Genomic DNA, 72,089 nt, shown 5'->3' on the forward strand with positions numbered 1-72,089 from the left:
GGGTGGTATAGTGGTGGTGGAATGGTGGTATCTGGTGGTGATTCAATCCAAGGGAGATAGAGAGCGATACAGATGGAAAGGTTGAGGTTGAGAGAGAGAGAGAGAGAGAGATAGAGAGAGAGAGAGAGAGCTGGAAGTTTTGAGTGAGTCTATGAGGTTCCTTATGCATCCTTTTATAGTAAAACATACACACTCACATATTTGTGGAAACCTTACTCCTAACCCACAACTTGTACTTCTAGGTTGAGTTTTAGCAAGAGAGTGAGGGGAGGGGAAGAAAGGGCACTGTAACACCCCGTTTATTAAATAAAATAAATAGAGAAGGTAATGAATGAATAGTAGCCCTAAAATAAAAAATTATAAAGCAAGGTGTTGGTTTCGAGGAGATAACTGCCATAATTTAGAAGTTGGGGGTTAAAAAGTGTATGTTCCGGATTGGTTTTGTAAATATTTGTGAAGGAAGGGACTGCTTGGTAAATTATTGGGACTTCATTTGAAAAGATTTTGGAAGCTAAGGGGATGAATTGTAAAATATGGACTTCATTTGAGAATAATTTGTAGAGGAGGGGCTGTTTGGTAACTGTTGGACTTAATATGAAAAGAATTGTGGGAGCAGGGGTATGAAGAGTAAATTATGGGCCTTGGTTTGAAAAGATTTTATGGAGAGGGACCATTCCTGCCATTATGGAATGAAGTTTGAAAGGGTGTCGGGCATTTAACTGTTCTATAGCCCTAACCCTAGGAGCCTCATACAGCCGTCACCCTCCTTCTTCAACTTCCGGCGCCACACCACCCTATACCCCCATCCTTCCTCCACCACCGCAAACTAACTACTAATAGCCACCGCTCTATTGCCACCATCAACTGCTGAGTCGAGTCCTCCTTATCGCTGTCGGAGAACCACCAGGATGAGTCGTTGTCACCGTTTCTTCCGTGACCGAGGACGAGGACCAACCTCATGCCGTCATTCAGTCGGGACCACTTTCGCTGCTGCCGACGTGAGCTGAAGCCGGCGAGCCAACGTCGTGGCAGCGAGAAGTCGGAAGAGCAGAGTTCGTAACTGCAATTTTCGTGTTCCGGTGGAGGTGCAACCTCCGTTCCCCGCTGTAGTCGCTCCTCCTTCCTCTTCTGTCCCATCGTCAGCCACACCATTGGTACCGCCAAGCGTGTACGCTGCCACTGATGTAAGCTACTGCCAAACGCGATGACCGCCGGTGGTGCCGCCGCTGCTGCCGCCTTCTTGTGTCACTGCCGCCACCGTACGCCACCAGGTGGGTGGCTGTGTTACTGTTCCAGGCAAAGCATGTGTGTGTGTGTGTTTATTTTAGTGAAGTGGGGTTTGGGGTGCTTTGTTTAGCCGGAATTCTAGGGAAAAGCCACCACCACCACCGTGAGGTGGAGGCTGCCACCTTGTACCACCGCCGGCCACCACAAGGGTAGCTGTGTGGGTTTATTTCGAGATATTGCATTGTATATTTGTAATTAGTGACTAGTATAATCAAGAAACTCATAACCACCACCGTGAGGTGGTGGCTGCTGCCTTCCGCCGCCACCAGCCGCCGTGTTAGGTGGCGGTGTGCTTTTGCTTGTGTTTAGATTGCTTTTGGGATGCTTGGACATAATTGGACTAGAACCATAACCAACACCGTGAGGTGGTGGCCGCCACCATGATCCGCCGTTGACCACCACTACCTGAGGTGGTAGTGGGTGGTGCCCGACTTATTTAACCCTAATTGGCCTAATGAAACCGTAATTAACCTAAAATCTAATTTGGATTAATTAGTTTGTAAATTGGTTGGAAACCCTAATTAGGGTTTTGAAAACCCTAATTTTGAAAATGTGTATTTTGGATTTGTCGGGACCCGCGTTGGATCATTGAAATTGAATTATGAATTACACCCGAACACAATGTATGATCTATCTAGTAGAGTTATGGACTTAATGGATTATGTCCTTAATGGGTTAAGTAAGAAACACTTAACCCTAATCGTCATTTTATGTCAGAACCCTAATTTCGCTTGAGTTGGGCCTTGCTATTTGGCTTTGGTGATTGGGCTATTGATGGGCTATCCAAGAACAAGTATATGGACTAGAATATTGGATTGGGCTTTAGGATAAGGCCCATTGGAAAGGCTTGGGCCCAATTTGGAAAATTAGGCCATATGTTGGGCTTTGGTTCATTGGTTGACTTTAAGGCCTTTGGAGTGTGAGTTGGGCCTTGGGCTTGAAACCCAATTATTAATTGGGTGTTGTTTTGATGTTAACAGTTCGGGAATCTATCATCCAGCAGCTAGGGTTTCGTCCGCGGGACTTTAGCAGTGTGAGGTGAGTTTTCCTCACTATACTCAAGGGTCGAAGGCACCAAGGCCGGACCTTTTTGGATTGTCATCCTGATATGTTATATATGCTCGAGTATCGAATGATCTGTTAGATCGGTATCCTGGTAGATAGGATGTTATTATGCTGTTATGATCTGTTAGATCGGTATCCTGGTAGATAGGATGTTATTATGCTGTTATGATCTGTTAGATCGGTTTGTCTGTCTATAGACTGTTATGTGCTTATCTGATATATGTGCACATGTTTGATTAGTGGTTGAGGCTTATATGCTTTGTGTGAGAGCCAATAGACCTGAGCATTCCAACCCGATGGTTGTGGGCCGAGGGTATTCCATCCCGAGGATGACTGGACCCATAGTATGTTGGCATTCCAACCCGATGGTTGCGGGCCTGGGGTATTCCAACCGATGGTTGATTGGATCCATAGTATGTTGGCATTCCAACCCGATGGTTGAGGGCCTAGGGTATTCCAACCGATGGTTGATTGGACCCATAGTATGTTGGTATTCCAACCCGATGGTTGAGGGCATGGGGTATTCCAACCGATGGTTGATTGGACCCATAGTATGTTGGCATTTCAACTCGATGGTTGAGGGCCTGAGGTATTCCAACCCGATGGTTGATTGGACCCATAGTATGCTGTTTTTGATTATATGTGTATTGTTGTGTGTATGGGTATTTTGGGGGAACTCACTAAGCTTTTGTGCTTACAGTTTCAGTTTATTGTTTCAGGTGCTTCAGATGTCTTGGCAAGGCGAAGGTGTGACCGTACACATCCTCGCGTTTTGGACTTATGGTTTCTGGGATACTCTGATATGAAACTATTATGAAAACATTTTGTAATAACTAATGGCTTTTGGATGTTTGAAAAAGTTTTTAATTGGATTGATTTTTTTATGGGTGTTACAGGCACGTGGGGTTTGACAAAGAATGAGACTATAGTCTGATTCCAAAAAAATTCTCAAAAATCCCGTCGACAATGCGTAAGTGCCTCAATGGATCAATTCGGTTTTACGCGATTAAAGAAAAACAATGTTTTACTATCTGTTTTCTTAAAACCGTCGTATTTGTTTGCATACGAACTCTTTTTTGGACGTTCTTTATATTTTCAGAAACAGGGGAACATGTACTATAATATTTAAATGTTTGTTTTTTGCTCAAAACTGCTTAATGCAAAATTCCAGTTTTCCAGACGCATTAATCAGCGTTGCAGTTTGAGCGGTTTGATTCGGTTGGTAGTTTACACATTTGGAAGTAAGGTACCTTCTGACATCACATAAATATTGAATTGAACTCATTTATTTTATAGTAGATGCACTAAAACTGAATGAGTTAAATTATAAATAGATTTACTGTAATTTTGTCGTTTGTAGTCTATGCCCTAAATTCCGGGATGTCACATTACCTCCCTGTTAAGGGAATTTCATCCCGAAATTATTAAGTCCTAGGCTACTTTTTGTTATTATTAAGTTGTTTCACTAGTAGAGGGAGCATCGCTGAATAAGTGTGAATACTTCTGTTTTATTTGATCCTCGTGTTCCCAAGTAAACTCTAGCACTCTACGAGAGTTCCATTGGACTTTTACTATAGATATGTGATTTGCTTGAGTCTTTTGATCTCCTGATATATAATCTCCACTGGTTCCTCCATGAAGTGAAGCTTTCTGTTGACGTGGATCTAATCGAGTGGAATGACAAGGTTTTCATCGACTAGACACGTTTTGAGATTACACACGTGGAAGGTATCGTGAACCTTGTTAAGTTCTTGAGGCAGTCTGAGTTTGTAAGCTACCAGACCAATCCTTGCTAGGATCTCGAAGATTCCGATGTAATGGGGATTTAGCTTTCCTCTTTTTCAAAATCTGATGACACCCTTCCACAGGGCAACCTTTAGTAGGATACGGTCTCTAACTTTTAATTCCAATGGTTTGCTTCTCTTGTCAGCATAGCTCTTTTGTCGACTACGTGCAGCCTTTAACCGTTCTTTTATCTAAACAATCTTTTCTGTTGTCTCTTGAATGATTTCCGGACCAGTGCATAGTGTATCCCCAATATGCCTTCTATCTAGTTGGGTATCTCCAACTTCTGCCCAACATAACAGTGAACAACATTTGCGCCCGTACAAGGCCTAGAATGGAACGGCCTTTATGCTGGTGTGATAGCTGTTGTTATATGAGAACTTAACTAGTGGCACGTGAGTATCCCATGCTTTACCGAAGTCTGTCACATAAGCGTGGAGCATATCTTCCAGAGTTTGTATTGTTCTTTCTCTCTGGCCATCCGTTTGGGGATGGTATGTTGTACTCATATCGGGTTTTGTCCCTAGGGACCTTTGCAGTGATTGCCAAAATCTGGAAGTGAATCTACTATCTCGGTCTAAGATGATAGATATTAGCACACAATGTAGTTTGACTATCTTCCTGAGATAGGTCCTGGTGAGTTTCTCCATCTTGTCAGTTTCTTTGATGGCTAAGAAGTGCGCGAACTTGGTCAAACGGTCAAACACTATCCAGATGGTGTCATAACCGCTTGATTTTTTTTCTAGCTTTATTATAAAGTCCATTGTTATATGTTCCCAATTTCATTCCGGAATCGACGATTGTTGTATTATACCTGGCGACTTTTGGTACTCTGCCTTGACCGTGGAGCAGGTCAAACACTTACCGACATAGGTGGCAATCTCTGCCATCATATTAAGCCACTAATAAAGCTTTTTGAGATCGAGATACATCTTGTCTAATCCAGGATGTATTGAGTATCTCGATTTATGAGCTTCATTTAAAACCAAATCCCTAACTTCTCTAAATCCTGGAGTCCAAATTCAGTTCATGAAGTATCGTGTTCCATCTTCTCTAAGGTCGAAATGTTTGTCCATGCCTCGTAGGTTTTCTTCCGTGATGTTCTCAGGTTTGAGTTCTTCTAGCTAAGTATCATGAATTTGGGTAGGGAGGTTCGAATGGATGGTTAGGTTTAGAGCCTTTACACGAAGAGGTTTTTCTTGTTCTTTTCTGATTAAAGCATCTGCCACGACATTTGCTTTACCAAGATGATAACGAATTTCACATTTGTAATAATTTGCAATTGGACCCATCTTCGTTATAATATTGAGCTCTTTCTGATCAAAGATGTGTTGAAGGCTCTTGTGGTCAGTGAATACAACGCACTTTGTCCCATACAGGTGGTGCCTCCAAATCTTCAAAGAAAACACTACAACTCCCAACTCTAGGTCATGGGTAGTATAGTTCGTCTCGTTTGGCTTCAGTTGTCGGGATGCATATGCAATAACCATATTTCTATTCATTAGTACGCATCCTAAACCTTGATTTGAGGCATCACAATATACTACAAAGTCTTCTATTCCCTCAAGAATAGACAAAATTGGTGCACTGCACAACAATTGCTTCAATTTTCAGAAGGCAGACTCTTGACTGTCTCCCCAATCAAACTTTTTGTCATTCTGGGTTAGTGCGGTGAGAGGCTTGGATATTTTGGAAAAGTTCTCGATGAATCAACGATAGTAGCCTGCAATCTATAAGAATTGGCGTACTTCGGTTGGTGTTGTTGGTGCTTTCCAATTCTTAACCGCTTCAATCTTTGCGGGATCGACATGAATCCCTTTACTGCTAACCACATGACCGAGGAAATGAACTTCGTTAATCCAGAAATCACATTTAGAAAACTATGCATAAAGTTTATCTTTTCTTAATAGTTCCAGGAATAAACGCAAGTGTTGGCCATGTTCTTCCTTGGTTCGTGAGTATATCAATATGTCGTCGATGAACACGGTCATGAATTTATCCAAGTAGGGTTTACACACCCGATTCATAAGATCCATGAATACGGTTGGTTCGTTGGTCAGTTCAAATGGCATAACTAGAAACTCATAGTGACCATATCTAGTTCGGAACACCATCTTTGGAATATCTGTTTCTTGAACTCTAAGTTGATGATAGCCGGATCGTAGATCGATCTTTGAGTAGTAGCAGGATCCTTGCAGTTGGTCGAACATGTCATCGATTGTCGAGAGTGGATATTGGTTCTTGATAGTGAGCTTATTCAAATCTCGATAGTCGATCCACATCCTGAACGATCAATCCTTTCTTTTGACAAATAATACAGGGGCTTCCCATGGAAAGAAGCTTGGATGGATAAAGGCTTTGCCGAGAAGTTCTTGGAGTTGACCGGATAGTTCTTGCATTTCTGATGGAGCCAGACGATAAGGAGATCGTGCCACTGATGCTGCACCCGAGATTAGGTCAATTCAGAATTCAAACTATCTGACTGGAGGTAATCTAAACAGATCGTATGAGAATACGTCCAGGTAGTCGTACACTTATGGTATGTCTTTGATTTCCTTACCCTTGTCTTGCATATCCACCACGTGGGCCAAGAAAGCGTGACATCTTTTCTGTAAATACTTCCTTGCCTTCATGCAAGTGATAACTCTTAGGTTCTTCCCTGCGTTGTCTCTGTAAATTACAAGGGCTTCATCATTTGGTAAAGGTAATCATGCAGCTTTTTCGTCACATAGAACCTCTGCTCGATGGGTTGATAACCAATTCTTTCCGATGATTACATCGAAAAATCCAATGGTCATGGGCATTAGGTCGACATGGAACACATGATTATTCAGGATGAGAAGGCAGTTGGTGAGTATTTTTAGGGTGCTTTCTATTTGACCATTTGCTACTTCTACTGTGTAAGCTTCATTAAGTTTGCATGATTCATGATCTATCATTTTCCTAAACTTGTGGGAAATAAAGCTTCTATCGGCACCGGTATCAAATAATACGGAAGCATAAATATTATTGATAGGAAACATACCAGTAACCACAATTGGTTCCTGGTGTGCACCTCCCGCACCTATCACAAATGCTCTTCCTTTACCACCCTGATTTTTCAGTTTAGGGCAGTCTTTCTTGAAATGCCCTGGTTGGTTGCATTCAAAACAAGCCCGACTTCCTCCTCCAGCAGTAGTTGGGGTTGTGTTTTTCGGGGCTTTCCTACAAAGCTTAGCGGTGTGCCCCTTAAAGTTGCAGTTGATGCAAATCATGCAATTTACATCATGATGATAGTTGCACTTGGGGGCAACGAGGTAGAGTTCCAGAGTAAGGTTTGGCCTGAGTGGGAGTGGTTGTGACGGCAGCATATGCTGCTACAGGTTCTGGATTAGGCTTGTGATGCTTGAAGTTCCCTTTCGTCTTTCCATGGAACTTCCTATTCTCACTCCCAAGTGGGTTCTTTTATTTTGGTGGGGGGCATGATGACTCGACGGATACATTGCTCAATCAACTGATAGGCTAGTTGCTTAGCACTATCAAAAGTGGATGGTCTGGATGCAGTAACCATACCTTGGACCGGTGATGCTAGTCACGAAATGTATCTCTCCGTCTTCTTATCTTCTGAGGGAACCATTCCTGGGAAAAGGTTAGCAAGGTCATTGAATCGGGAGGTGTAGGCAACTATCTCAGATCCTTTCATGGTCAAATTCCAAAGCTCCTTCTCCAGGGCTTTGATTTCTGGTCGGGCGTAGTATTCTTTGATCATCATCTACTTCAGTGGTTCCCAACCCATGACATATGATTCATTGATTCCCTTGGACTTATAATGGCAATTCCACCAAGTTAAGGTGGAGTCCATCAATGTACGGGTAGCGTACTTGACCCGACAGTCATCAGGACAAGAACTGATGTGAAAAACAGCTTCAGTCTTTTCTATTCAATAGGATAGGCCAACAACTCCTTCAATTCCGTAGAAGGATCAAGGTTTACATCCCATGAATTCTTTATAAGAGTGGTGTATGGGGTTATTTTGGTGAGTTATTGGAGTGCCACTTCCACTATTCCCAGTGTTTTCATTTCGGGCTGCCTCGTATGCTGCCAAGGATGTAGCAATTCCTTGTGTAAGCGTGTTTTGCATCATGGTGGGGTCCATTTGGAAAGTTTGATTTACATTTGTTACTTCTGGTGCTCCTCCATGGTTTGGAGTTTCCACTGATGTTTGAGTTACTGGTGGGGCTTTCCTTCGGTTTCCTCGGGGAGTTGGTGGTGGACAAACTCATGGTTCCTTTCATCGAGGCATTGTCCTAATATGTTAGATAGGTAAGTTAGATTGTCTTAAACCATGTAGTTATCGTAAGAATGTGTATATTTTGTATTTATTCAATTCGTTTTTCCTCAAAATCATACATATTTTAAATTCATAAGATGGAAGTTTTACTTGATATAGAGTTTTGCAAGCAATACATAACAAATGCAAACATTTAACAAAATACTGAAATATTTTCATTAGAACTGGTTGTTTTGGTTACAAAAGTTTCAACCATATAAGGTTAGAAATAGAAAAGCTTTACAAAAGATCTATTACAAACCAGGCAATGATAAACACTTGCAAAATAAAAGCTATTTCTCAAAAGTTCTAACCCAACCCTAGGGCACAAGCCGCCCTAGATAGAACATCTACCTCCCAAAGCGTGTCATCACGTAGATGACGAAATCCCCAAACTGGTCTAAGATGTATCGTCTCTCCTGAGCAGCGTCAACCGCCTGGTGTCGGGTGGCAGCAACCTCACTCTCCAAGATCTGAATCCTGTAATCATGTGCTCTAACCTGAGTACTCAGGGCATTCACTGTAGTGCGGTTAACACTAGAGCGATGGTATAGAGTCTGAATAGCTTCAGAATCCTCTTTATTCCTTTGTTTGAGTATCTCGTCTTGATGCCCAAGGGAAGTAGACCCTGAATCTCTCATGAATATCTCCAAGGATCCGACCATATCCTCAGTCTGATCAGCCCAAGACATCATACGGGTATCAGATCATTCTCAGGGTCATCCCTGAGTAGTATCCGTGAGGACTCGCCAATCTCAAATGGTTGCGGTAGATCAGCAACCCTCTTCCCACGGAAGAGGTCTAGGAACCAATCTGGCTCACTAGGCAACTTCTGTTTCCCTAGTTGACCACAAGTGGGTCGGGGAACGGATACAGTTGTGTCTAGGTGGTATATGGGGGATGTACTAGTCCCTGGGGTCCTCGTCACCCAAAGGCCCTTGCCACGAAGGAGATATGGCTGATAATGTGGTCGGGGTGGAGAGACTGTTGGAGTAGGAGGGGCGGGTTCCTACTAAGCATGATCCTCTTCGTCCTCAATAGGACCGTCATAGTTGATCTTTAGGGGATCCTGAATCCTCCTCCTTAGGATCCTCTTCGGGATCCTCCTCAGCATGATCTGTCGGAGTGTCCTGCGGAAAGTATGGATCCCTATCTAGGTGTTATGGGTCCTCCTGCAGATCATCAGGGTTTGCGATCTACATCCAAGCGGGCTGGTCGTCTGGTAAATTTGCCATCTACATAAAAAGGGTTTCAAGTGTATTATTAAATTTTTCAATGTATAAGTATTTAAAATTTCATAAGTGTTTTAAGGTTGATACAAAGGTTCCAGGGTACTAGGTATCTGCATCGGATCTTGTGAACATTCTTCAACTTCTAAAATTCTCAACCGTTGTAGTCTGTCAAACTCCTCGCTCAAGGTTGGTTGTGCACCGGCCCGACCATAAATAACATAGGCGTGCGTTCCAGGTTTATTTGTGGTATGGATTATGTATGGTACTAACCTTAGTTGAGGCGTTTAACCTAAAAGGTTGAGTTGGTAGTTTTCATTGAAGGGATGTTTAGAATTTTTATTAAGTGTTCTCATCGCGGTTCAGAGTATATATTAACTCTTATATGTTATGGTTGGTGGGGTTGTAGTATTATTAATTTTTTTTTGTACTTCAAGACTACCGAGCACAGACGGGGGCCAGACATGAAGCTCCGAAGGGAAGGATAATTTTGGCAATTAAGTTGTTCTGAATCCAGCAACCGAAGCGGCCCTTCAAACCAGATTCCATGTACAACAATTAGTCGAGAAGTAGTTTTATTATTTATAATACTTTTATTCGAATCTAGTTGCTATAGTTGTATTCCTCTTTCGAGGATACGAGTTCTCTATAGCCTATTTAGCTCTGATACCAATCTGTCACACCCCCGAATGAGGCGGTGGAACATGTCGGGCTGTGCGACTAAGTTCATGGATCACAGATAAACCATAGAACAAATACAACAATAAACAAAACAACATTTATATTCCATCTTTATCTTTAAATACAGGGTTCTTACAAATAATAATAATAATACATGAATTGCCATAATAGTTAGGCTTAACAGAACAAAAAGTAACAATTTAAAGTGCCTGTAATCCATGTTTTCCACTGTTTAAGTATGCTTGAAATTCACTGATTCCCTAAGAATACATGTAGTTTGAAAGTCAACACAAGGTTGGTGACAATTACAAGTTTTTTGCTAACCGCAGTAAAATCCTTTAAAAGTTCAAAAAGTATTTGCTTCTGTAAGTATAACCATACTTAAAAATAGTTTGAAAACAACCAAGTCCATGGTTTTAGAAAAGTAAGAGTTTTTAGTTAATGTTTCTAGTGAGTCCCATAACCGAGCTATATGACTTTGTGTACCCCCCCTATAATGCTTCATTGGACGTTGTAATAACGATTTTAGACACTTATCACCTTCTTTGATTGATCGGTCGAGGCTGTAGCTAGCAACTGCATGTAGGGATGTCAACCCCGTATAGATCTATACATATGTATCTCGCTCCGAAGATTAACGGTTATAGTAGTGTGGGTATGCTAAGTGATTAAACTTAGCTAATGAATAGTGTCTCACTAAAAAGCCCTTAACTAAGGTAGTTGAAAAAGCTCTCAGTCTAAAACTATTAGGCATAATGAATTTGTATAGAAGATAAGCATGTATAGTATAAGGCACTTAAGTAAGTATATTCCTTGTATAAACTCCGTAATAAAAGGCATATGTTATTTCAATAGTTGTATTCTTCAAATGACTTAACATACTTGAAGTTTAAAAATGATATTGTTTTACTTATATTATATAAGTGTTTAAACAATGTTTTACAACTACTATGCATAGACGAGGGCCAAACATGAAACATCGAAGGGCAGGACCATTTTAGCAATTAAACCGTTCTGAAATGCAACAACCCAAGCGGCCTTCCAAACTAGATTCCCTGTACCGTAAGCAGTTAAAAGGTAGTGTAATAATATTTTTGAGTAATTTATATTATTTAATACACGTATTCTCCCCCAAAATATAAAAATGTAAAAGAGGGGCCGTAACACTCACCTTAACAAGCGGTTATCGAGTCGTTCTTAAAATCTGGATGTGTTGTCGTTAAGTTGTAATCTCCGGGATTAATCAGATTTCCTAGAAAGTTTTGATATAAATTAATATTTTGGAGTGATTTAGTGTTTTGACTAAGTATAATGACTAATTGAATAATTTCCCAGTTTTGTTATTTAAAAATTTAGTTAAATAAATAATTATTTAAATAAATTTTATCTAAAAATTTAATTTAATATTTTCCAAAATTCTAATTTAAGAACTTATTTATATTAAAATTTTATTTAATATTTTTTAGAAATTTATTACATTTAAGGTTTATTTAACCTAAATTAAATAAAAAATAATAATTTTATTAAAATTTGTATTAAAATATTAGGTTTATTTTGTAAATAAATTATAAGATAGGGTTTAATGTAAATAAATAAAATGAAAGTTTAAGTCTTGGACTTGATTTAAAAATGATTTACAGACGAGGGGTGAGTTGTGGACATTTGAAATGGAAGTTTATAAGCTTAGGACCTCTTTTGTAACAGTTTTTGGAAATGGGGTTAAATACAATTAATTTGTATTTGAGTTTGGAAGGATCAGGAGGCATCACCCTCCTGTTCGTCGAAGTACATGCACCCAAAAAAAACGGAAATGGCTCCTGTGATTCTGTTTTTTATCGACGAATGGTACAAAACCAACACTAAAATGTTAAGGAGGTGGTGGAAGGTACATATAGCCTGTGGAGGTGGTGGCCGACAATTTACAACAACGATAGTGGAGGTGATGACGTAAGGGAATAGGGAGAGAGTTGTAGGGGATCGAAAACAGCAACAACCAATGGTTGGGGATGGTGAATTCCGGTGGTGGCAGTGAGGGTTTGATGGTGGCAGGAGGTTGGCTGTCTTGGGGTTTTCTTCTCTTTTTCTTGCCGAAAACGGTGAGGGGAAGAGAGAGCGGAGGTATGAGGGAGGTGTTGCTTGATCAAGAGGGTGTTATAGGGGGGTGTATGGGTGGTAGAGTGGTGGTGGAATGGTGGTTTGTGGTGGTTATTCAATCCAAGGTAGATAGAGATGGATATAGAGGGAGAGATTGAGGTAGAGAGAGAGAGAGAGAGAGAGGAAGAGAGCTGGAAGTTTTGAGTGAGTCTATGAGGTTCCTTATGCATCCTTTTATAGTAAAACATACACACTCACATACTTGTGGAAGCCTTACTCCTAACCCATAACTTGTACTTCTAGGTAGAGTGTAAGCTGGATAGTGAGGGGAGGGGAAGAGAGGGCACGTGGGGTTGGACAAAGAATGAGACCAAATATGACCATTTGGCTTCTTGGAGCATGTGTGGGCCCCACATGGTGTTATACCCTCATTAGGTGGTTAAAACAATCCAAATCTGGTGCGTCGGGATCCGAAAGTCGATAAATTTTTGAGAAAGTACCATTAGATAGAGTTTAATTTAAGGATTCCAGAACGACAAATGGATTAATTTTTGGAGTTACAGAACTCTGGGAAATTGCGTTTGAAGTTTTGCGTCTAAATAGTCGTGACGTCTATTTTTCGCGACTTTTGTAAATATTTTCAGTAAAAATATTTCGAGTGTGAAATTAAATAATAGACTATAGTCTGATTCCAAAAACGTTCTCGGAAATCCCGTCGGAAATGCGTAAGTGCCTCAACGGATCGATTCGGTTTTATGCGATTAAAGAAAAATAGTGTTTTATTGTCTGTTTTGTTAAAACAATCGTATCTTTTGCATATGAACTCAGTTTTGGACGTTCTTTATATTTTCGGAAACAGGGGAACATGTACTATAATATTTAAATGTTTTTTCTCAAAACTTCATAATGCAAAATTTCAATTTTTCAGACGCATTAATCAGCGTTGCAGTTTGAGTGGTTTGATTCGGTTGACAGTTTACACATTTAGAAGTAAGGTACCTTCTAATATTCTATATACCAGGATACCGATCAAACAGATCACTACAACATAACAACATACGAAAAAACCAGGATATCAATCCAGTGGGCTGGCCTTGGTGCCTTCGACCCGTAAGTACTGTGAGGAAGACTCATCTCACGGCCTGACGAATAGCTAATAAATACTCTACTCCCAAATACCGGCTCAACAGAAATCCTAAATGTCAAAACATTTCCATTCCAAATAAATAACATTTTCCCAAAATACCCTTGGTCAAAACTGGTCAAAATCAACAAGTTAACTGAGTCAACCCAGTCGAGTCAACCCAGCCAAGTCAACTCAGCCAAGTCTACACAGGGCTCGTACATGGGCGTACTCCAGAGGTACGCGGGGGTACCTAAGATTTGACCGTAGTCGGGTGATTGACCACGTACGCACTGTGTACTTCCAATTATGCAGGGCATATGCTCAAACTTCCCATTTTCTCAATAAGAGCTCAATACGTTAAGCTCTCACATCCAACTTTCAGATCCAAGGTCAAAATACCACTAAGAGTTATAAATGAAACATCCCAAAAATACAACCCAAAAGTTTTTGTTTTAATATTACTAAAAATCACATCATCCAATGTCATATATAATAAGAACCATAGAATGAGTACTCAAAAGTCATAGTAACTGTGTCAAAACAAAACTGTATCAATCATAACAAGGTATCTGAATATAACTCCCAGGATAAACTGAAGCTGTGGTGTGTGCCATGCCATCATCCCGAGCTCTTCCCCTTACTAGCGGAAGTACCTGAAACCAAAAACTGAAACTGTAAGCACAAAGCTTAGTGAGCTCCCCCAAACTACCACATACCATACAATAACATATAAAGAAACTACTGGGCCTTGCCCACTGCATCGGACCGAAGTCCGGAATCTGCATCGGACTGAAGTCCGGAACTAACCCGGGCCTTGCCCTCTGCATCGGACCGAAGTTCGGAAACTACATCAGACCGAAGTCCGGAACTAACCAGGGCCTTGCCCTCTGCATCAGACCGAAGTCCGGAAACTGCATCGGACCGAAGTCCGGAACTAACCAGGGCCTTGCCCTCTGCATCAGACCGAAGTCCGGAAACTGCATCGGACCGAAGTCCGGAACTAACCAGGGCCTTGCCCTCTGCATCGGACCGAAGTCCGGAACTGACTGAACATAGCATAGCATAATCATAACTACTAGCATAAACACATACATTGCATACTACATCGGACTGAAGTCCAGAACACATAACACAAAGACCTGCTCGAATCACAAAGACATCAAGCACACCGAACTACTGCTAACTAAACGGGTCGGCATTGTGGCCGTAGACCCGTTCCTACTGGAAGGAAAACTCACCTCGTAACGCTGGTTGCTGAGGTGCTAAATCTGAGACTATCTGACTGCTGCTCCGGAACTCCCCGACTACAAATCCCATAAACACTAAATCAAATACTGATAACTAATCTCAGGGTAAAATGACTATTTTACCCTTGGTCAAAGTCAACTTCCTGGTCAAAGTCAACTTCCTGGTCAAAGTCAACTTCCAGTTGACCGGACTCGCCGAGTTGGGCCGCCAACTCGCCGAGTCCCTATCATCCATTCTAGTCCTCTACTCGCTTCTACTCGTCGAGTTTGGTAAGGACTCGACGAGTTCTTCTTCGAAACTAACATCGATTCTAACTTCATCCGACTCGCCGAGTTGTATGAACAACTCGTCGAGTTCTCCTTCATCATATGAACACGTCCAGTCTGTGGCTCGCCGAGTCGTATGAACAACTCGTTGAGTCTGAAGAACAACTCGCCGAGTTGAAGAACAACTCACCGAGTCCCAAGCATGCTATTACTATACAGTCGATTCCAATTGATTTCAGTGCTTCCAAATCATAGATCTGAGCTTCTAGGACTGGTTTTACACGTAAAGTTTCCAACTTTACGTGCATGCACAAGAGTATAAGGCTAAATACCCAAAATCATCAAATACTAAGCACTTAGGGTTTGGAACAAGGCCATGATTGCATAAAGGTGGCTATAATGAGCTCCTGGAGTTCAATAACGTCCAGATCTAAGGTTTCCATCCAAAGGAGAGTCCATATCTCAAGTTTTGAACCATAAAAGGCTCCAAGAGAGACATAACAAGCATAAAAGAGGGTTTAATGGACGAATACACAAGGTAATAACTTTATTACCTGAATGAGAAACAGATGGAAGCTAACTCTTGGATCTCCTTTCTCTTCTATGGACCTTCTTTCCTTCCTTCTCTTCCAAAGCTTCCAAACTAGCACAAACACACTCAAGCTCAACAATGGGGGCTAGGGTTTACAGGGGAAATGCTTAAAGGTTCTGGAGGCTGGGGTGGGAGGCTATAATGACGTTTAAATAGGGTACAAACCCTTGAAATTAGGGCTTCATCCAGACAGGCAGACTCGCCGAGTCCCAACATATGGACTCGCCGAGTTGCCAACTTAAATCGCGAGCTTATCCCGCTTCTACTCGACGAGTCGGGCTACAGACTCGTCGAGTACCCCTTAAGAAATGGAGATACTTAAATTAAAATTACATACCAGAAATGGGGCGTTACAACTCTCCCCCACTTATCTTATACTTCGTCCTCGAAGTCTGCTGCCGCTGAATCCGAAAATAACTCAGGATAATGCTCCCTCATCTCCCCCTCGGTCTTCCACGTCCACTCTGAACCCTTCCGGTGCTGCCACTGCACCTTCACTAACTGAACCACCTTGTTCCTCAAGGTCTTCGTCTTCCGATCCAAGATCGCAATTGGTCTCTCGATATAATTCAGGCTGCTATCAACCTGAATATCCTCTAAGGGTACCACTGCTGACTCGTCCGCCAAACACTTCCTCAACTGAGAAACATGGAAAGTGTTGTGGATCTGGCTAAGCTCTGCTGGAATATCCAACCGATAAGCAACCCGACCCACCCGGGCCAAAACCCTAAACGAACCAATGAACCTGGGGCCCAACTTGCCCCTCTTCCGGAACCTGATAACACCCTTCCAGGGTGATACCTTCAGGAGGACCATATCGCCCACCTGAAACTCCAAATCTGAACGCCTCCTGTCGGCGTAACTCTTCTGCCGACTCTGCATAGTCTGCAGTCTGCTACGGACCTGCTGGATCAACTCTGTAGTCTTGAGTACCACCTCTGTACTCCCCATGACTCGCTGACCGACTTCTCCCCAACAGATTGGGGTCCTGCACTTCCTCCCGTAAAACATCTCGAAGGGAGGTCGGTCTATACTGGAATGATAGCTGTTGTTATACGAAAATTCCGCTAACGGAAGATACGTATCCCAACTGCCACCGAAATCTAGTACACATGCCCGAAGCATGTCCTCGAGAATCTGAATCGTTCTCTCGCTCTGCCCATCCGTCTGAGGGTGGAAAGCGGTGCTGAAGTGAAGACGAGTCCCCATCTCGTCATGAAACCGCTTCCAAAACCTGGAAGTGAACCAGACGTCTCGATCTGATACTATTGATACAGGCACTCCATGTCGTGCCACTACCTCGCGCATATAAATATCGGCTAGCTTCTCGGCCGATATACTCTCCTGAATCGGTATGAAATGCGCGCACTTGGTCATCCGATCCACTATTACCCAAATCGCATCAACTCCACGTGTGGTCCGGGGAAGCTTAGTGACGAAATCCATAGTGATATCCTCCCATTTCCACACGGGAATGTCTAACGGATGCATCTTGCCGTGGGGTCTCTGATGCTCCGCCTTGACCTTCCTGCAGGTCAGGCATCTCTCCACATACCAAGCTACGTCCCGCTTCATGCAGGGCCACCAATAATCGGGTCGAAGATCTCTATACATCTTCGTCGCCCCTGGATGGATGGAGAACTGGGACTTGTGGGCCTCATCCATCAACACCTGCCGTACTCCTCCCCAATACGGCACCCAGACTCTCCCATGAAGGGTCAACAATCCTCGACTGTCATAATCGAAAGAAGCTACCCGGCCTACAATCCTCTCACACTTCTGCCTCTCCTCCTTCAGGCCTTCAACCTATGTCTCTCTGATCTGTTCCAACAATGGAGTAATCACTGTCATCCTCAGACATATATCCCTGATCGGGGCTGCTACCGCCTTGCGGCTCAGGGCATCGGCCACTACGTTGGCCTTGCCCGGATGATAAAGAATCTCACAGTCGTAATCCTTTACCACGTCCAACCATTGGCGCTGCCTCATGTTCAGATTCGGCTGATCCATGAGGTACCTCAAACTCTTGTGATCCGTGTAAATGATACAGCGGACCCCATAAAGGTAATGCCTCCAAATCTTGAGGGAAAACACCACTGCCCCCAGCTCTAAATCGTGCGTCGGATAGTTAGCCTCATGAGGCTTCAACTGTCTAGAGGCATAAGCTATCACATGCCCTCGCTGCATCAACACTGCTCCCATACCTGTTATCGAAGCATCACAGTAAACTAAAAAATCCTCTACTCCCTCTAGCAGGGTAAGGATTGGCGCCTCGCACAATCTCTGTCTGAGGGTCTCAAAAGCTGTCTGCTGCTCAGGCCCCCAGCGGAACACCACCGACTTCTTGGTCAGTCGGGTGAGTGGAACTGCTATCTTGGAGAAATCCTGAATGGATCTCCTATAGTACCCTGCTAATCCTAGGAAGCACCGAATCTCAGTTGGAGACTTCGGGACCTCCCACTGCATCACGACCTCTATCTTGGCCGGATCTACTAGTATGCCCTTCTGGTTGACGAGGTGTCCAAGGAACTGCACCTCTCGCAACCAGAACTCGCACTTGGAGAACTTTGCGAAACGTCTCTCCCTCCTCACCGTCTCTAGCACCTCCCTCAGGTGCTCCTTATGCTGCTCCTGAGTCTTGGAATACACCAAGATGTCATCGATGAACACTATCACAGACCGATCTAACATTGGCCTGCATACGCGGTTCATGAGATCCATGAACGCGGCTGGAGCGTTGGTGAGCCCAAACGGCATCACCACAAACTCATAATGACCATAGCGGGTCCTAAAAGCGGTCTTCTGCACATCCTCATCCCTGACCCACATCTGATGATATCCTGACCGTAGATCGATCTTGGAGAACCAAGATGCTACCTGAAGCTGGTCAAACAAATCATCTATCCTCGGAAGTGGGTAACGGTTCTTCACCGTTACCTTGTTCAGCTCCCGATAATCTATGCACATACGGTGCGACCCATCCTTCTTCCTCACGAACAAGATCGGGGCTCCCCATGGTGAACTACTCGGCCTGATGAAACCCTTGTCTAGCAGCTCTTGCAGCTGCGTAGACAACTCCTGCATCTCTGGAGGAGCCAACCGATACGGTGCTTTGGCTATCGGAGCCGCACCCGGGACCAGGTCAATCCGAAACTCAACCTGTCTCTCCGGAGGTATTCTAGGCAAATCCTCTGGGAATACGTCCGGGTACTCTCGTACTACTGGCACATCGTTAACTGTCATCTTACCCTTCTCCCGGGCATCTATGACATAGGCGATGTACCCTGCGCAACCCTGCTGAACGTAGCGCCTCGCTCTCGCTGCTGAACACAGAATCGGTCCGCGCTCTGGCCTCTCACCCTGAATCACTAACTCTCCCCCACTGGGAGTGCGAACCCTCACTAACTGCAGCTCACAATCAATCACTGCCCCATTGGGGCTCAAACAATCCATACCCACTATAACCTTGTTCCCTCGCAGAGGAATAGGAACCAAGTCTACTGAAAACTGCTCATCGAATAACCGAAGCGAACACCCCTTATGCACTCTCGCAACCCTGACCGTCCTGTCGTCCGCTATTTCCACCTCGAGTGGACAATCCAGCTCCCCCGGAGCTCTGCTAAACCTCTTGCTAAGCGCAAGCGAAACAAATGATCGGGTAGCCCCCGAATCAAACAATACTGTAGCTGAAATGGCGTTCACTAGGAACGACCCTATATATACCAACATATACTCATAAGAAACAATCAATATCGGTAAAGAGATAAGAGAAAAATACATACCCATCACCACATCAGGAGTCGCTCGCGCCTCCTCTGCTGTCATCTGAAAAGCTCTACTCTTTGCCACTGGCGTCTCACTTCGGCCCTGACGGCCGTATGTAATCCTCAATGTTGCAGGGGCAGGTGCTGACACCCTCCCTGCTGCTGCCAAACTCGGATACTGGGACTTTTTATGTCCCCTCTAATTGCAATGGAAGCAAATCAGATTAGATGTTGTGGTGGTGGTGGCTGTACAATCCTTGCTCATATGCCCAGTCCGGCCGCACTTATAGCAACCGGCACTACCTGCCTTGCACTCCCCATCGTGCAATCTCCCACACTTGCCACACCGACTGTGGCTCTGTTGTCCTCTAGATCTGTGATCTGATACCTTGGGCTTTTTGCCCGAACTCCCTGTGCCAGATACCGCCTTCGGCTTCCTCTTCTTCTCCATCTCCAAATCTATCTCTCTCTCACGAGCCCTCGCAATCATATCATCCAGCGTTTTGCAGCTGGACCGGCTCACAATCTGGCGGATATCACTCTGCAACATCTCATGATAACGGGCCTTCTTCATTTCCTCATCAGCTGCATACTGAGGAACGAGAAGAGCCCTCTCCCTGAACTTGGCGGTAATCTCCGCCACTGTCTCTGTAGTCTGGGTGAGATCCTGAAACTCCCTGGCTAACTGATGCACCTCAATAACCGGTGCAAACTCGGCTCTGAACCTGATAGTAAAATCAGTCCAAGTCATCGTATCAAGCGCTGCTTCATCCCCGATGACATGCCCGATCTCCTCCCACCAATCTCGTGCCCTGTCCTTCAGAAGACAGGATGCTAGTTTGACCTTGTCCCCCTCGGGACATCTGCTGGTGCGGAACGCATTTGCGACATCCGCCAACCACCTGGTACTCGCAATGGGATCCCACGCCCCATGGTAATCTGGAGCTCCACAAGCCCGGAACTCCCTGAAGGTGAGTATACGCGACCCCATCATGGCCGCCACCTCAGCACGAAAAGTGCTCAACCTCTCGTCCATCAGCTCTAAAATACCCTCCTTGATCGAACCGAAGATCACAGGAGTCTGCTCAAGTATGGTGCGAGTAACCTCTGAAGAGAGGAACTCCCTGGTCTGCTCATCTAGATGCTCGGCCCCCGAGCCTGATCCTGATCCCTCGCCGGCTCCTGAACTGCCGACTGCTGGCCTAGGGTGTAAAACCACCATTCTGAAAACACATCATGACAACGTCAGAAACACTGATATATCTCGAGGGATCGCTACTACTACAAGTTTCCTGGTCTCATCTCAGCCTTCCTTGATTCAAGTACGGATCCTCTGCTTTCAGTAGTATGGGCCCATACTACCTTCCACATCTATCCGTACTTTCCTCAAGTACTGCCTCGACTCCACCAAGTCACTTCTACTGCTACTGATCTCTGCTACTCTCATCCTAGGCTTGCCCTAGGGAAATCTCTGACTCCACCCAATCCAGTCCTCAGCTGCTGAAGGCCTCCTTGTAATGCCAATTAGCCATCACCTGAATACCATCACATGTGACGAGGCTCAGATAATCCTTCGAGTAAAAGACTCGTCCCTACAACGGTTAGACTCAGACAAGAGCTGCGCAATAGGGCCAAATCCATCACTCTGAGATTATTCAACCCTGATCACATGTGACGTGACGTATTCACCTAATGGCTAACTCCCATCACTCAGAGTCCTACAAAGCACAAAGCAAGCAACATTTGGACACAGGAAACTACTCAAGCAAATCTATTCTCAAAACGAGAAACTGTACTAGCATACAATGCTAAGCTCATACTATCAGGCATAACCTAAACAGGATATCCTACTACTGTCTACTCAATACTAGCATGCAATTCTCATAAAGTTGAAACACATATAGGCACATAAGGCATCCTCCTAGATCCTTAGTCCTATTCTATCATGCTGTTCTACTGAAACTGAAACTGATAATCATAACATAAACTTGTATGGGTAATTTGGGAGTACTTACTTGAGCTCGGCTGATCGCATGCACCACACCCTTTTTCCTTTTTCTCAAAATTCTTTTCTTTTTAAGTTTCTTTTTCAAAAATTCTTTCGAAAACATTTTTCTTTTGAAAATCTTTCACCATTTCCTTAGTTTGAGTCCAGTCATACCCGAAAGTGTGGCTGAATCCCTCAAACCAAGGCTCTGATACCAACTTGAAACATCCCAAAAATAGAACCCAAAAGTTTTTGTTTTAATATTACTAAAAATCACATCATCCAATGTCATATATAATAAGAACCATAGAATGAGTACTCAAAAGTCATAGTAACTGTGTCAAAACAAAACTGTATCAATCATAACAAGGTATCTCAATATAACTCCCAGGATAAACTGAAGCTGTGGTGTGTGCCATGCCATCATCCTGAGCTCTTCCCCTTACTAGCGGACGTACCTGAAACCAAAAACTGAAACTGTAAGCACAAAGCTTAGTGAGATCCCCCAAACTACCACATACCATACAATAACATATAAAGCAACTACTGGGCCTTGCCCACTGCATCGGACCGAAGTCCGGAAACTGCATCGGACCGAAGTCCGGAACTAACCAGGGCCTTGCCCTCTGCATCAGACCGAAGTCCGGAACTAACCAGGGTCTTGCCCTCTGCATCAGGCCGAAGTCCGGAAACTGCATCGGACCGGAGTCCGGAACTAACCAGGGCCTTGCCCTCTACATCGGACCGAGGTCCGGAACTGACTGAACATAGCATAGCATAATCATAACTACTAGCATAAACACATACACTGCATACTGCATCGGACTGAAGTCCGGAGCACATAACACAAAGACCTGCTCGAATCACAAAGACATCAAGCACACTGAACTACTGCATCAGACCGAAGTCCGGAACTACTGCTAACTAGACGGGTCGGCATTGTGGCTGTAGACCCGTTCCTACTGGAAGGAAAACTCACCTCGTAACGCTGGCTGCTGAGGTGCTAAATCTGAGTCTGTCTGACTGCTGCTCCGTAACTCCCCGACTACAAATCCCATAAACACTAAATCAAATACTGATAACTAATCTCAGGGTAAAATGACTATTTTACCCTTGGTCAAAGTCAACTTCCTGGTTAAAGTCAACTTCCAGTTGACCGGACTCGCCAAGTTGGGCCGCTAACTCGCCGAGTCCCTATCATCCATTCTAGTCCTCTACTCGCTTCTACTCGTCGAGTTTGGCAAGGACTCGACGAGTTCTTCTTCGAAACTAACACCGATTCTAACTTCATCCGACTTGCCGAGTTGTATGAACAACTCGTCGAGTTCTCCTTCATCATATGAACACATCCAGTCTGTGGCTCGCCGAGTCGTATGAACAACTCGTCGAGTTTGAAGAACAACTCGCCGAGTTGAAGAACAACTCGCCGAGTCCCAAGCATGCTATTACTATACAGTCGATTCCAATTGATTTCAGTGCTTCCAAATCATAGATCTGAGCTTCTAGGACTGGTTTTACACGTACAGTTTCCAACTTTACGTGCATGCACAAGAGTATAAGGCTAAATACCCAAAATCATCAAATACTAAGCACTTAGGGTTTGGAACAAGGCCATGATTGCATAAAGGTGGCTATAATGAGCTCCTGGAGTTCAATAACGTCCAGATCTAAGGTTTCCATGCAAAGGAGAGTCCATATCTCAAGTTTTGAATCATAAAAGGCTCCAAGAGAGACATAACAAGCATAAAAGAGGGTTTAATGGACGAATACACAAGGTAATAACTTTATTACCTGAATGAGAAACAGATGGAAGCTAACTCTTGGATCTCCTTTCTCTTCTATGGACCTTCTTTCCTTCCTTCTCTTCCAAAGCTTCCAAACTAGCACAAACACACTCAAGCTCAACAATGGGGGCTAGGGTTTACAGGGGAAATGCTCTAAAGGTGCTGGAGGCTGGGGTGGGAGGCTATAATGACGTTTAAATAGGGTACAAACCGTTGAAATTAGGGCTTCATCTAGACAGGCAGACTCGCCGAGTCCCAACATATGGACTCGCCGAGTTGCCAACTTAAATCGCGAGCTCATCCCGCTTCTACTCGACGAGTCGGGCTACAGACTTGTCGAGTACCCCTTAAGAAATGGAGATACTTAAATTAAAATTACATACCAGAAATGGGGCGTTACAATAAAGTTTCCAACTTTATGACTTTGCATGTTCATTAAGTGCTTAATACACAAAATCTCAACATCTTAATGCCTTAAGACCTTTTATAGCATGCATGGAGTGAAACTAAGCATTAAGACCACATTTTTATAACTCAAGAACCCTCTCAAGGTCTGAAAGGACGACTTATTTGGTCAAGAGCATGCCATACTAAAGAATCACCATATTTGCGACCAAATGTGCCTTAAATGAAGAAATGACTAGATCTACAAGATGGAGTGATCAAGCAATGCGCTTTTTACCTTTTGGAGGTAGCTAACAAGCAAAGAATCCCAAATCCAAGCTTCTCTCAAGCTCCAACGTCCTTGCACCAACTTCTTCTTCTTCAAGAACACCAACAAAGCACAAAAATGAGCTCAAAAGCACTCTTCTCACTTAGGGTTTGCTAGAGGGTCGAATTCTCAATTGGAGGCTGATTAGGGTGAAGGTATTGGGCCATAAAGTTGTTTAAATAAGGTGCAAACCCTAAATATTAGGGTTTGGAACCCTCGCACGTACGTCGTACGTACGAAGAGTACGCCCAACGTACTAGGTCCCTCGCATGTACGCCCAACATACTAAGTTCTGACCGGAAATTACCAAAATGCCACTATGGGCCTTTTTGCACCCTTTCTCATGCACAAGGACTAGAATGAAATGTTTATCCTTACATAGGGCTAAAATTGAAATTACCACAACATCACGATGTTACAATATCCCCTACTTGAACTAGACTTTGTCTTCGAAGTTGGCTACTGCGAATATGTCAGGGTAATGCTCCAGTATCTCTCCTTTGGCTCCCAAGTCCACTCAGAGCGTTTCCTATGTTTCCACTAAACCTTTACCAAAGGTTCTCCTTGTTGCGCAACACCTTCATTTTCCATTCCACTAATGCTACTGTCCTCTCAATATAATTCATATGCTCATTGACCTGAATATCATCCAAAGGGAACACTTTCTCATCATCCAACATGCACTTCCGTAACTGGGAAACATGGAAAGTGATATGGATCTGACTGATCTCACTCGGAAAATCCAACCGGTAGGCCACCCTGCCTACCCTGGCGATCGCACAGAAGGGTGCAATATACCGGAGAACCAATTTCCCCCTCTTCCATAAGCATATCACACCTTTCCAGGGTGAGACCTTTACTAGCACCATATCACCGACCTGAAATTTCAACTCCGATCGGCACCGGTCATCATAGCTCTTCTGCCGACTCTAAGCTCTCCACAGTCTCTGCCTGATCCGCTAAATAAGCCCCATGGTCTAAAGGACTACCTCAGTCCTTCCCATGACTCTGTGACCAACCTCCCCCCAACAAACTGGGGTACGACATCTCCGACCATAAAAAATCTCATAAGGCGGTGTACCAATGCTGGAGTGATAACTGTTGTAGGAAAACACTGCAAGAGGTAGGTAGGAATCCCAACTCCCATAAACATCTATGACACACGCATGCAACATATCCTCAAGGGCCTGAATGGTCCGCTCACTTTGGCCGTAAGTCTGCGGATGATAACCAGTGTTGAAAATTAGTCTCATAGCCAATTCCTCGTGCAACTTTCGCCAGAATCAGGAAGTGAACCGAACATCTTGGTCTGATACAATGGAGACTAGAACCCCATGATGAGCAATAATCTTCTGAACATACACATCGGCCAACCTTTCGGCCGAAGAGCTCTCCCGGATGGCCAAAAAGTGGGCACTCTTGGTCAATCGATCCAGGATGACCCATATAACATCAAAACCCTTGGCAGTATTCGGAAAATTGGTGACAAAATCCATGGTGATTTGTTCCCACTTCCACATGGGAACCTACAAAGGCTATAACTTGGCATGTGGCCTCTGATGCTCGGCCTTGACAATCCTACAGGTCAAGCACCTCTCAACATACCAGGCCATCTCCCTCTTCATACACGGCCACCAATAACTTAATCTCAAGTCCCGATCCATCTTGGTGGCTCCCGGGTGTATAGAAAATCAAGACTTATGAGCCTCCTCCAACACTATCTGCCTGATCTCACCAGAAACTGGAACCTAAACCCAAACATACTGGGTCAACAACTCCCAACTATCAGTGACAAACCTGTCAGTCTCGCCTCTGGTCCTCTCCTATTTCCATTTCTCCTTCTTGACTCCTTCTTCCCGAGCCCCTCTAATCAAATCCAAAAGTGGGGAATCAATGGGTATCCTCATACACATCTCTCCAGCTGAAGATCCGGCCGACTTGCGGATCAAGGCATCCGCTACCACATTCGCTTTACCCGGATGGTAAAGGATCTCGTAGTCATAATCCCTGACCACGTCCAGCTACTTGTGCTTCCTCATATTCAGGTTCGGCTGATCCATGAGATACCACAACCTCTTGTGATATGTGTAAATGGTACAATGGACCCTATATAGATAATATCTCCAAATATTGAGGGAAAACACCAATGCACCCAACTCCAGGTCATGAGTAGGATATCGTGCCTCATGCAGCTTCAACCGCCAATTAGCATAAGCAATCACTCGTCCCCTCTGCATAAGGACTGCCCCAAATCAGTGATGAATGCATCACAAATTACCACAAAATCCTCGACACCCTGTGGAAGGGTCAACACTGGGGCTTCAGTTGCCGAAAAGCATAAGCAATCACTCGTCTCAAAAGCAACCTGCTCCTCAGGGCCCCATCAGAAATCCACTCCCTTCCTCGTCAAATGTGTGAGGGGTACTGCATTCTTGGAGAAGTCTTGAATAAATCTACGATAATATCCCTCCAAACCCAAGAAACTCCTGATCTCTGAGGGAGATTTCGGAACCTCCCACTGCATCACGACCTTGATTTTGGTCAGATCGACCAAAATCCCGTTTTGGTTAACGAGATGTCCCTCTACCAACACGGATGGTTACCTTATGCATGGAAATAATACACAATACTGGATCAAATATATTTTTGAATAAATGATTCTACCCTAGGACCACAACAATAAGAGGAACATGAAATAAAGCTAAATCAGTCATTCTTGAACTATATGATCCTAATCGTATACAATTTTTAAAGCATACACTTACCAATCACTTCCATAAACATAGATTCCAAATATAAGATAGCATCCAATTCCTCTTAGACTGAAAGGCATCACAAACCATTTCAATCTATCATGAAATTCCTGAAGGTATCCTTAGTCTTATCCAAGCATGCAAACATTCCATATCATATAACATATAAACATGTATGGGTATTATGGGAATCACTTACTTGAGCTCGTATGATTTCACGCATTACACCTTCTTTTTCTTTATCAAAATCGTTTTAGAAAATTCATTTTCTCTCAAAAATCTTACCAAATCCTCAGTTTGAGTTTAGACACACCCGAGAGTGTGCCTAAATCCCTCAAACCAAGGCTTTGATACCAAGTTGTAATGTCCCAAAAGTTCAAAGTATAATTTTTATTTTTAAAACAATAAACCATACAAATGAGTTGTTCCAAAACTAATCAAATTTATTTCATCATTTAAATCATCAGAGTAAAAATCATAAGAAGTCAATACAAAAACTCTGGGGATGCAGTGCAGTCACGCCGAGCCCTTTCCGTTAGAACCGGAAGTACCTAAAACCATAAACATAAAACCCTAAGCATAAAGCTGAGTGAGTTCACCAAAATACCATATACCACACATAAACTAGCATTCTACATATAATTGCCAAGATCTAGACCCTAGTCTTGTATATAATTTGCCGAGAGCCATATCCAGGTTTCTCGTACAATTGTTAGGAGTCATATATGGGTCTTTCATGCAATTTCCATGTATCACCACCTGGTGTTTCTATATAACATAATTCAGTGGGCCGACATTGGTTCCTTCGACCCCCAAATACAGTGAGGAGACTCACCTGACTAATAAAGCCTACGACAATCCCAACTTAATTCCGCGCCGACCACAACTAATAGCTCTCACCGCCAAAATATGGGTGATAAACACCTCCTAATTATCTACACAAGGTAAACCCTAACTCTACTTTCTAATAATAGAAATTTGACCAAAAGTTAAGCCATGAAAGTCAATGGTCAAAGTCAATGTCAACATCCCGAAATGTCAACCAAGCCTCACGTCGTGACCAACCCTTGGTCACGTCGTGCGAGTCCACTCTGTCCGATTCTAATTCATCTGGACCCAACTCAGCCAACTCAGTCACAGGCAAATCATCTAAGCTGACTTCACGACGTGAACAACCTTCTGTTATGCCGTGAGCCTAAGAAAGTTCAGTAGTAAATGGGGTCTTCGAATCTCACGTCGTGAGACCTTATGTCTTATGTCGTGAGCACAGTCTGAAGCCAAAATCCAATGATTTCAGTCCTTAATCCATTAAGGCTTTTATTCTAACTTTTCCAGAAGGGCTTATAACTCCAAAATCCAATTAAAAGTCAATTCTTTATGGACACGTATGTCCAATACATGACTAGATCTCATTTGGATAAAAAATGTGGAAAAGGTCACCAAACTCTCATGCAAGGATTCAAAACCCAACCATTCACTATATCTGCACTTCATGACATTAAAAGGATCCTTATAACCCATAAAGTTGCCCGCTTTATAGTTTCCTTTCATGCAAATTTGCTCACTCAAGGAGAAAAGTAGGACAAAACTTAGATCTATATATAAATAATAATAAATGTGGGAGCTTTGATACTTACAAGGGTCCAAGAGGAATACGAGACAATGATGATGACGTCTACTTACAAGCTCCACCAAAAGTGCACCTTTTTCTCCTTCTTCTCTTCTTCTTCAATCCAAGAAATTCTCGAAAAGGCCAAGAATCATTCAAGGAATTAGGGCTAAGGCTTTTCTAAGGTGAAAGGATGTGTAGAGGCTGATATGAAACCTAAAATTGGTTTAGAGGGGTTTAAATATGAAGGAAGGCCTAAAAGATCACGGGCTATGGCTGCAGCTGATCTCACGTCGTGAGATTTAATGTCTCACGTCGTGAGAATGATTACAACACATTTCTTAATACTTTGATTGTCACATCGTGACCACTCAATGGTCACGTCATCACACTCGATTCTCTCTCAAAACAATCCTTTTGACTCTTTAAAACCCTAAATTGATCCATCCTGGAAAACGGGTGTTACAAGGTGGACCGAGCTCATCATTTCATCTATTACACGTCCAATACCCTTGACAGTGCACAAAGAAGCTACACCACAACATAAAAAATTTGCTTTCTCTTGTTTTTGCACTAGAGATGTTCTGGTAATACCTCCTTGCAACTAAAGTGATCATCTACTCGAACCATGCAACTATAAATCACTTACTAACCAAGAGAGATTTGAAGCAAAGTTTAATACAGTGGATGTTGCTTTTGCAAGAGTTTGATATTGAGATTGAAGATAAAAGTTAGAAGGAGAACATGGTCGCCGATCATTTGAGCTGAATAGTTCAACCTTAGGATGCGAAACCTATTCATGACACATTCCTAGACAAGCACTTCTTAGCTATCCGAATGCCACCTTTGTATGTAGATATATGCAGTTTCATGGCCACAGGGAAGTTCCCACCCGATCTCACATGGTCATAAAGATACAAGATTAAGAAAGATGAAAAAAGGTACATTTGGGATGAACTGTATCTTTGGAAACACTTTATAGATCAGGTAATCTAAAGATGTGTTGAAGAGCATGAGGTAAAATCAATTCTCTAATTATGTTATTGTTATGCTCGTGGAGGGAATTTTGGTTCATAAAGAACTGCTAGAAAGATTTTAGATTGTGGATTTCATTGGCCTCGACTCTTTCATGAATTCTACACTTTTTGTAAAAGTTGTGAGAGATGTCGAGTGAATGGTTCTTTGAGTTCCCGTAAGTAAATGCATTTAACCCCTATCTTGGTATGTGAAATATATGATACATGGGGTATTGAATTTAGAGGTCCTTTTCCTTCATCGTTTCAGAACTTATACATCTCTTTGGCTATTAATTATATTTCCAAATGGGTAGAGACAAAGGCAACAAGAACTGATGATGCTAAAGTTTATGTAGGTTTTTTCAAGGCTAACATATTATGTAGGTTTGGATCTCCAAGGGCCTTGATCAGTGATAGAGGTACACATTTATGCAAAAAGGTCTCAGATCAGTTCTCAAAAAATATGGAGTCCAACATTGGGTATCTACATCTTATCACCTACAAACAAATGGACAAACTAAAATGTCAAATAGAGAAACCAAGTCTATACTTGAGAAGACAGTGAAAACAAACCGCAAATAATACCGAACCGCATACAAAACTCCAATCAGGATATCACATTATAGACTCGTGTTTGGAAAAGCTTGTCTCTTCCTGTTGAACTAGAGCACAAAGCTTTTTGGGCTATAAAAATTCTAAACATGGGATTGATGAATCGGGTGTTCACCGAAAGCTAGAGATCCAAGAGTAGGAGGAGATCAGAAATGAAGCATTTGAGAATTCACGCATTTAGAAAGACAAGACCAAAGGGAACACTTTCTTCATCCAACATGCACTTCCGCAACTGCGAAACATGGAAAGTGATATGGATCTGACTGATCTCACTCGGAAAATCCAACCGGTAGGCCACCCTGCCTACCCTGGCGATCGCACAGAAGGGTGCAATATACCGGAGACCCAATTTCCCCATCTTCCAGAAGCATATCACACCATTCCAGGGTGAGACCTTCACTAGCACCATATCACCAACCTGAAATTTCAACTCCGATCGGCACCGGTCATCATAGCTCTTCTGCCGACTCTAAGCTCTCCACAGTCTCTGCCTGATCCGCTAAATAAGCCCCATGGTCTAAAGGACTACCTCAGTCCTTCCCATGACTCTGTGACCAACCTCCCCCCAACAAACTGGGGTACGACATCTCCGACCATAAAAAATCTCATAAGGCGGTGCACCAATGCTGGAGTGATAACTGTTGTAGGAAAACACTGCAAGAGGTAGGTAGGAATCCCAACTCCCATAAACATCTATGACACACGCATGCAACATATCCTCAAGGGCCTGAATGGTCCGCTCACTTTGGCTGTCAGTCTGCGGATGATAAGCAGTGCTGAAAAGTAGTATCATAGCCAATTCCTCGTGGAACTTTCGCCAGAATCAGGAAGTGAACCGAACATCTTGGTCTGATACAATGGAGACTAGAACCCCATGATGAGCAATAATCTTCTGAACATACATATCGGCCAACCTTTCGGCCGAAGAGCTCTCCCAGATGGCCAAAAAGTGGGCACTCTTGGTCAATCGATCCAGGATGACCCATATAACATCAAAACCCTTGGCAGTATTCGGAAAATTGGTGACAAAATCCATGGTGATTTGTTCCCACTTCCACATGGGAACCTCCAAAGGCTATAGCTTGGCATGTGGCCTCTGATGCTCGGCCTTGACAATCCTACAGGTCAAGCACCTCTCAACATACCAGGCCATCTCCCTCTTTATACACGGCCACCAATAACTTAATCTCAAATCCCGATCCATCTTGGTGGCTCCCGGGTGTATAGAAAATCGAGACTTATGAGCCTCCTCCAACACTATCTGCCTGATCTCACCAGAAACTGGAACCTAAACCCAACCATAATGGGTCAACAACTCCCAACTATCAGTGACAAACCTGTCAATCTCGCCTCTGATCCTCTCCTATTTCCATTTCTCCTTCTTGACTCCTTCTTCCCGAGCCCCTCTAATCAAATCCAAAAGTGGAGAATCAATGGGTATCCTCATACACATCTCTCCAACTGAAGATCCGGCCGACTTGCGGATCAAGGCATCCGCTACCACATTCGCTTTACCCGGATGGTAAAGGATCTCGTAGTCATAATCCCTGACCACGTCCAGCCACCTGTGCTTCCTCATATTCAGGTTCGGCTGATCCATGAGATACCACAACCTCTTGTGATCTGTGTAAATGGTACAATGGACCCTATATAGATAATATCTCCAAATATTGAGGGAAAACACCAATGCACCCAACTCCAGGTCATGAGTAGGATATCGTGCCTCATGCAGCTTCAACCGCCAATTAGCATAAGCAATCACTCGTCCCCTCTGCATAAGGACTGCCCCAAATCAGTGATGGATGCATCACAAATTACCACAAAATCCTCGACACCCTGTGGAAGGGTCAACACTGGGGCTTCAGCTGCCGAAAAGCATAAGCAATCACTCGTCTCAAAAGCAACCTGCTCCTTAGGGCCCCATCAGAAATCCACTCCCTTCCTCGTCAGATGTGTGAGGGGTACTGCATTCTTGGACAAGTCTTGAATAAATCTACGATAATATCCCTCCAAACCCAAGAAACTCCTGATCTCTGAGGGAGATTTTGGAACCTCCCACTGCATCACGACCTTGATTTTGGTCGGATCGACCAAAATCCCGTTTTGGTTAACGAGATGTCCCTCTACCAACACGGATGATTACCTTATGCATGGAAATTATACACAATACTGGTTCAAATATATTTTGAATAAATGATTCTACCCTAGGACCACAACAATAAGAGGAACATGAAATAAAGCTAAATCAGTCATTCTTGAACTATATGATCCTAATCGTATACAATTTTTAAAGCATACACTTACCAATCACTTCCATAAACATAGATTCCAAATATAAGATAGCATCCAATTCCTCCTAGACTAAAAGGCATCACAAACCATGTCAATCTATCATGAAATTCCTGAAGGTATCCTTAGTCTTATCCAAGCATGCAAACATTCCATATTATATAACATATCAACATGTATGGGTATTATGGGAATCACTTACTTGAGCTCGGATGATTTCACGCATTACACCTTCTTTTTATTTATCAAAATCGTTTTAGAAAATTCATTTTCTCTCAAAAATCTTACCAAATCCTCAGTTTGAGTTTAGACACACCCGAGAGTGTGCCTAAATCCCTCAAACCAAGGCTTTGATACCAAGTTGTAATGTCCCAAAAGTTCAAAGTATAATTTTTATTTTTAAAACAATAAACCATACAAATGAGTTGTTCCAAAACCAATCAAATTTATTTCATCATTTAAATCATCAGAGTAAAAATCATAAGAAGTCAATACAAAAACTCTGGGGATGCAGTGCAGTCATGCCGAGCCCTTTCCTTTAGAACCGGAAGTACCTAAAACAATAAACATAAAACCCTAAGCATAAAGCTTTGTGAGTTCACCAAAATACCATATACCACACATAAACTAGCATTCTACATATAATTGCCAAGATCTAGACCCTAGTCTTGCATATAATTTGCCGAGAGCCATATCCAGATTTCTCGTACAATTGCTAGGAGTCATATATGGGTTTTTCATGCAATTTCCATGTATCACCACCTGGTGTTTCTACATAACATAATTCAGTGGGCCGACATTGGTTCCTTCGACCCCCAAATACAGTGAGGAGACTCACCTGACTAATAAAGCCTACGACAATTCCAACTTAATTCCGCGCCGACCACAACTAATAGCTCTCACCGCCAAAATATGGGTGATAAACACCTCCTAATTATCTACACAAGGTAAACCCTAACTCTACTTTCTAATAATAGAAATTTGACCAAAAGTTAAGCTATGAAAGTCAATGGTCAAAGTCAATGTCAACATCCCGAAATGTCAACCAAGCCTCACGTCGTGACCAACCCTTGGTCACGTCGTGCGAGTCCACTCTGTCCGATTCTAATTCATCTGGACCCAACTCAGCCAACTTAGTCACAGGCAAATCATCTAAGCTGACTTCACGACGTGAACAACCTTCTGTTATGCCGTGAGCCTAAGAAAGTTCAGTAGTAAATGGGGTCTTCGAATCTCACGTCGTGAGACCTTATGTCTTATGTCGTGAGCACAGTCTGAAGCCAAAATCCAATGATTTCAGTCCTTAATCCATTAAGGCTTTTATTCTAACTTTTCCAGAAGGGCTTATAACTCCAAAATTCAATTAAAAGTCAATGCTTTATGGACACATATGTCCAATACATGACTAGATCTCATTTGGATAAAAAATGTGGAAAAGGTCACCAAACTCTCATGCAAGGATTCAAAACCCAACCATTCACTATATCTGCACTTCATGACATTCAAAGGATCCTTATAACCCATAAACTTGCTCGCTTTATAGTTTCCTTTCATGCAAACTTGCTCACTCAAGGAGAAAAGTAGTACAAAACTTAGATCTATATATAAATAATAATAAATGTGGGAGCTTTGATACTTACAAGGGTCCAAGAGGAATACGAGACAATGATGATGACGTCTACTTACAAGCTCCACCAAAAGTGGACCTTTTTCTCCTTCTTCTCTTCTTCTTCAATCCAAGAAATTCTCAAAAAGGCCAAGAATCATTCAAGGAATTAGTGCTAGGGCTTTTCTAAGGTGAAAGGATGTGTAGAGGCTGATATGAAACCTAAAATTGGTTTAGAGGGGTTTAAATATGAAGGAAGGCCTAAAAGATCACGGGCTATGGCTGCAGCTGATCTCACGTCGTGAGATTTAATGTCTCACGTCGTGAGAATGATTACAACACATTTCTTAATACTTTGATTGTCACATCGTGACCACTCAATGGTCACGTCATCACACTCGATTCTCTCTCAAAACAATCCTTTTGACTCTTTAAAACCCTAAATTGATCCATCCAGGAAAATGGGTGTTACAAGGTGGACCGAGCTCATCATTTCATCTATTACACGTCCAATACCCTTGACAGTGCACAAAGAAGCTACACCACAACATAAAAAAATTTGCTTTCTCTTGTTTTTGCACTAGAGATGTTCTGGTAATACCTCCTTGCAACTAAAGTCTGTTGGATTAATGTCTAAGTCCATAACTATAATTGGTAAGACTTGACCCGACCCAACATGGTCCATTTGGGTTGCATGGCATCATGCATTTGGATAGACTATAATGAGAGAAATAACACTTAAGGTTGGTTAATATATTATAAGTTCTAATATATTAATAAGGTTATTTAATTAGTATTGATCAAGAATTAATTTGGAATTAATTAAGTGATCAAAAGGAGACTAATTAAATATATGAGTTGATTGTGTAAATCATTCATTCTTATATATGTGGGCTTGTGATCCAAGATTCCTTATGTTGGACTAAGTCCATGGGGTGACCCATGGATACTCCATGGAGGTTAAAATCCATGGAGCATAAGGAATCGGTAAAGTTATGAGTTACATGGTGTAACCCTAATAGCCATCATATAAAAGAATCCCATGGCTCAAGAAATCATGCACTAATGTGTGAGTGTGAGGGCTAGACGATTTCAAGGAGTGTTCAAGTTTCTCTCAAGTTATTCCAAGTGTATTTGGTGTTGTGTGAACCATTTGAGGTGTCACACTTGGGGCACTAGGCACTCAAACTTCATGAAGACATTCTACATCAAAGAGGTATGTATTCTATCTTGTTATATTTATTATTTTGTATGCTAGATTAGGATAATACCTTGGATGTTCATAATTGTATGTATAATAGAGAAAACATAGATCCAAGGTATTTAGGGTTGCATGTACACTTAGGAGTGTTAGAATGCTCATAACCCAACAGTGGTATCAGAGTCTAGGCTTGTTTTCTTGTTATACTTGCAAAAGTAGCTGAAAAATCGAGTTGGATGCATATATTCGATTGTTTTGGCCGGAATTGGACTAGGAACATTACCCTAAGATGTTTTTGTAAACTTGTTTTTGATGTGGTAATGTTCATGCTAATCCAATTTCTAAGATAATTGTCATAATTTCAAGATTTGTATTAGTTTGTATGTTCATGCTAATTTCTTGAAGATTGATGATTTAAATTATCTTGTTCTTATGAGGTTCTTAGATTAATAGAAAAGTTGTGTGAAATAGTTGTTTTCAATCCATTTTAATCTAAGAGTTGATTCCAAAGTGTGTTTTTGTAACTTGTCCTCAAGTTATATGAAAAGTCACATTTAAGAATCATAAAACTCATAAAAGTTGGCAAAGGTTACAAAATGAAGAGTCTAGTTCTAATTAAATGGTTTTATGACTCCATAACTTGTCCTCAAGTTATGGAGGTTCAAGAGTCTCTTCATTAAATTAAAAAAAAAGTGTAACCTTAATTAGTTCCATAAGTTACAATAAAAAAAAGTTATTTTTTTATTAATTAGTTTAAAGTCTTCCATAACTTGTCCTCAAGTTATGGAACTTGAAGAGTTTTTTTTTAATTAAAACTACTTTAAACTCATAAGTTATGAAATTAATTAGTTTTGAATAGTTTCAAAACTTGCCCTCAAGTTTTGGAATTTGAAAAGTTTTCACTTATGAATACTTTAATTCCAAGTTAGCCCTTAGAATTTTAAAAGTTAAAATTCAACCCTTATACTTTATAATATTATAAGTTAATAATATTTATATATATGTATAAGAGTAAAGTTAGTCTTACCGTTAGTAGGCCTCATTCACGAAGCCGATCTATAAGGGGGGTATAAGGTTACTGCCTATAAAATGGCAGTTTAATGGGTGTCCACTCTCACCCACCGCTTCCTTGACTGGTGGAGGGTCGTTAGCCGAACGGGTAGGACAAGGACTATAATTCTCCTTTCATTAAAAGTATTAATGATAAATACTAAGTAACTAAACTCTTATTAATACCCAATCTTAGTTACTTAGGAAAATGTGAATTTGGTGCTAACCCATGAAATTACACTTTGCACTTTGCTTAAGTCGTTAGTGGAGCGTGTGTTGTTAACCGGCACACTAACCTGGACTTAACAAGGTAGGCAAAGGGTAACTTAATATTTATCATAGTATCGGTGGAGCGTGTGTGGTTAACCGGCACACTGATTAAGGGGTAAATATTAAGGGTACCAAGTATATTTGCATGGTTACTCACACCTTGTTTTGTGATCCTCGGCATCCCAGTCACTAAACCTGAAGGGCACACTCGAGATTGAAACATGCCTTTGAACAGTTCAATGAATCTCAAAGATCTAGGACTTTCAAATCCAATTAAAACCTAATAAATTATTTCGTTTTTCATGGTGGAAATTGGTGAATCGTCATTCACCTACCTTCAAATATTTTATAGCTTGGCTTACGACATCCCTCTTCTAAGTTATAAAATAGTTTGTTGGGTCCTAGCCTTAATATTTCATATTGGGTGTCATATTAAGGACTTTAAATCAACTATCTTGAATATCTCCCAAAAAGATGTCTGGTCTAGACATTTATGATCTTCCCAAATCTCTTGAAACAAGCTTTCCTAAATGAAGATGATGTCCCATGGATATCATACTTCTTTCACCTCCTCCAATTATTCTCCCTAACCCACAAGTTCCTAAAAAGTTTAAGGTCACTCAAGCCCTATTAGCAAGGCAAGGTCTAGGTGTGATCACATCTTGGAGATGTAGTCACATATTGACAAGCCGGGAGAGTTGGGTGTCAAAGTCTTGAGAAAGTTGGTGGCTCAACTACTTTCTAAGTCACATAGTGAGTTCTTTTGGGAATCCTATGAAACAGACTAAGACAAGACCCTTAATGATCTTATCTATTTGCTAAGATCAACTTCCTAAAACGCTATGGACATTAACAATGATGACATTGGATATCCAGTAAAGCTCTCTTCCCAATGGAAAGGGATCGGCCATAGTCAACTCGGTTGACCCAATGGTAAAGAGAGAGGCGAAGTCTGAGATAGTCCCATTATCAAGGGTCCATAGGTAACTATTGCCAAAGGAAGGGGCATTGGTTACGAAGCTGCCAAACTTACCTAGGGATGTTAAAGTCAATAAGTTTGGCTCTACTTCAGGTAAAGTCCATTGTCTAACTCTATTAAGTACATGCTGATTCTGATCGCGAAGATGGATTTCAATCGCATGGTTCGGTGATCAGAATTTTGGGCTATTACTTAAGAGTTATGATATTTATATTGCTTAGGAATAGATAACAACAAGGTTTTCATATGGATTGTAAGGATAAGTTTTTCCGCAAAGTTTTAAAATAAAAGAAAAAGGTTTTGATTTTATTTATTTTAAGTATCCTTACAATGGCATTTGTGAAAAGTTGTTGCTTATAAGATTCCATTGATAGCAATATTGGAAAAATGGATTTGATTCTTTCGGTTGTGGTAGTGTCTAATATTACCAAATAAGGAAAGATTCTCATTACCCAAGGTTCAATTGGACCGAAACTTGGAATCATGCAAGTTGTATAGTATGATGAATGAGAACTTTCAGCTTGGAAAATTAAGACTAATTCCTTATGTGAATAAGGAAAGGACTAAGGGATCGAGTACACATTCTTGTGCACTGGTCAAGTCCACCACAAAAGATCAAGAAGACTATTCGTCATGATTTACTTAAGTTTAGTAAATATGGTTATACTTATAAGCTTAAGTATAAGTCTGTAGCATTGGAGAAGTTTCAATGTGAGACAGAACGAATAAGAAGAATCAAAGTATGGCAGAAAGATAAAAGTTTCTCAAATCTGAAAAGATGGGAGAGTACTTTAGTATCATGTTTATGATCATCTTAATGATTAAGATACCATATCACAATTGGTCCTCTAAAGTCATCTTAGTGCATTCTTATGACTAAGAAGAGGAGTCATGAATTGTTGAAATGGTTAAATCAAAAAGATGAGTCATACTTCGTTCCAAAACAATTCTTAGAGTCACACTCCAAGATTGTAACTTGAGTGACATATCTTAAAGAGGGTTTGTTAACACTAGTCAAATGTAAGAGTAAAAGGTTATCTACTCTTGTACATTTGAAATTGGTAAGTTGTGATGTTTTGGATAAAACAGAGACCAACTTAGGCCAATTGTGTAAAGTGTTAGTCTTGATAAAGAATCCGCACTATCTCTTGAATATTTGACAAGGGAGTCTTATATGTCAAGAGGACAGTGGGAGTCTTAAAGCTCTTGAAAGTTTCAAGACTTAATCAAGAATAAAACCTAAAGTCCTTCACTAGCACACGACTTGAGGTTTATAACCTATCGTGTTGAAATTTTTGTGCCTATTCAAGTTGGCTTTGCATAGGAGTTCTGAGAGTTCTCAATTGGTTGCACAACTACTTGGAAGCAATGGCAGGCACCTGAGCTGCCAAATGGCAAGAATTTAAGATTGCACAAGTTTAATCAATAAGAGTTTGGATTTGTCACTAACCTTGTCTTGTGATTATGGTTTTGACAAATTCACATGGATAAGAACACATACACTATTAAATCTAAGTGTCATAAGGTTTCTCTCCGATTCATGAAAATGATGGTGAGGAAACACTTTCACTAAGTAGATTTTAGCTAGATAGCAATTGTGATATTTGCATTCTCAAAGTCGTTAGTGGAGCGTGTGTGGTTTACCGGCACACTAACATGGACTTGTGAGAAGTGGAAAAGGTCTAAACAATTGAGACTATGATTACGACATCCCTTTTCATAGTTCTAAAATTGTTTAGACACACATGTGAGCTATCTAAGAGAGGTGTATGATTTTGATAAAGTTTTATCAAAACAATCTAGTATCAGAAATCTGAACTTTGGTAAGAAAGTCAGCTGATTTCTGAGTACATGTCAAAGCTAGTGGGAGCATAAGTGTTATGCTAATAATCATCATGTTAGTGGGAGCATGATAATTATGACAAAGGTTGCAAGTTAGCAATGTTAATTATAGAAAACAAAAGTTTCAATTCGTGAGGTTGCAGGGGTTGAAAAAGTTGTTTTGCTATAATTAAGGGAGAGGAAATTATACTTCATTTCAATTCTAAAAGCTTAGATTGAGATTTTAATCGTATTTAATCAAGGATATATATATGAATTTCATGTTGGAATGGCTCAACATAAGGAAATTCTATATAGGGGTCCATTATTTGCGTTCTAAAATTCGATTATGATTACGGCATCCCTTTTCATAATCTGAATTTTGAGAACTTGGCAAATTGAAATGGAAATATTATAGCAAAAGACTGGTTTAGTCTTTATGTGAGACATCATGAATCGTGTCCCATATGCTTCAGATATAGGATCGATTACATGTGCTATATTCATCCCTTCTAAAATTTTCCAAATGCCTGGGGCATTATGAAGGGAAAAGGTCTAGAATTGGATATGACTAAAATGATTAAGTAATTGTCGAGGACAATCTAAGGTTTACCAAAGATTGGTTGCTCAATGACAGTTGGAAGTATAATGTTAATTCTAGAAGGACCATATTGACATATTCTGAAAAGAAGCATCTCTTATTCAGAAGTGATAGTCAAAATGAGAATATGGAGTTGTCTCCATAGGTGGAAGTTATCTGTGTAAGATTAGAAAACTTAATGCAAGAAGCATGTCCAAATCAATGTACTTTGAATATGAGACTTAGTTTCCATGGAGTTGATCTCCATTGGAATACCTTATAATGACTGTTGACAAGTCTTTGTGACTTTGTACATATTCATTACAGGAGGGTCAGTGCATATAAGTTTAAAATCTAAACATATTTCGATAAATGATAGGAATTTGAAATTCTCACATTTTTCGATAAGGATTTGGGAGTGTGAAATTAGAATCATTGAAATTATGTTCAATTGGTTTATTTCACAAAGTAAGGATCATAGACAAACATAGAGTGCATACTTGGTGTATGGCAAAGCTATTGTTTAAGAAAAACATAGTGTACATGCTTGGAGCATGGGACAACTAGTGTTTTTAATTCAAGTATAAAGTTGATAAAACCGAAACAATGAATAATGAGTAATCAGTATGGTGATAAATAAAAGTGTTTATTTATATTCATAGGGTTTGATATCATATTTGATTCATTTATTCTTGTGTTTCACTTTGCATGTTTTGACTTCCAGAATAACTAAGTCGCTCTTCCTGAATGATTAAGTTATTCAAACCATCCACAGTCGGTCATATGTTGGAAGTAGATATGAATCAAGACTGTCATGGGTTAGTTTGTAGAGGTCCAAGTTGGTGGACAAAGTGGTGCTACAACACTCATGAGTGATCATAAGTTCTGAGTATTGGATTCAACCCGTGCTCATTTGAATCACTTCATGGATTTTATCACGAGTGATCATGAGACGATAATATCTTATATTCTTCAAACCTAGAGATATGAGTTGTTACTATGAGTTGGTTGTACATTGATTGCACGAAAACGCATTCGGTAACTCGATGTTATAAAATGTGCCTTTGTGTATGATTCAACAAGTAGTAGAACAAGCCATATGAGTCGAAGTTTATCCATTCCTTTTACCTTCGGGATAAAAGCGATATCTGTGGGCCCCTCGATGATTTAAAGATGATACATGTGAGTGCTTGGCCAAGCCAGGACTGATTTGATTTGTTCAATCAGTCAGTCATCATGAATCGGAAATCGGGAAACAACAAATGGACAGAGAGAATGATTGATAATCCATGTCTCAGTCCATATGATATCTAGAATGGAGGAATATATGATCCTTTATCTAATGGACAAGTCATTGACAAAGGTCAGAGTTCATCGAAAAGGTCAGAGTTCGACAGAAGCTTTTGAGAGCTACGATTGCTGATCGGTTCCTGAAGTCATACGCAATAATAGTTTTAGACTTATCCAAGTGGGAGAATGTTGGATTAATGTCTAAGTCCATAACTATAATTGGTAAGACTTGACCCGACCTGGCATGGTCCATTTGGGTTGCATGGCATCATGCATTTGGATAGACTATAATGAGAGAAATAACACTTAAGGTTGGTTAATATATTATAACTTCTAATATATTAATAAGGTTATTTAATTAGTATTGATCAAGAATTAATTTGGAATTAATTAAGTGATCAAAAGGAGAATAATTAAATATATGGGTTGATTGTGTAAATCATTCATTCTTATATATGTGGGCTTGTGATCCAAGATTCCTTATGTTGGACTAAGTCCATGGGGTGACCCATGGATACTCCATGGAGGTTAAAATCCATGGAGCATAAGGAATCGGTAAAGTTATGAGTTACATGGTGTAACCCTAATAGCCATCGTATAAAAGAATCCCATGGCTCAAGAAATCGTGCACTAATGTGTGAGTGTGAGGGCTAGACGATTTCAAGGAGTGTTCAAGTTTCTCTCAAGTTATTCCAAGTGTATTTGGTGTTGTGTGAACCATTTGAGGTGTCACACTTGGGGCACTAGGCACTCAAGCTTCATGAAGACATTCTACATCAAAGAGGTATGTATTCTATCTTGTTATATTTATTATTTTGTATGCTAGATTAGGATAATACCTTGGATGTTCATAATTGTATGTATAATAGAGAAAACATAGATCCAAGGTATTTAGGGTTGCATGTACACTTAGGAGTGTTAGAATGCCCATAACCCAACAAAGTGATCATCTACTCGGACCATGCAACTATAAATCACTTACTAACCAAGAGAGATTTGAAGCAAAGTTTAATACAGTGGATGTTGCTTTTGCAAGCGTTCGATATTGAGATTGAAGATAAAAGTTAAAAGGAGAACATGGTCGCCGATCATTTGAGCTGAATAGTTCAACCTTAGGATGCGAAACCTATTCATGACACATTACTAGACAAGCACTTCTTAGCTATCCGAATGCCACCTTTGTATGTAGATATATGCAGTTTCATGGCCACAGGGAAGTTCCCACCCGATCTCACAAGGTCATAGAGATACAAGATTAAGAAAGATGAAAGAAGGTACATTTGGGATGAACTGTATCTTTGGAAACACTTTATAGATCAGGTAATCTAAAGATGTGTTGAAGAGCATGAGGTAAAATCAATTCTCTAATTATGTTATTGTTATGCTTGTGGAGGGAATTTTGGTTCATAAAGAACTGCTAGAAAGATTTTAGATTGTGGATTTCATTGGCCTCGACTCTTTCATGAATCCTACGCTTTTTGTAAAAGTTGTGAGAGATGTCGAGTGAATGGTTCTTTGAGTTCCCGTAACTAAATGCCTTTAACCCCTATCTTGGTATGTGAAATATATGATACATGGGGTATTGAATTTAGAGGTCCTTTTCCTTCATCGTTTCAGAACTTATACATCTCTTTGGCTATTAATTATATTTCCAAATGGGTAGAGACAAAGGCAACAAGAACTGATGATGCTAAAGTTTATGTAGGTTTTTTCAAGGCTAACATATTATGTAGGTTTGGATCTCCAAGGGCCTTGATCAGTGATAGAGGTACACATTTATGCAAAAAGGTCTCAGATCAGTTCTCAAAAAATATGGAGTCCAACATTGGGTATCTACATCTTATCACCTACAAACAAATGGACAAACTAAAACGTCAAATAGAGAAACCAAGTCTATACTTGAGAAGACAGTGAAAACAAACCGCAAATAATACCGAACCGCATACAAAACTCCAATCAGGATATCACATTATATACTCGTGTTTGGAAAAGCTTGTCTCTTCCTGTTAAACTAGAGCACAAAGCTTTTTGGGCTATAAAAATTCTAAACATGGGATTGATGAATCGGGTGTTCACCGAAAGCTAGAGATCCAAGAGTAGGAGGAGATCAGAAATGAAGCATTTGAGAACTCACGCATTTAGAAAGACAAGACCAAAGCATTCCAAGATAACTACCTTTCCCATAAAACATTTGAGATAGGTCAAAGGTATTACTCTATGAATCCCGTTTTAAATGGTTTTCCTTTAAGTTACAGTTCCAGTGGATAGGATCGTTAGTTGTTACAAATGTATATGATCATGGTGCAGTCGAGATTAAAAGTAACAAAATGGGAAAAGTATTCAAAGTTAATGGTCACAGGTTAAAGGTCTTTTATGAAGGTTTCCAAGAGGAGGATATGAAGGTCGATAGCTTGGAACGCCCGAACTACACCGAGTAAAATCTAAAGGGCAAGGTCGAGCAAATGACTTGAAAAAGGGCGACTAATCGAGAGGAAACTCGGGAGTATTTTTCCTTGATTTATTCTTTTATATACTTTATTTTTTGTGTTTCAATGTTTTTGAGTCTTTTCAATGGTTCTGTCCAAAAAAAATTCATATCTAAGGGCCGAGAGCAAATCGGGTTTGAAAAGGTGGAAATATATGTGATGGGTTTTGAGCACTACAACATTCCTATGGTGTAGATGCAGCCCTAATGCTTCGTATCTATGTTTTTCTCAAGTTATACATGCAAATCAAATCATCCAAAGCATGAACCCTAACTAGCATACAATTTTCAGAATTTGTAACATAAAACAAAGTAAGAAGAATACCGTTTCCTTGTAGCTTGTAGATCTTGACCTTCAAGAGCTTAGTGCCTCAATTGTTGCATCTCTAGTGAGTCACAAACACCAAGTAGCAAGTTAGAAGAATATGAGAGAGGTTAGGAGGCTCAAAATCGGCTAGGGTATTATCTTAGAAGCAAGTGGCCAATTTCAAGGTGTTATAGGGTCTTTATATAGTTGTGAAATTAGGGTATTTGACTGGAACCCTAATTCTCTGCTTAGGCCTTAAGCAATCCAGTAGATCCTTCCAGAAGGCCTCTTATGGACGAAATCTATGTGGGCTATACACATGATTTCGTCCATCCATTCTTAGGGATCCACAAGCCCAACTTGCAATTATTAGATAATTGCAATACCAATCCCCTTAATTCAATTAGTCTCTTTTGATCACCAAATTAATTTCGGATCAATACTAATTAAATAATATGATTTCTTAATTAATATATTATTCCTATAATATATTAATAAATCACAATTAACCTCTTTCTCCATAATTCATCCTATCAAATTGCTATGGTGAAGGCAACCCAAAAGGACCATGCTACTATCGGGTCAAGTACATACCAATTATAGTTATGGGCTTAGACACCTAATCCAACAGTCTCCCACTTGGATAAGTCTAATAGCTATAAATGCAAGTACGACTTCAAATTCCAATTAGCAATCGTAGCTCTCAAAAGCCATTGTCGAACTCTGACCTAGTCAATAACGCATCCTTTAGATAAGGGATCATGTAGTCCTCCGTTCTCAAGATATCGTGCGGACAAAGACATGGAATAAAGTCATACTCATTGTCCAACAGTTTGTTTCCCTATTTCTGATTTGTTTGAAATAGAACTTAATTGAACACATCAACTCAGTCCTGACTGTGCCCGACACATAAGTCAACACAAAATCATCGAGGGGCCCAAGATATCGCTTTTAATCCTCTTAGGATAAAAGGAACAGATAAACTTTGAATTATATGCTTGTACTTTTTACTTATTAAATCGTATACACCAATACGTTTTATAACATCAAGTTACTGATGCGTTTACGCACTATCAATGCACAACCAACTTGTAAACAACAACTCATATATCTCGGTTTAAAGACTATACGATATTATCGTCTCACAATCACTCGTGATAAATCCATGAAGTGATTCATATGACCGTGGGTTTAATCCAATACTCAAATCTTATTTCAAGAGCACTCATGAACGTTGCAACAAACTTTTGCTATGTCTAAACGCCTAGACAATCTACAAACCAATTAATGACAGTCTAACCTCATAGCCTACTTCCAAAGTATGATTGACTGTGGATAATTCGAATAATCCTATTATTCTGGAAGTCAAAACGTGCAAAAGTGAAACAATAGTAAAAAATTGACACAAGATAGTAACTTTACTCATACATAAAACTATCTAATCACTAAAACTAATATCGTCCTTCAGACCATTGCTCCTTACATGCTGTAAGTGCTTAACCCTGCTCAGACCCTTTGTGAGGGGATCTGCTGGGTTCTCCTCTGACGATACCTTCTTTACTACGATGAGTCCCTCTTCTACCCGATGTCTGATGAAGTGGTATTTTCTGTCGATGTGCCTGGATCTCCCATGATCCCTCGGTTCCTTGGTCAGGGCAACCGCTCCTTCGTTATCGTAGAAAATCTCCATAGGCTCTTTTATGGCTGGTACAACTCCAAGGTCTCCGATGAAGTTCTTCAACCATATCGCCTCTTTTGATGCTTCGCTCGCTGCTATGTACTATGATTCGCACGTTAAATCAGATATAGTCTCCTGCTTGGAACTTTTCCATGTCACTGCTCCTCCATTCAAGGTAAACACCCAACCCGAATGAGAGAAGAAGTTATCTCTGTCGGTATGAAAACTAGCATCACTATACCCTGTTACTCTCAAGTCTTCACTTCCACCAAGTACGAGGACCCAGTCCTTCGTCCTTCGTAGATACTTAAGAATGTTCTTTACTGCGGTCCAATGAGCTCTACCCGGGTTCCCTTGATATCGGCTAACCATGCTCAACGCAAAAGCCACATCAGGGCGATTACACGTCATAACGTACATGATCGAGCCAACAGCGGAAGCATATGGTACTCGACTCATTTCTGCTATCTCTGCATCGGTACTCGGGCTTTGAGTCTTACTCAATTTGGTATTGCTCTGGATTGGTAACTCCCCTTTCTTGGAATTCTCCATGCTAAAACATTTCAACACTTTATCCAAGTAAGTACTTTGACTAAGTCTTATTAGTATTTTACTCATATTTCTCAATATCCTTATCCCTAGAATATAAGTAGCCTCTCTGAGGTCCTTCATAGCGAAACACTTCCCAAGCCAGGACTTAACCTCCTGCAAGGTTGGGACGTCGTTACCTATGAGTAGCATGTCATCCATATACAATACCAAGAAGCTAACTATACTCCCACTAGCTTTGACATATATGCAGGACTCATCCTCGCTTCTCGAAAAACCAAACCCTTTGACTTTCTAATCGAAACAAAGATTCCATCTGCGAGATGCTTGTTTCAATCCATAGATGGATTTCTCAAGATTCTCACACTCTATTCGGGTACTTTGCATCCACAAAACCCTCTGGCTAATTCATGTAAACATCCTCATCCTACTTTCCATTAAGGAAAGCGGTTTTGACGTCCATCTACCATATTTCATAGTCATGAAACGCAGCTATGGCTAGCATAACCCTTATAGACTTGATCTTGGCCATTGGTGAGAAGGTCTCGTCATAGTCAACTCCCGTAGTTTGAGTAAAGCCCTTCACAACCAATCGTGCCTTGAACGTATGCACTTTCCCATCCATGTTGGTCTTTGTCTTGAAGATCCACTTGCACTCGAGCGACTTTCGGCCCAGTACATTGTCAACCAAGTTCCAATCTTGATTGTCATACATGGACTGAATCTCGCTGTCCATCGCCTCTTTCCATTTTGCTGACTCCGGGCCTGCCATGGATTCCTTGTAGTTGTTAGGTTCATCCATATTTATTAGTGCACTATCACTAATAAATGTATCACCCTCATCAGTTATATGGAAGCCATATAACACGGGTGGAACACTGACTCTACTGGAACATCTAAGAGGTAAGGACTCGTCAATCGGTTCAACATGAGTTTCCTCCTCGGGTTAAGCGCTAGTGTTTGAGTTTCCTTCATCACTTGATTCTTGAAGCTCTTCAAGGTCAATTTTACCTCCCACTGTCCTCTTGGCATATGAGTTCTCTCTCTCTCGGAAAACCCCTTTCCTCGCAACGAAGACAACATTGTCACTCGGTCTGAAGAAGAGATATCCAAATGACTTCTGTGGATAGCCGATGAAAATACACTGCTCACTGCGAGGTTCAACCTTGCCGTGAGTCTCTCGTCTTACGAAAGCCTCACAACCCCAAACCTTGATATGTGCCAACGAGGGAACCTTCCCTATCCACATCTCATGAGGTGTTTTGGCTACCTTCTTAGTTGGGACTAGATTAAGGATATGGGCGGCAGTCTCTAAGGCATACCCACAAAATGAGATAGGTAACGAAGCTCGACTCATTATGGAACGAACCATGTCCAACAAGGTTCGATTGCGCCTCTCAGCCACACCATTCAGCTGCGGTGTCCTAGGCGGCGTCAATTGTGAAATAATTCCACATTCCTTAAGATAGTCGTGGAACTCGATACTAAGATACTCACCACCTCAATCGGATCGGAGCATCTTTATCTTCCTGCCCAATTGATTCTCCACTTCTTGTTTAAACTATTTGAACTTTTCAAAGGTTTTCGACTTGTGCTTGATTAAGTAGATATACCCATATCTGTTATAAAAATCGGTAAAAGTCACGTAGAAGTGATTTGCATCCCTTGTGGTGGATCTAAAGGGCTTACATACATCAGTGTGTATGAGATCCAATAATCCCTCACCTCTTTCACAAGTACCAGTGAAAGGTTACTTAGTCATCTTTCTATGTAGACAAGATTCCCACGCGTCATCCGACTTTAAGTCAAATGACTCCAACACTCCATCCTTTTGGAGTTGGGCTATGCGCTTCTTGTTTACATGTCCAAGACGACAATGCCACAATCATGCCTTCTTCAAACCATTGGACGAATCAATATGCAACACATTATTTCCTAAGTTGTCTACAACCATTACAGTTTCATATATACCATTACAAGGCAATGCTTCAATATAAAATTTACCATTATAGAAAGCATTAATAGAACCAATTTCATTATTAAATGAATATCTAAAACCTTGTTTATATAAACCATGAAAAGAAATAATGTTTCTCACCATTTCCGACGAATAGCAACAATCGTTCAAATCTAACCCTAACCCATTACTAAGAAATAAATAATAAACTCCAATCTTGGTGACAGGCGACGCTCTCATATTTCCCATGATCAAGTTCATCTTCCCGTGCTCATCCCTACTTCTTCTTAGACCCTGCAAACCAGAACAAATGTGAAAACCACACCCTGTGTCAAGGACCCAAGAACTGGCATGTGATGAGTTATTAGATTGAATAGTGTTCAATCTAATAACTCATCACATCCCAGTTCTTGGGTCCTTGACACAGGGTGTGGTTTTCACATTTGTTCTGGTTTGCAGGGTCTAAGAAGAAGTAGGGATGAGCACGGGAAGATGAACTTGATCATGGGAAATATGAGAGCGTCGCCTGTCACCAAGATTGAAGTTTATTATTTATTTCTTAGTAATGGGTTAGGGTTATTTTTGAATGATTGTCCCATCCTTGATATCTTGCAGATACTTCGGGCAGCTTCGTTTCCAATGCCCTTTATCGTGATAGTAGAAGCACTCTGCATCTTTCGGATAAGACGAAGGAGCAGCAGAACCACCTTTGGTTCCACTTGAAGAAGAACCATCATGATAATTTCCCTTGTGGCTCTTAGAAGGAGCTTTCCTTTTCTTCCCCTTCCCTTGTCCAATTGCCAAGACAGGGGCAGTAGCAGTAGGAGTTGATGCGACAACTTTGCCTTTCAAGCCGGTTTCAGTAGTTCTTAAGAACCCTTGAAGTTTGCTCAAGGTCACCTCATCCTAGTTCATATGATAAGTCATCTTGAACTGTTCATAACAAGGAGGTAAAGAGTGGAAGATAATATCAATGGCCAGCTCTTCATCAAAGTTGACATTCAAATTGAGCAAACGATCCACGTATCTTTGCAAGTGGGTCGTGATAGACTCTCCATCCTTCATTTTGGTTGTTATTAATGAGGCAACAATCTCGTACCTTTCTTGACGTGCACTTTGATGGTATTTTTCCATCAAATCTTGGTGCATGTCATAAAGCTAATAGTCCTCGTAGAACTTTTGAAGCTCGGGAGTCATAGTGGCTACCATGATGCACGACACCTTTGTCGCCTCTTTGCATCGAGCCCTATACTCGGTGATTTCTTCGGGAGTAGCAGTAGTTTCGTTGATCTCGACGAGTTATTTGTCGAGAATCTCTTCCTTGTCCTCGTACCTTAGGGCCATGCGAATGTTGCGAATCCAATCGTTAAAGTTGGATCCATCAAATGTGACCCTCCCACAAATACCCAAGAGAGAAAGTGGGTTCGAGGAGTTGGCGTTGGAGGGGTTTGAGCCTGACATCTAAAAAAGAAAAGAGACAAGGTTTAGATTAGATAATAATCCTTAATATAACACCCAAATGAAATATTAAGGCTAGGACCCAACACAATATTCTACCATTCGGAAGAGGGATGCTGTAATCCAATTGCAAAATATTTGAAGGTAGGTAAATGACGATTTACCAATTTCCACCATGAAAAACGAAAATGAACATTAGGTTTCAAATGAATTGAAATTCCTAGATTCTTTGAGATTCGTTGAACTTTTTAATGGCATGTTTAATATCGATTATGCCTTTCAAGTTTGTGACTGGGATATCGAGGATCGCAAATAAGGTGTGAATAACCATGCAAATGTGCTCGGTACTCTCGATGTCATTTATCACCTAATCAATGTGCCAGTTAACTACACACGCTACATTGATCCATGATAAACATCGAGCTACCCTTTGCCACCCTTGTTAGTCCAAGTTAGTGTGCCGGTTAACCACACACGCTCCACTAACAACTTGGCAAGGTGCAAAGTGCAATTTCATGGAATATCATCATTTTCACGTTTTTTTCCTAAAGTAATTAAGATTGGGAATTTATGAAAACATTTAGTTACTTTATAATAATAATTATAAGTATTAATGAGGAATTAGTTTTCCTATCCTACCCGTTCGGCTAACGACCCTCCACTAGTCAAGAGTGCGGTGGGTAAGAGTGGATACCCAATGGCGGTCATTTTATATGCCGCTTCCTTAAACACCCCTTAGACCAGCTTCGTAAATGAGGCCTACTAACGGTAAGACTGACTCATCTTATACATATATATAAGTATTAGGCTTTTAATATTATAATAGTATAAGGGTTGTATTTTAAACTTTTTAAAACACTAGGGTTTAGAATTTAATATTTCAAAATCAAAACCCTTTTTTTAATCAAATTTTAAATTCCAAAACTTGAGGACAAGTTATGAAACTTTTCAAAACTATCTAGATCAAATTTAAAATAATTAAAATAATCATATAATTTTATCTTTATCAAAATTTGACCTAATCCAATTTTATTTTGCAAGATAAATACAATTCAAAATTTACAATAATTAGTTTATCATATAATCTAGTAATTATCTTAAACTTTGACCATTATCTTCCAATTAGATTAGGATATCCATTACCATATAAGAAAAATCGGATTTTGACAGAAAAAAACAGTTTATGGTAATTATCCAAATCTAATTTAGGCTTAAAATCCGAAAATCCTGCAATCAGACGAGTCAGCTCGTCGAGTCAGGCTTTGGACTCGTCGAGTTGCCTCAACTCGTCGAGTCCCAATATGGACTCGTCGAGTTCATCTATCAGAGGGAAAATTTGATTCTTTTCAGCTTTAACCAATTAACCATGGCATCAAATACAACAGAAAAACAACCTATGCTCTGATACCACCGATTGGTTTTGAGCACTACAACATTCCTATGGTGTACATGCAACCCTAATGCTTCGGATCTATGTTTTTATCAAGTTATACATGCAAATCAAATCATCCAAAACATGAAACCTAACTAGCATACAATTTTCGGAATTTGTAACATAAAACAAAGTTAGAAGAATACCTTTTCCTTGTAGCTTGTAGATCTTGACCTTCAAGAGCTTAGTGCCTCAATTGTTGCACCTCTAGTGAGTCACAAACACCAAGTAGCAAGTTGGAAGAATATGAGAGAGGTTAGGAGGCTCAAAATCGGCTAGGGTATTCTCTTAGAAGCAAGTGGCCGATTTTAAGGTGTTATAGGGTCTTTATATAGTTGTACAATTAGGGTATTTGACTGGAACCCTTATTCTCTGCTTAGGCCTTAAGCAATCCAGTAGATCCTTCCATAAGGCCTCTTATGAACGAAATCTATGTGGGTTATACATAGGATTTCGTCCATCCCTTCTTAGGGATCCACAAGCCCAACTTGCAACTATTAGATAATTGCAATACGAGTCCCCTTAATTCAATTAGTCTCTTTTGATCACCAAATTAATTTCTGCTCATTACTAATTAAATAATATGATTTCTCAATTAATATATTATTCCTATAATATATTAATAAATCACAATTAACCTCTTTCTCCATAATTCATCCTATCAATTTGCTATGGTGAAGGCAACCCAAAAGGACCATGCTACTATCGGGTCAAGTACATACCAATTATAGTTATGGGCTTAGACACCTAATCCAACAATATGTTTATGTGAGAATGTTATAAAAACGCACAGGAAATTATCTAAACACATGGCCAAGCACTAAAAACACATGGTCTAATTTCACACTGTGTGGCTATCATAGATTTCCAAAGAACAAAAATTATGCATGGGGCATACTCGAAAACGCATGGTACAACATCAAATTGCACGGCCTAGACACACCTCGTGCGTCCGCGACACAACTTTTCAATGAAAAAAAATGCACGAGCCATGACAGAAACGCACAACCTTGTATCAAAAAACGCATGGCTGAATTTCACCCCTACATGTCATCGCAGTTCTCAACATAACATGAAAAAAACGCACAACCAACAAAAAGAAAATGCACATCCTCATCTTGAACCGTGCATTTGGATCCCGCTTCTCGAAACTCATAGGTAACACTAGGAATCATACGCCCTACGTCATGACAGTGTGTCGTCGTTGCCCTCTTAAAGAAAAAAATGCATGGGAAAAAGTAAGAAACTCACGGGCTTCGATCGATCATGCGTATTTGGGGCTAAAGGAAATCAATTTTTTTTTCTTTTCTGTCTCATTCGTTCCGTTCAAACTCACGTCGTGCGTCCTCCCTCTCCCTCAAACCACCATTCGGTTGAAATCTCCAAACCCTCGCAAGAGTTGTGATTTTTCTTCAATTAATCCAAAATTAAAGCTCAAAGGTATGTTGTTTTAAGTTCCTAACTCCCTCTTCTTCATCATCTAGGTTGAATTCCCCCAGGGAAGTGTAAAATCGGACTTTACTTTGAAACCCTAGTTTTTTCTTTTTAGATTTTGACTTGATTTTTGTATTAGGTTTGAAGATAATTGCAAAGGGTTTCAAGAGAAAGCTTGGGGATGTGTTTTGGAAGGAAGATTGGAAGCTTTCATCTCCAATTGTGCATTCCACCATCGATGAGTTCAAGCTTTTCTTGAGGTTGAAGATGAAGTGAACAATTCAAGGAAACATTACAAATTCAAGAATTTGACTGGTACAATCCTTCCATATCTCAAGTTTTATGCACGAATCTTAAGATTGTTTGACTAGAATTGTTGAGAATCCACCCATGTGCTTCATATAGTTATACATTCATATCTCAATTGTTGTGCTTGAACTTTTGGTCATAATTTGTCTAGTTGTGCTTTATCTTTTGATAATATTTTGTCTATCACATACCTGGTTTGCACCATGAAAAAACACAAGAACCCAAAAGAGGAATTGGAATCCAGGTATGATGTCACCACCATTTTTCACAATTCTCTTGCACAGTGTGACCGCTGCCGTCACCTGAAAGGTCGCAACTACGCTCAACAACGGTTTGTAGATATTCCTACTCTCCAAGAAATAGGAGTATATGATGGCATCCTTTGGTTGTTTAGGGGATCCTAACTTTACCACCTATGGATTCGTTTAAAAACACAACTCTTGAATTCTTACAATCTCTAGAGTTCAATGACGATGCCAAAAGACTCTCATTCAATCTTATGAAATTGCAATTTTTCCGAGTCTTGACGATCTTAGTGGGTTTTTAGGGATCTCTATGAACAATACTTATAGTCCTCATTTAGGATTTACGCGAGAAAAAAAAATACCCTTTTCAAAGCTAAGGACTTTTTGATGGAAATCACAGGGTTGGATTCTTACGAGGTTCGATCCGCCAAAGCTTCTCAAATAGAAATCCATCTTCCTAAACCTTACATTTTGTTACAAGTTAATATGCATGCATATGATAAAAGTGGCTAAGAAGAAAGGAACGTGGAAGAAACAACATATAGAACCTGCTCGATCCATAAATTCTTGCGATACCTCCCACCGTATATCGGTGTTCCTGACGGTACCACCGATACCACTACCAAACAACACCTTTTGACGCTCGACTTCAATCCACCCTAAATCATTATTGTATGTAATTAATTTTAAGATCCACATTAGAATATATCCATACGTAGTGCAAATATTAAAGAAATGATTTCACTAAATTAGGACATTTATAAGAAACATGTATTTCATTTTGCCTTTAAAGTTGATTTGATGTCACTAGTTATGGAATATAACTCCAAAGGGTTACTTTGCAATTAATCAATATTAAGTTAATAAATTATATACTAACTTTATGTTAAGGAACTATAATTCTTTTAAGTACCTATTTGGTAAAACTCTCGAGCATAACAAAATGTGTGCTAAAGCATTATTCTTTCTATATTTTATTCGCACTTCTAAAAATGTCTATTCTTTCTAAAAACAAAGCCTATGTCTTCTAAATGACAAAACATATATACTCTTTTATAAAGCTAAAGCCTAAATAACAATGTAATTTATCAATTTGTTTATGTTAACATTCGGATTTTTTATAACATTGTACATTGAAAAGTATATCAAGTAATCACAAAAAATAAATAAATAAATAAATAAATAAATAAAATCTTTGTTGGTGACGATTTAAAATTTAGGGATGTATGAATAAAAACATATTTTTTATTATCTTATTAGCTTATAAGCTAATAAGTTAGAGTAGGATAAAAATAACATATTAACAGTTTCCTACTCTTATAAACTATTTTTAGCCAAATATTTTCTTTAGTTTATAACAATATAGAACCAATAATAATCTAATAAGCTCATTAAAAAAGTTTAGCCAAACTCACTAGACACTGAAACATAAAATTAAACAAAAATATTTTTTCTCTAAAATCATAACAGGTATTATTGAAAAAAATAATGGACACTGCATTTCACGCTTAATAAGCAATAATAGTGGTCATTGCATTGCCAAAAATAATGGTAACTAAATACTGATACTTTTTTAACTCACCTACATCAAGTAGAAACATTGTGACCATACATACAATTGCGGTTACTGAATTATAAAATGAAAAAAATGAAAAAAATTTAGTGACCACAGATACTAGTCAATATATATATATATATATATATATATATATATATATATATATATATATATATATATATATATATATATATATATATATATATATATATATTCAAAATAAAACCAAATTTATTCATGGAATCATATAACCACTTTATTTACCATTAGTTCAATTTATGACCAAAAATATATGATGGTAAAATAACAATTTTGATTAAAAAAAATAAAATAGTAGTTTATTAATGATTTTCCTAAAGTATAACTTTTATTTGAAATAAATAACATCAACATCTAGAAATTTGTGATGTTTGGTTATTTTGTAACGCCAAGTATTGGGTATTCTCTCTTAAAAAGTATTAATATTTCGAATTTTGGATTTCAGGTAGCCACGACGTGGTGAATGAGTCCCACGACGTGGTTATGGTCAGTGAATACGTGAAGGCTAAGTAAGTGCCATGACGTGACAATCTATTCGCCACGACATGGCCGCTGCTTAATGACAAACCCTAATTTCAGGGTTTATGCCCCTCTTGAGTTTTTGTGGTGTTTTGAAGAAGAAGAAGGTGCCCTTGAGCTTTGTTTCAACAAGCAACTCTCCATATCCTTCTTGTGCATGTTTTTTGGACTTTTGTAAGTCCTCAAGATTCGATTTTTGTGTTACTTGTCTCTAGATCTAGCCCTTTGGTCCATTAATCTTCATGGCGTGGGGGTATTCGAAGGATGAATTTCATAACATTGGCAACTTTATGGATCATTGTGGTCATCTTAGTGTCATATGCTCCACATGAGGATCTTTGGAGTTTTGGTTCCATGCACAAGCTTTGAGTTCTGTTGAGGTCGAATTGTGAGGTGTCGAATTGTCAAGTGTCCATCTTATTGTCGAAGTCTGTATTTCAGCCTTCGTTATATGTATTTCATAGGGGCACTTTTGTATGTCGAAGCATATTAGATCTAGCCCTTATGTATGTTTTGTTAACTTCTGTCATTCCTATAAATAGGGATAGGTACTAGAGATAGAGTAACTTTTGAGCCTTCATTGTTCTTACTCTAAAAACCCTCTGTATCTTTCAAAAGTTGAATTGAGCTAAACAGATTATATTTACATATCGTGTTCTGAATTTGTTTCTTACTCTGATTTCATTTCTTTTACTCGATTCCTAAGAACTACATTTGGTATCAGAGCATGACTCTTACAGTTTATTTCAGATTTTCTCGAGTTCTCAAAAGTTTTTGAATCTCTTTTTAGATTCAAAATTATTTTGCACTTTTGATTTTGAAAATCTTTTCAAATCATCTGTATTGATTCGATTCTGCTTTTAGTCTGATAAATCGAGTGTTCTCTGTTTTTTTTCTGAAAGATTCATTCCTCAAATTCCAATTTTTGAAGTTTTTCATTTTTCAAGTCCGTACAACAATGGCGAACTTCAATATGAACACGATGACTGAATTTTCTCATATTCTAGGTTCTTCAACCAAAATTCCTATGTTGATTCCTTAATACTATGATCAATGGACTGATAGGATGGAAGATTATCTGACTGGGATCGATGAAGATCTATGGCAATGTGTCACGAGTCGAAACTTTCATCCATCAATGCTTGCTGAAATCGGAAATGATGGTTCATCTGCTGATGTTACTGCTCAAACTGATAAATACAAAGCAAATGATAAACGATGTATGAGAGAACTACGCGGTGCTCTTCCATCGATAGTATACAAATATGTTCGTGGTTGCAAATCTGCTAAATAAACTTGGGATGCTTTGAAAGATAAATAGCAAGGGAGCGAGAAGACGAAGAAAAGTTATGTTAAGTAGTGTCTGCTTGAATTAGGAGAATTCAAACAGAAGGAAGGTGAGAATAATGAACTCTATTATGATCGTCTGAATGAATTAATCTTCAAATGTAGCCGATATGGAGTCAATCATACTACCCTTGAATTCAACTTGACTTTTCTGATGGGGCTTCGTAAAGAGTGGTGTAATATCAGGCTGATGATTAAGACTCAACAAAGTTTGGATAACTTTTCTCTTGGTGATCTCTATAATGTTTTGAAGGCTAATGAAAGTGAGGTCAACGAGATAGCTGAAGAAAAAAAATGAGTTTGGGTGGTCCTCTAGCATTGATGTCGAAGGTGACACTTAGAGAAGCTGAGTTTGAGTCAGCAGCGAATGATGGATCATAAGATGAAGGTCTGGTTGTTAATTCTGATGACGAAGCGGTGGCTTTTTACTCAAATAATAAAGTGAAGAAATTTTTCAAAAAGCCATTCAATTCAAAGTTTTAAGGAAAATGAGATTTTAAGGGAAAATCTTCTACTGATAAGGGAATGAGAGAGGAGACGAAGATGGACAAGAAAGATAACAAGTTTGAGGTTGCGAAGCCAGAGAAGAAATTGAAAGGTGGCTCTGGTTTCGATTGCCATTATTGCAATGGTGCGAACCATATGGCAAGTGACTGCATGTTGAGGAAGAGAGAAGAGAAGAAAGAAAGAGTGAAGGACGAGGATTATTATGCTGCAAAGCTGGAAGAAGGCAGAACAAATACAAAAGGGATGTATTTGGTTACAAGAGGAAATGACGAAGGGGATGGAACGTATCAAATCTGGTCATCTGGATCAGATGATGAGGAAATGTGAAACCCGACGCATGGTGCCATGTATGCTGAGTACGAGGAGGGAAGCGAGGAAGATGAGAAGGTGACATGAAAATGCTTTGTTTCTACTCGACAAGTCTCCAATGACTTCGAAGGTACGTATTCTTCTCGAATCCTTTGAAATTCCTTTTAGTTCATATAATGTTATCTTGTCTGACTTTTAGTTCATAGGAAACTTTATCTTGCTTTAATGACATGCTTATTTCTGTTAGTAGTGATCTTGAGAAATCAAAATCTTTACTACTAGAATCTCAGAAAAGATTGGAGTCGAAGCGAAGTAGAGTAGATCATTTAGAATTGTAGTGTAATAATGTTACTTGTGATAGGGATGGTTTGAGAATAGACAAGTGTATTCTGCTAAAACAGAGAAACATTTATTGTAATTCTGCCAAGAGACTTTATGCTAAATTGACTGATTTACATCATTCATCAGACATAAGCAAAGAACAACATAGGAAACTTTTACCTTTCTTGACTTTAGAAAGGGAAAAGATAGATTCGACTACCTATGACTGTGAGAAAAAGATTTTTGAGTTTGACAAGGTCCCAAATGACTCATATGCATAATATATTGTTAATATATATGAATGTTTAGATGGAAATGATCTGGTTAATATTGTGAATAGGACCTTGACCAAAAACGAACAAATGAAAATTTTGCAAAAGACTGAGTATTCGACATCTGACTCTCAAAACAATTTTGATGATTATGAAGATGATTCTGACATTATCAGTGAAATTGAGGAGGAGGAAGTTGTTGATTGTTCTCAGCTATCTGTCATTAATGTCACTTGAATGGCTAAGGGTAAAGAAATTTTTGATGATTCTTTAGTTAAAGTTGACCATGATCAACCCTCAACATCGAAAGTTCGTGACTATGATCATGTGACTGTCGAAGATAGTCAAACCGATAGTGATGATGATAACGAAGATGTTCCGAGTGAAACAACTATTCCAAGAGTTGTTGTTGATCAAGTGTATGAGGATACAAAGAAATTCGAAAAGGTAATGAAGGAAATACGTCCTCATTATCTCGAATCGAACTTTGTTGTTTATCCAAACTTCAAATGCACGGATGATGTTGTCTTTCCAAATCAAGTGTTTGTTACCTCAGGAAATGGTGACAAAGTAAAAACGGAGATCAACAAAATTGTTGTTGAGGACAATAAAGCAATTTCGAAAGAAGGGTTTTTCTAAACTCATAGTACCGTCGAAAACAATCTTAATAAAAATTCATCCACTTTTCAAAGGCCAATACCAAAAAGGGTTTAGGAAGTAAAGAAAGAAAAAGTCAATGACGACTAAACTTCAAATGAATCAGTTTCTCAAACTCAAAACACAAAAGCTCAAATATTTTATGAACAAATTCAAAAGATTTCAAAAGATGAAGGAATTTTGATGTCTAAATCAAGGAAAAAGGTTTATTGGCAAAATGTTGAGTCTCGTAAGAAACAAAAAGTTTTATTAACAAAATCATCTTAACAGAAAAAGGCTGAACAAGTTAAGACTTATTCTCAAAATAAATCTTTTGTTCAGACCAAACCTGCTAAAAAACAAAATGATTTATCAAAAAGTCATTCCAAAGTTTAAAATCCAAGTCAAAAACGAAAGAACTTTTGTTCCTAATCAACAAAATGCATGGTTTTCACAAAATGATTTTCATAGAAATGGTTTTCCACTAATAAACAAAGATTTAATCCTCAAGTTCAAAATCAAAGAAGATTTACAAATGAAAAACAAGTATTTCATCGAACAAGTGTTGGTTATAATAAAATTTTTCAAAACCAGTACCAACCACATGCAATACCGAAGTTTCGAAAACAAAATTTTGAAAAGATGGAAGTCAATGGAAAGAGAAATCAAGCATTTAAACCCACACAACCTCACTATTTCAACCATGTTTCGAAGCAACAAGTTAAAGCTTTGTTTGACAAAGGGAAATCTGATGTGAAGAATATTAATCACTAGCTCGAAGGTAAAGGAAAGCTTTATCAATCGGGAAAGTTTTGACAGGAAGAAATCAAGGATGCTTATGAGAATTACTTGAATGAATCAACATCTGGCAGCTCTTCATCGAAAGAATCGAATCCCTCTATTCGAAAGTGGAAAGTTGTTCCCAAAACAAAGGTTGAAGAAAAATGAACAGTTGATGGAAAAGGAAAAGTCAGTATCGACTCTAAACCATTGAATGATTTTATTTCGATACCTAATTTTATGGAAGTTGAGTTAATCGATAGTTTGAAATCCAAAGTTCATAATTGGGTATTAGGATCTTCATTTCACAATGTATTTCAATCTAATCACCAAGGAACCAAAACGCCTTGGGGACCTAAAATTTTCCATTAATTGCAGGTTTTATGTGACGAGCAATATGATGAACATTGGTACATTGATAGTGGTTGCTCATGTCACATGACTGGAAGAAAGGAAAACTTGTGAGATTATCGAAGTCTGGAAAATACTGGTGTGGTGAAATTTGGAAACAATAAAAAATTCAAGGTTAAAGGATATGGCAAAGTAGCGAATGGAGAGTTCACGGTTAATCGAGTGGCATATGTCGAAGGTCTTCAGCACAACTTGATAAGTGTCTCACAACTTGTTGTGGGCATCGGTAATCAAGTAGTATTCGATGAAGAAGGATGTGTCATTTCGAAGAAAGAAACCAAAAAAGTGTTGCTCATGTCAAAAAGGAAAGGAGATATGTTTACTCTTGACATCAAGCCAATCGCTCGTGTTCCTTCTGTATGCTTGCTTTCGAAGGCGTCGTCTGATTTAAGCTGGCTATGGCATCATATACTTTCTTACTTGAATTTTAAAATTTTAAACAAATTGGATGTAAATGATCTTGGTCGAGGCTTACCCGTTTTAAAGTTTGATAATGATTCGTTATATGCAGCATGCGAACAAGGAAAACAACATCGTCAAGGTCATCCGATTGTCATTGATTCGAAGATCATTTAACCTCTCGAACCACTTCACATTGACCTTTGTGGCCCTTCGACTATTGTGACTCTCAACAAAAGGAGGTACATATTGGTCATTGTTGATGACTTTTCAAGGTTCACTTGGGTTTACTTTCTTCTACAGAAGTCTGAAACTGCTCAAGTAATGATCAATTTCATTAAGCATATAGAGCTCAGTTTGTGAAAGAAAGTGAGAAAGATCAAAAGTGACAATGTCACATAATTCAAGAATCAAGTTCTTGATTCATATTTGACTGATCTTGGAATAACACATAATTTTTCATCTCCATACACACCACAACAAAATGGTGTTGTCGAAAGGCGGAACAGATCATTGTGCGAAGCTGCAAGGACGATGCCACATATGCAAATTTACCTCAATATATGTGGGCCGAAGCCGTTTCAACAACATGTTTTACAAAAAATCAATCTTTTATTCATCGTCGTTTTAACATCCCCCCTTATGAAATCATTAACAATAGAAAACCTAATGTGAAAAATTTCCTTGTTTTTGGTTACAGGTGCTTTATTATGAATCTTAAGGGTAACCTTTCGAAATTTCAGTCAAAAGCTGATGAGGGGATAATCTTGGGATATTCACATAATTTTGTTGCATATAGGGTGTTGAATAAGCGAACAAGGAAGATTGAAGAAACATTCAATCTAAATTTCGATGATTATTTTGTTAAACGTGTCGAAAAGACTTTCCAACAGAAGCCTATTCTTAACGAAACTTCTGATGAGTCATCCATTTCAAATTCTTTCGATTTTGATTATGATTTAATTTTTGGTGTTTGTGACAGGGCTATCGATGCAGAAGTACACGCTATAGACAATCAGATTCTTGAAGTTTCGAAACATTCTGATGATCGACTATAACTCAGGATGATGATATTTCACAATCCACAACGAATTCTCCAATACATGTCGAAATTCACCTAGTGTTGGAAGGTGGTCAAGTGGAGGGGGAGCACGTGAATTTGATACCTAATGTTGAGGGGGATCATGGTCATACGAATGCAGATGTCGAGGGGGAGCAGCATAATACTAATCCAATTGTTGAGGGGGAGAAAAATGGATCAATACCACATACTTTAACTACTCAAAGTGATATTTTTCATGATGTATCTGATAATGTGTCGAATGTAGGTGAAGGTTCTGAAACTGACGAAATGATTGAAGATGCACCTTTGGGTTTTGATCCTGTATATCCACCGCTTGATAGATGGACACGAAAACATCCAAAAGAATAAATTGTAATGCCAATTCCAGGTATCATTTAATTTTCAAGTTTTTAGGGTTTTGCACTAGGACTCGACGAGTTGTGGAGCCCAACTCGACGAGTAGAGATCGATATTGGACGCGGGACTTAGGGTCTACTCGACGAGTTGGAAGGCCCCAACTCGACGAGTAGACACTGTAAAAAAAACCTAATTTTCAGGGGTTTGTACCCTATTTAAGGAGCTTATGGGTCATTTATGGCCTTCCTCATTGTCCTAACTGTCCAGAGAGAAACCCTAGCCGCTCTTTAGTGCCTTCTTGAGTGTGTGTGAGCTTTTGAGAGTGAATCTTGAGCTTTTTTGAAGGAAACTTGAAGACTGAAGAGATTGAAGTGAGGAGTGGGCTAAAGATCCGACATCTACCTGGTGTTAGCATCCATTTGGAGGTAAAGAGTTGCTACCTTGATATCTATTTGCTTAGATCTCGTCATATGAAAGTATCTGGTCACTTTTGGTGCAAAATGGTGTCATACTCGGATTTGGACTTGTCATGAGGATATGTTTCCAGATCTAGACACCTCTAGGTCTTCATGGACATAAAGTTGCTCTCTTTACCTATTCTAGGCCCTTTTCCATGCCCTAAACATTGTATGAACCCTAGTTTTAGTGCTTTAGCCATTTGAGGCATTGCATGCACATAAAGTTTGAAACTTTACGTGGTATTTCGGTCTTAAGGAATTGGATTTGTAGTTTGGAGATTTGGATTCGACTAGAAGGACTGATTATGTTAAGGCAATGGAAAACTCGACGAGTTTCCCTGGTGACTCGACGAGTTGGAGCGGGTTTTCCCGTTTCGGTCTGCAGAGTAAACTCAGCGAGTTGATAAGATAACTCGACGAGTTGGATCGGGTTTTTCCCATTTTCGTTCTAACGAGTAACTCGGCGAGTTGATGAGATAACTCGACGAGTTGGTTAGGGTTTTACCCGGTTTTTCTGAACACTGAAGGAACTCGACAAGTTGCTAGATGCATTCGATGAGTTGGGTCAACATGGACTGTTGACCTTGACTTTGACCATGGTTGACCAAGTTTGACATTGAGGATATTTCTGGTATTTCAGGATTTTGACAAGTTAGCCACATGATGATTGTAGGCAGTTGAGTTGGAGCTACGCGTTGAGACTTATCTGATCTTATCTTATCAATTCAGCATTCTTTAGAGGTGAGTCTCCTCACGATACCAATGGGTCGAAGGCACCAAGGCCGGTCCATTTTATGATTTGTGGTACACTAGTTGATGTAGTGTTATGTGGCATGTTAGTTGGTTATATGTTAGGAGGTATGCTAGTTGTATATGTGGTATACTTGTATGAAAGACCATGGGGGTGCCCATGGCAGTTGGATGTAAGACCATGTGGAGAGCCCATGGCTTTCCTATTAAAGACCATGGGGGAGCCCATGGCACTTGGATGTAAGACTATATGGGGAGCCCATGGCTTTCCTATTAAAGACCATGGGGGAGCCCATGGAACTTAGGTGTAAGACCATGTGGGGAACCCATGACATCATGGAGTAAGACCCTGGGGGGGGGGGAGCCCACGACATCCCTATATGTTGTATGCATGGCTTATGTGGCTTTTATAGCTAATATGGATTATGTGATTATGTGAATTGTGTGGGGTTTGCTCCGGGAAACTCACTAAGCATTAGCTTACAGTTTGTTGATTTTTTTCAGGTACATCTGAGCCTAAGGGCAAGGGCAAGGCTTGATGGCGCGACATGCACTCTTAGTCATTTGGTTTGATGGGACACTATGATATTTGAAATAAAATATTGATCTTATGGATTTTGAAAACAATTGTCATTGATATTTCATATTTTATGGGAATGTTTTGGTTAATTAAAAATGAAAATTTTATTTGAAAATTTGGGTCGTTACAAGTTGGTATCAGAGCCTTGGTTTGAGGGATTCAGGCACACTCTCAGGTGTGTCAGGACTCAAAATAAGGAAATGGTAAAATTGTTTTTAAAAATCAAAAGTTAAAAACTTCTTAAAATGTAAAAAGAGGAGAGTGCAATGCGCGTGATCAGCCGAGCTCAAGTAAGTGGTTCCTCAATATGTTTGCCATGTCATACTGATATTTGGATTATGATAGTCGGATGGATTTTGCTATGTGTATGCTTTTAAAATTGTATCCGGTTAGGATCTTATATCCTTAGAATGATTGATTTGGCCTTATTTCCAGTTCCTTGTCTGGTTGTGGTCCTAGGGTAGAATCTATTATTCGAAGGTCTATTTGTTCATGTTCTGTGTATAATTTGCATGCATAAAGGCAACCTATTATGATTAAGTTCTGGTTTGTTATGGATGGAGCAAATATTAGGATAGCCTAGGATTTGAGCTATGTGGTAGCCTGTGAGATATGTTTTGTTCTGGGACGAATTAGAGTCATTAGGTAGAGCCTTGGGGAAGGTACAGGTAAGTGTGGAATGTAGCATTGGGCCCGTACTACTGAAAGCACATGACTTGTACCCGGACCAATGTTAAATTTGGATGCTATAAGGAGAACCGGTGTGGGAGGATCCCCTATTTGGACATCCTGATCATTATGTTTTATGGTATTGCAGTGCAGTATGGTGATGAAACAACATGGAGCTAGGGGATTGGGATCAGGATCAGGATCGGGATCCGGGTCGGGCTACGATACCTAGCCCATTGATGAGAGGCTACGCGAGATTATCATGGCTGAGGTTACGAGGGGCATCTTTAACAATACCCCAGTGTTTTTTGGGACGGTCAAGGAAGGGATGATGGAGATTATGGAGGAGAGGCTCATCCGGTGTGGCTGAGATGAGATTGGCAGAGTTCGTCAGGCCTTTCGATTTGGAGTTTGCACCACCTATTAAGGTACAACGGCTAGTGAGGGAGTTTCATGAGCTCCAGCAGACCACGAAGACTATCGCGGAGATCACCGCCAAGTTTTGGGAACGAGCACTGTTGATCCCACAGTATGCTACAAATGAGGATATAAGGAGGACGAGGTATCATTCAATGCTGAGGGATGATATCCGAGAGTTTGTGAGCTTTACAGGGTGCAAAACCCTGATTGAGATGGTGGAGAAGGCCCGTGAGCGGAAGATGGAGTGCACTTTCGCACCAAGCGGAAGCCTGAGAAGGCACAGACAGTAGTAGGTCAGGCTAAAAAGCCTAAGACCTTGGATTCTTCCAGTAGGGCCTAGCAGGGCCGTGGCCGGTGTGCCAAGTGCGGTAAACCGCACAATGGGGCTTGTCGAACGGCACGCTCGGGATGCTACGCATGTGGCCAGTCGGGCCATGTGATCGGGGATTGCCCCAAGAAGGGCTTGATTTGTTTCCACTACAAACCAGACCGGCCACAAACGGGCCGATTGTCCGAGGTTGCAGGGAGGAGGAGGAGCAGTGGCGGTGCCTGCGCCCGCTACACTAAGGATCACTGATGGCCGCCCTGCTAAGGCGGATGCTCCAGCGGTGAAGAGCCGCACATTTCAGTTGACTACAAAGGAGGCTTGGGCAGCGCCAGACGTCGTGGCTGGTATGTGTTTTATCTTTCCTGCTTGATATTGATTTGTATTGCTTATGTGTATATATGTGCTCATGTATAGGGACCTTTTTGGTCAATGGTATGTCGGCTCACGTTCTATTGGATTCGGGTGCTACCCGATCGTTTGTATCTCTTGCACTTGGTAAGAAGTTCCGGGATGTGCCGGGGACTTTGGATTCCCCGCTTGAGGTTGAGATTGCGGATGACCACACTGTGAGTGCTACGAGGGTATATCAGGATTGTGTCCTGCATGTGCTTGGGGAGAGGTTTCGTGTTGATCTAGTACCGATACCGTTGCGAGGGCTGAAGGTGATCGTCAGAATGGACTGGATGGGGGCCAATGCGGCCATGATCGATTGCGAGCGCCAACTGGTGAGGATTTGAACCCCAAGTGGGGGAGAACTGGTTATTCATGGAGAGAGGGCCTCGCTGGGGACGACCCTCTGTTCAGCTGCGAGGGCTAGGAGATTTCTTCAGCAGGGTTGTTCGGGATTTCTGGCATAAATCTCGGATACGAGGGTTGAGACCTCGACAGATTTAGGCAGCATACCGGTTGTACAGGAGTATCAAGATGTCTTTCCCAAGGAGTTACATGGAGTGCCTCCGGGGAGGCAAGTGGAGTTTCGCATTGATTTGGTGTCGGGTTCCGCTCCGATAGCCAAGGCACCGTACCGGCTAGCTCCGCCCGAGATGCAGGAGCTATCTACGCAGCTTCAGGAGCTGCTAGACCAAGGGTATATCCGTCCGAGCAGTTCCCCATGGGGAGCACCGATCTTGTTCATGAAAAAGAAGGACGGGTCACACATGATGTGTATTGATTATCGACAACTGAACAAGCTAACGGTGAAAAACCGTTATCCGCTTCCGAGGATGGATGATTTGTTCGATCAACTATAGGGTGTGTCTTGGTTTTCCAAGATTGATCTTCGGTTGGGGTACCATCTGATGAGGATTTGGGATGAGGATATACTGAAGACAGCTTTCAGGACTCGGTACGGGCACTATGAGTTTGTGGTGATGCCATTCGGGCTCACCAATGCTCCGCCATCGTTCATGGATCTCATGAACAGGGTGTGTAGACCGATGTTGGATCGGTCGGTGATCGTTTTTATTGAAGATATCCTGGTCTATTCTAAGACCAAGGAGTAGCACGAGCAACATCTAAGGGAGGTATTGGAGACACTGAGAACGGAATGGCTTTATGTCAAGTTCTCAAAGTGTGATTTCTAGTTGCGAGAGGTGCAGTTTTTGGGGCACATCATCAGCCAAGAGGGTATTTTGGTTGATCTAGCCAAGATTGAGGCAGAAATGCAGTGGGAGGTGCCAAAGAATGTATCAGAGATACGAGTTTCTTGGGTCTAGCAGGGTACTATGGGAGATTCATCCAGGATTTCTCCAAGATTGCGGGGCCTTTAACCCACTTGAACAAGAAGAATGAGACATTTCGATGGGTCCCGGATCAGCAATTGGCTTTCGAGACCTTGAGATAGAGGTTATGTGAGGCCCCGATTTTAGCACTGTCCGATGGGTTGGATGATTTGGTGGTGTACTGTGATGCGTCTATCATGGGGTTAGGGTTTGTACTGATGCAGAGAGGGCATGTGATCGCATACGCCTAGAGATAGTTGAAGCCTCACGAGGTGAACTACCCCACTCACGACCTGGAATTGGGGGCAGTGGTGTTTGCCCTCAAGATTTGGAGGCACTATTTGTATGGAGTTCGGTGCACCATCTTCACTGATCACAAAAGTTTGAAGTATTTGATGGATCAGCAGAACCTGAACATGCGGCATAGGAGGTGGTTGGATGTACTGAAAGATTATGATTGCGAGATTTTGTACCATCCAGGGAAGGCCAATGTGATGGCCGATGATTTGAGCCGCAAAGCGGCAAGTGCACCGATCGGGAATGTTTGTTTGAGGATGACGGTGATCTCTTCATTGTTGGATATGATCAAGCAAGCTCAGGTAGAGGGTGTGAAGAAAGAGAATGGGAAGATAGAGCGGATTCGGGGTCAGTATCCCTTGTTCATTCACGATAGCTGAGGTCTTCTGACTCAGTGTGGCCGGGTGTGGGTACCGGTAACTAGGGGTGTGAGGCAGAAGACTTTGGAGGAGGCGCACAAATCCAAGTTCTCTATTCACCCGGGGGCCACAAAGATGTACAGGGATATGAGGTTGAGTTACTGGTGGCCTTGCATGAAGCGGGAGATTGCATGGTTCGTGGAGCGGTGCTTGACCTGCAGGAAGGTCAAGGCCAAGCATCAAAGACCTCACGAAAAGGTTCAGCCGTTACTATTCCTATGTGGAAGTGGGAAGAGATCACTATGGACTTCATCATGAAGTTACCAAGGATGGCGAGGGGTGTGGATGCCATATGGGTTATTGTGGATATATTGACGAAGAGTGCCCACTTTATTCCGATCTCTAAGAACATCTCCGTTGAGAAATTAACGGATATTTACGTACGAGAAGTGGTGGCTAGGCATGGGGTGCCAGTGTCACTAGTCTCTGATCGAGATGTTTGATTTACATCTAGATTCTGGAGGAAGTTCCACGAGGAACTGGGCACTCAGTTACTTTTCAGCACGACTTACTATCCCCAGACAGATGCCCAGAGTGAGAGGACGATCCAGACACTGGAGGATATGCTTCGAGCATGTGTATTGGATTTCGGAGGGAGTTGGGATACATACCTCCCACTAGCATAGTTTTCATACAACAATAGTTATCATGCTAGTATCGACCGACCACCGTTTGAGATGTTTTATGGTCGGAGGTGTAGAACCCCTGTTTGTTGGGGTGAGGTAGGGCACTGAGTCATGGGGAGCACCGAGGTGGTGCTAAAGACTACTGAGTTGATTCAGCAGGTGCGTGATAGGCAACGAGTTGCACAGAGCCGTCAGAAAAGCTATGCTGACCAGCACCGATCAGATCTTGAATTTCAGGTGGGGGATTTCGTCTTGCTAAAAGTGTCACCATGGAAGGGTGTCATTAGGTTTCGGAAGAGGGGCAAGCTAGGGCCCCGAGATATTGGACCGTTCAGGATTACTGCCCAGGTGGTCAAGGTGGCCTATCGCTTGGATCTGCCAGACGAGCTTAGCCAGATACACAACACCTTCCACGTGTCCCAGCTTCGGAAGTGTGTCACAGACGAGGCCGCAGTTGTTTCCATGGACGACATTCAGGTGGATGAGAGCACGAACTACATTGAGAGGCCCGTTGCGATTCTGGAGAGGAAGACCAAGGTTCTTCGTAACAAAGAGGTAAAGTTAGTGAAGGTAAATGGCAGCACCGAAGAGGCTCCGAATGGACATGGGAACTGGAAGAGGAGATGCGAGATCACTACCCAGATTTGTTTGCGTCAGCAGACTTTGAGGACGAAGTCTAGTTCAAGTGGGGGAGATTTGTAACGCCTGTTCTAGGTATCATTTAATTTTCAAGTTTTTAGGGTTTTACATTGGGACTCGACGAGTTGGGGAGCCCAACTCGATGAGTAGAGATCGGTATTGGACGCGGGACTTAGGGTCTACTCGACGAGTTGGAAGGCCCCAACTCGACGAGTATACACAGTAAAGAAAAACCCTAATTTTCAGGGGTTTGTACCCTATTTAAGGAACTTATGGGTCATTTGTGTCCTCCCTCATCGTCCTAACTATCCAGAGAGAAACCCTAGTCGCGCTTTAGTGCCTTCTTGAGTGTGTGTGTGAGCTTTGGAGAGTGAATCTTGAGCTTTTTGGAAGGAAACTTGAAGATTGAAGAGATTGAAGTGAGAAGAGGGCTTTAGATCCGGCATCTACCTGGTGTTAGCATCCATTTGGAGGTAAAAAGTTGCTACCTTGATCTCTGTTTGCTTAGATCACATCTTATGAAAGTATATGGTCACTTATGGTGCAAAATGGTGTCATACTCGGATTTGGACTTGTCATGAGGATATGGCTCCAGATCTAGACAATTCTAGGTATTCATGGACATAAAGTTGCTCTCTTTACCTAGTCTAGGCCCTTTTCCATGCCCTATACATTTGATGAACCCTAGTTTTAGTGCTTTAGCCTTTGAGTAAATTACACGAATGGTCCCTATGGTTTGGGGTAATTTACATGCTTGGTCCCTAACTTAATTTTTTAACTCGGAAGGTCCCTACTGTTTACTTTTGTTACGCACTTGGTCCTTATTGTTTGTTTTTGTTACGATCTTGGTCCCTATCTTACCTAAAAATGCTATTATTGAAATAGGGAAAATTTGTGGGGTAGGTAAGGTAAGATGAGCGGGGTGGGGTTGAGGGTGTGTTTATTTAAATAAATTAAAAAATCAAGGGAAATTAGTCTTTTTAGGTAAGACAGAGACCAAACGTGTAACAAAAACAAACAGTAAGGACCTTCCGAGTTAAAAAAATAAGTTAGCGACCAAACGTGCAAATTACCCTAAACCATAGGGACCATTCGTGTAATTTACTCTTAGCCTTTTGAGGCCTTGCATGCACGTAAAGTTTGCAACTTCACATGGTATTTCGGTCTTATGGGACTGGATCTGTAGTTTGGAGGTATAGATTCGACTGGAAGGACTGATTATGTTAAGGCAAGGGAAAAATCGACGAGTTGCCCTGGCGACTCGGCGATTTGGAGCCGGTTTTCCCGTTTTCGGTCTGCAGAGTAAACTCAGTGAGTTGATAAGATAACTCGACGAGTTGGATCAGGTTTTCCCGTTTTCGGTCTGACGAGTAACTCGGCGAGTTGATGAGATAACTTGACGAGTTGGTTAGGGTTTTCCCTGGTTTTTCTGAACACCGAAGGAACTCGACGAGTTGCTAGATGCACTCGACGAGTTGGGTCAACATCGACTGTTGACCTTGACTTTGACCATGGTTGACCAAGTTTGACTTTGAGTATAGTTCTGGTATTTCGGGATTTTGAAAAGTTAGCCACATGATGATTGTAGGCAGTTGAGTTGGAGGTACGCGTTGGTATATATCTGATCTTATCTTATCTAAAGCATTCTTGAGAGGTGAGTCTCCTCACCATACCAATGGGTCGCAGGCACCAAGTCCGACCCATTTTATGAAATGTGGTACACTAGTTGATGTGGTGTTATGTGTCATGTTAGTTGGTTATATGCTAGGAGGCATGCTAGTTGTATATGTGGTATACTTGTATGAAAGACCATAGGGAGCCCATGACACTTGGATGTAAGACCATGTGGAGAGCCCATGGCTTTCCTATTAAAGACCATGGGGGAGCCCATGACGCTTGGACGTTAGACCATGTGGGGAGCACATGGCTTTCCTATTAAAGACCATGGGGGAGCCCATGTCACTTAGGTGTAAGACCATGTGGGGAGTCAATGACATCCTGGAGTAAGACCCTAGGGGAGCCCACGACATCCCTATATATTGTATGCATGGCTTATGTGGTTTATGTAGCTTTTATAGCTAATATGGATTATGTGATTATGTGGATTGTGTGGGGTATGCTCTGAGGAACTCACTAAGCATTATCTTACAGTTTGTTGATTTGTTTCAGGTACATCTGAGCCTAAGGGCAAGGGCAACGCTTGATGGTGTAGCAAGAACTCTTCGGCATTTGGTTTGATGGGACACTCTGATATTTGAAATAAAATGTTGATGTTATGGATTTTGAAAACAATTGTCATTGATATTTCATATTTTATGGGAATGTTTTGGTTAATTAAAAATGAAAAATTTATTTGAAAATTTGGGTCGTTACATAAATTCTGGGCGATCCTCAAGCTGGAGTTTTGACAAGTGCTCAACTTCATGCGAAGAATGAGGTACTTAATGTTCGTCAAGAATTTTGCATGTTTAATGTATTTATTTCCAAGGCCGCGCTGGAAGATCCTGAGTGGATTCTTTCCATGCAATCTGAACTTGCTGAATTTGAAAGAAATAAGGTTTGGAGACTTGTTCCAAAACCTGAAGATGTATCAGTTATAGGCTTAAAATGGATTTTTAAAAGTAAAACTGATAAAGAAAGAAATGTGGTCCGGAATAAAGCGAGATTGGTTGTAAAGGGATATTCACAACAAGAAGGTATTGACTATGACGAAACCTTTTCCCCTGTCGTGAGACTCGAGGCTATTCCAATATTTCTTGCATATGCAACAAATAAGGACTTTGATGTTTATTAAATCGACGTCAAGTGTGCTTTTATTAATGGTGTACTCGAAGAGACTATATATGTTGAACAACCACCAGGTTTCATAAATGATAAATATCCTGATCATTGTTATATTCTTGATAAAGCTGTTTATGGCTTAAAATAAGCACCTCGAGCCTAGTATGCTACTCTAACTAATTTCTTAAAACTCTCGAAATTTAAAAAAGGATCTGTTGATCCCACTCTATTTCGAAAGAAAGTGGGGGATCATTTCATGCTCGTTCAAATTTACGTAGATGATATTATTTTTGGCTCGACTGATCCTGCATTGTCTAGAGAATTCGGGAATATGATGAAAAGTCAATTTGAGATGAGCATGATGGGTAAGAACAATAACTTTTTAGGGTTGAATATTCGTCAAAGCAGAGATGGAATTGTCATAAATCAAGAGAAGTATACTCGACATCTGCTTGAGAAGTTTGGAATGACGAATAGTTCAAAATTACGAGTACCAATGGCAGTCGGTACACGCTTTGGGCTTCGTTGGACAAGCCAGCTGTCGATATTACTTTGTACTTGAGCATGATCGGTTCATTACTATACTTAAATTCTAGTCAACCTGATATTATGTTTGTTGTTTGTAATTGTTCGAGGTATCAGTTGAATCCCAGGGAACCTCATCTAACAACTGTGAAGAATATATTTTGCTATCTCAAATGGACAGTTTCGTTGGGCTTATGGTACCCTTCGAAATCAGGGTTTTTCATTCAAACATTTTCCAATGCAGATCTTGGTGGATGTCAACTTGACAGGAAAATCACAAGTGGTGGATGTCAACTTTTGGACGGGAAGCTTGTTAGCTGGAAATCAAAGAAACAAACTTGTGTTTCGATTTCCACAGTAAAAGCAGAATATGTTGCTGCTGCAGCTTGCACTTCTCAAGTCATTTGGATACAATCCAACTTTGTGATTATGCAATCAACATGAAAAATATACCTTTGTATTGTGATTCCCAAAGTGCAATACGTATCTGTCATTAATC

The sequence above is a fragment of the Lactuca virosa genome, chromosome 1 (assembly GCF_052849685.1).
Source record: "Lactuca virosa cultivar CGN04683 chromosome 1, Lactuca_virosa_CGN04683_v6, whole genome shotgun sequence".
NCBI classification, from domain to species: domain Eukaryota; kingdom Viridiplantae; phylum Streptophyta; class Magnoliopsida; order Asterales; family Asteraceae; genus Lactuca; species Lactuca virosa.